Consider the following 72,089-nt stretch of genomic DNA (forward strand, 5'->3'; position numbering starts at 1 on the left):
TTCAAATAAATGATTTTTCTAAAGCGAATAAGAGTTCAAAGAGAAAACGAGAAAGAACAGCGTGTACAATCAGCCAGAGCCCGAACAGTGATTTCCCAGAATACCCTTACTTTTGTGTTATGAGATATTTATGATACATTTTATGAGATATTATGCATGCTAGAGACAGGCTAGGTATTTCATATCTTAGGACTAGAGTGGCCTGATTTGTGATGCCTTAGCCTAGGAGTTGCTGTTGTATGTGATGTGCTTTTGAGTATGAGATGAGTGAGAGTATTCAGCAGGAATCCTTTAGGGGATTCAAGTAGAGGAGTAATCTAAAAGAGGTATCTATATGAGCATATGAGGAGTCTGTCGAGAGGATAGCCAGAGGCCATGTGGGGCAAAGATGTTAGAGTTCGGTGATATCCTTCGAGTATGACGAAAGAGAGTGGATAATAACCTAAGGAGGTTTTACGTGCTGAAGGAGATGCTTCGATGCCCGAATGCTGCTTGCTTCATGATTTGTGGAGCTCTCGATGATGGGAGTCAACTACTAAGTGAATATGACGATATTCAGGAGGTAGATGGCTGGCATCATTAGGAGTTCTTCAGCAGCTGATGGCGGAGAAGTGGTAGAACCAAGGAAGAGCCTAGGTAGTAACCTTAGCCAGATGAGTGTGCTGGCAGAGTATAGCATTTCGCTGAGGAGCGAGCATGCATGACGAAATTGGTGAACGAGAAGGTTGAGCAGCTACTTAGGAGCTTTGGGATGGTCCATGTGGAAAGTATGGGTAGATGTGGCAGGTAGTATGGGCCCGTACTACCGAAACCAGAGGACCCATACTCGATACAGGGAGCATTCTGAAGGTTCTAAGTAGCAAATTGAGGAGTGATGTTATGGTTCGAGTACCATACATCTTAGCAGATTGAGGAGTGATGTTATGGTTCGAGTACCATACATCGTAGCAGATTGAGGAGTGATGTTATGGTTCGAGTACCATACATCGTAGCAGATTGAGGAGTGATGTTATGGTTCGAGTACCATACATCGTAGCAGATTGAGGAGTGATGTTATGGTTCGAGTACCATACATCGTAGCAAATTAATGAGTGATGTCATGGTTCGGGTACCATACATCGTAGCAGATTGAGGAGTGATGTTATGGTTCGAGTACCATACATCGTAGCAGATTGAGGAGTGATGTTATGGTTCGAGTACCATACATTGTAGAAGATTGAGGAGTGATGTCATGGTTTGGGTACCATACATCGTAGCAGATTGAGGAGTGATGTCATGGTTTGGGTACCATACATCGTAGCAGATTGAGGAGTGATGTCATGGTTCGGGTACAATACATCGTATCATGATTGATTAGGGGGAGATTGGACGCGATGGAGTTTTAGGCCTGAGGGCCATGATTGAGTCCGAAGAGGCATCCCTTGTGAGGGAGGTCGAGAGAATTTCAAAGTATTTTGGTGAAATGTCAGATATAGTCGCAAGACTCGAGGATAAGTAGAGATGGCTTATGGGGGGATTGTGGCCTAAGCTGAGCAATCTGCCGATCGAGGAGATGTCACCTTCTATGACCTAAGTGGTGCTATTTATGTTTCTTGTGGGAAACATGAGAGGTGTAAGGTTTCGGTTTTGGGTTTAGGAGTAAACCCTGCGGGTTGACATTGATGACGACCTTCCACCAGAGTATTTGGTAGCATGTCGGCCACGAGGTAAGGATATATCATGAGTATGTAGTCGGATGGGACAGAGATGGTCAATGACCATGTTGCACCCTAATTGAGTATAGTAGGGCGTATGGTATCGATATCAGCGGGTAATCTAGACGAGTATATCAGGCGGTGATTCTTCTGTCTAAGATAGGTATGGAGTATGGGAAGGGAGTCCATATTCTTGTGATGAACCATGTGTTGGAACGTTGGTTGGGAAGTAGAGGCCAAAGAGTATGATGATTTATTGATCCAGTCTAAGAGTCAGGGATATTACTGGACGGTTGAGATGTTCGATATTGGGATGGTCTGAGACTGGAACCACTAGAGACAGTCGTGATGGGAAGTTCCTGAGGAGCTCATCGGAGATTTAGAGTATTTGAGGTTGCTTGATCTCTTTAATAGAGGTCGTCGGGCGTTGCGTAGCACCTTCCAAGAGTAGGTGCAATGTCGATAGTGGAAACAGTCTGTGGGATGGATGGTTTGTGTGCCAATTGGTGATGGTTCAGATCCCAAGTGGGGAAGAACCGGGTATCTTATTGAAGGGAGCAGAGATTTGTTAAAAGAGTGGTTAGGAAGTGGGATTTAGAGACCTACAGTGTGGATTCATGAGACCAGGGTTATTGGTGATCGAGGAGAGGTGTGGAGCGAGATAATGCATGTGGTAAGTGTCTAAGAGAGAATGAGTGTCTCCACGGCAGGTGGCCAATGGTCAGGAACCTGGTAGTGGCCAGGGCCGTTCCAAGTGGAAGGCTCGTAAGGATGGTATGCGCAGTTGAGAACTTCTGAGTCAAAGTATGGATTGTGTATGCCTGTTGGGGTAGATAGAAGATGATCGAGCAGCCAACTTCCGGGCAGGTATGTGTTTTCTTGTAAGGGTTTGATCAGTAAAGGGAAGAATTTTGGAAGATCATCAGCGTGTTCTGAAGAGTTAGCAATTTCTCTGTGTTCTAATGGAGTGTTTGGATACACCGAAGTTGCATGTTGGGTAAAATGAAGAATTAATTATGAGGTTCAGAGGGAATGTATTGTTGTATCTGCATGATGCTGAGAGTAGGAGATTAGTGGTTGAGGCAGGACATTGTGATGTTCTGTAATAGTGTTATGAGGAATCCGAGTATAATGCCCTGACTGCCGAATTAATTTCTTGTGTTCATGTATGCAAGTAGTTCATAGAGTATATGTGTTTCCAGTGGGAGCCTTCGGGCATTGTCGTCAAGAGGGATCATTTAGGAATGAAGTTTACAGCGGGAAAAAGGTGTTTTGGTTATGTCGGTTGTTGTCAGATATGAGGATGCAGGATTTGAGTGAGTATGGGCATCTGTCTATGATTAGTCCATGGAGCATGAGTCAGTGGACATGGTGTGGTGATGCTATGGGGATCCGTAGTATTCACTAGTCCGAGGGAGGTTGTTGTGATGCTACGGGTAGTCATAGTACTCACTAGTCAGAGGGAGGTTGTTGTGATGCTATGGGGAGCAATAGTATTCACTAGTCAGAGGTAAGTTATTGTGATGCTATGGGGAGCCGTAGTACTCGCTAGTCAGAAGGAGGTTCTTGTGATGCTACGGGGAGCCGTAGTACTCACTAGTCAGAGGTAGGTTGTTGTGATGCTACGGGGAGTCGTAGTACTCACTAGTCAGAGGTAGGTTGTTGTGATGCCACGGGGAGCCGTAGTACTCACTAGTTAGAGGTAGGCTGTTGTGACGCTGCGGGGAGTCGTAGTACTCGCTAGCCAGAGGGAGGTGGTTGCAATGCTGCAGAGAGCCGTAGTATTCTTTAGTCAGCGAGAGGTAGTTATGAGGGAGTGCTCTTTGATCAGAGTGATGCAGAAAGGGTTTAGGCTTGGGTAGCCCTAATGGTTGAGTTTTAGGGGCATGGTGGTTGAACCAGGGGCGAGACTGGGGTCTCCATCTCTGTCGGGAATCATTATTTTTGATTGAGTTGTGTTTGTCGCAACATGAGGGAATTGGAAAGTGATATTCGCGCAGGGCGCATGATGAGCCATAAGATGAGTGTTTCTTTGGGTTGCGAGGTTCTGACTTTGGGACGGACCAAAGTCTCCAGTTGAGTTTGGCATTGATGGTATGTGGGTGAGCGAGATGAGATTCTGGAATTCTGAGATGAATTCTGGGATGAAGGGCATTGTTATCATTGGATGTCCTAAACCTTTATAGGTTAGCACTCGGGTGCGGGAGATACTGCGAGATGCGCGGAGCTATGTGCAGTAGATATCAGAAGTTGGGGTTGAGTCGATCCTCGGTTGGATTGTAGTGTTCATTTGAGGTAAAGAGGATTTCGTGACTTGAGTGTCACTAGGCCGAGATAGTCGAGACGAGAAGGAAGTTAGTGAGTCATGTTGGATCATGTTATGGTGATATCTGAGGACACTTCCAAGCAAGTGTGGTTATTTCTTTTGTGTCTGAGGGCGAAGTGGTGAGGATTCTTTGTTCGGATGGTTTCTGGTAGCAGTTTAGTAGATGTGCCCCAGTGGAGTGTTAACCCTTTTATCTCGTGGGGCATGATTCGGATGATTTAGAATGATCGGTTTGAGGGAGCGATAGCCGGTGGTTGGATGTGGTCCTACGAGAATCAGAGAGCCAGTGAGTAATTAGGGTTGATATTTGAGGAGCGAATATCATGGTGATCGCTCGAGTCGATAGTCTGGCGGGGGGGTCAGGCCACTAGAGTTCCGGGCATTGGGAAGAAGTATTTTAGCGGCGAAAGACTTGGTTTAAACTCTGGTTTTGGAAGTTCTACTTGGCTTCGTGTGTCCACAAAGAAAGATATCGTTGCAGTATGAAGATCATTTCGGTAGTGCCCTTCGGGTTGATAATTTCAATCTATAAGTGGCTAAGGAGTGATTTCGAGGGCGAAATCTAATTCAGGTGGGGGAGAATTGAAACATCCGGATATCCAGGCATGGAAATTTGAGTATTTTATTATGATATATGAAGAGACTCGGCGAGTTGATGCCTCAACTCGTCGAGTAGGATCGCGACTTGATGACCTGTTTAATGAAGGGACTCGACGAGTCGGGTATCTGGACTCGCCGAGTCAGTGTTGTTAAGGAAAACCCTAATTGTACGGGTTTGAGACCTATTTCAAGGACCTTATAGCCCTCTTGTGCGGCTACCAGTCCAGAGAGAGATACCCTAGAGAGCTGGAGCGAAGAGTGAGAGAGATAAAGCCATTTTAAGCATTCTTGGTGTGATTTTGCAAGGGAGAAGTCATTTCCAGCAAAGGGAGGTCAAGGGAGTTGTTGAATCAGAGTTCTTAAGCTCGTATCTTCATTGTAGAGGTATCAAATCGAATTCCCTTTTCCGTTTTGAGTGAGATTGGTGACTTTAGGGTTTTCTACACCTTCCTATGGCTTGTTGTGATGAGTATAGGGTCCCTTTGTGTGAGAGATCCCAGATCTGGACCCATAGAGGTCCATAGGGCCTTATTTTGTATGCTTTATGTTGGTTCATTAAGAGAATGAGACTTTGATGCCATTCTTGGAGCCATTTCTCCAAGGAAAGCCTTGTGAGCTTTGCAAGTATGTCAAGCCTCGACCTTTACATGGTTATTGGTCGTAGGGAAGCTAGATCTATGGATTAGAGGAACAGATCTGACCTCAGAAGGTCAAATGAGTGTTGACATGGGAGCAACTCGCCGAGTCCATGGGGAGACTCGATGAGTCGAGTCGGGTTGCCCCGCAATACGAATCCAGCGGAAACCCGTCGAGTGGAAGGTTCACTCGACGAGTCGAGTGAGGCCTTGGAAGAGTCAGAAGACACGCATGGACTCGCCGAGTCACCCTTGTGTACTCGACGAGTCTGGTTAGAGTTGACCGTTGACTTGAGTTGACTTTTGTTGACTTTTAGGGTTTGGTCAACAATTGATCATGTTGACCATTTGAAGGGTAAAATGGTCTTTTAGCCTTCTTAGAGGACATGGAAGGGATTAGTCTAGCCTGGAGAGTCGTTATTGATTGAGATAATTGTTTATGTGTTTAGGCAGAGGCTAGATCAGTGTATACGCATGCGAGATTACCAGAGACATCCGAGGTGAGTCTTCTCACTATACGTTACCTAGAGTGGTATTATGAGTTGACCGGAAGGTCTTATGTGCTATGTATGAGATTGTGTGCCATGTATGAGATTATGTGCTATGTGATGTATGTATGATATATAATTGTATAGACCGGACCGGAGGGTCCAACGAGACAGACCGAGCCGGAGGGCCAACGAGCTATGACCGGACCGGAGGGTCCAACGAGCTACGGGGCCGGAGGCTCCCGCTGAGACACATCGGCCGGAGGGTCGTACATTAGCCTCGAGTGGCGTATGTGTTGTATGTGGTATTTTGGGGAACTCACTAAGCTTCGTGCTTATAGTGTTTTGTGCTATGTGTTTCAGGTTTTCTCAGGATCACAGGACGGCACCGTCTCGATTGTACACACTAGAGGAAGAGTTATGTTTTTAAGGATCCTGGATTGTTGTTTGATTGAATATGGAATTCCGTTTTGTAATCTAACAAAAATGAGATTTTTACGAAAAGTGTTTTATGAATTTAGCGATTTAAATGAAATTTTAGTTTTGAAAAATTACGGTGTTACAGTTGGGCGATGCGTTTCTTTTTTATGTGCCTAAGATGACAATGCTATAAGCACGCCTTGTCTAAAGCATTAGACAAGTCAATATTAAATATATTATTATTCATATTATTCACAAACATACACCATTTCAAAGATAAGATTTGAATATAAAAGAATCATCTTTATAAACCAAAATATATCCATTAAGATTATCAAATTATCACGATCACCTTGTATAAACAATGTATGAAATGAAATTATGTTTCTTGTCATCTCATATGAATAGTAACAATTAATCAAATCTGTCTGTCACACCCCCAAACCGAAACGGCAGAAACGTTCGAGGGCGGAGGACGTCATGCTTAGTATCATATGACATGCATCATAGTAATCAAAGTAATAAACAACCATTTCATTAGAAAGAAAGTGTTTACAAAGTATGTGGTTCACAAAACATAGACTACATATGTAAATAACAAAACAAGACATGAAGATATTATACTCCATGTTCTGAATCCCAGTGCGCGTACCTGTCTACTAGTTTCCTGAGAATACAAGTTATTTTGAAAGAGTAGATCAGCATTTAAGCTGGTGAGTTTATAAGATTTTAGTGATGTAAAGTAAGTTGAAAGTTCTTTTAGAAAAGTTTGCCTGTTCCTCCATAAAATCCTATATTTTCTGCTTTGATGAAAGATAAGTAAAAGTGACTCTACAATCCTTTCTATGAGTACTAAATGGATACAAGTTATATAAAACCCAGAGTAAACAAACAATTTATTGTGTGTATCTGCCCTAAGCCCACAACCAAACAAGGAACAGGGAATGAGGCGGAAGGCACACCTCCCATTGTTTGTTAGATCATCGTTGTATATAACCTGGGCGTATTCACTTGGTACTCACAGAGTTAGCTGCAATAGTTCCTTTATATTTGATGAAAACATTCTTTAAGAAAACCCTTATTTCTTTTAGTAAAAATGGTAACCACAATGGTTCCTTCTATAATCACTTGGTTTATACTAGCTATATATAATCTAATATCGAATAGATAGTTGTGTAAATCTACCCTAAGCCCATAACCAAACAAGGAACGGAAAGTAAGGCGGAAAGCACACATCCAACTACCTATCGGGTATTAATTATATATGACCCTGATGTATAGACTAAGGTATTATAAAATTAACCACCTAAGGTCCTTTAAGTTATACTGGTTTAATAAAATGGATTAAACCCTTTACTGGTAAGTTTCTAGTTTTGTCTACCAAATGTTCTAATTAAAAAGTATGTTTTTGTAAAAGAAAACGATGTATTGACTGTGTATACTATGACTTGTCCCATACCTAGTACTCCTTATGATTACTTGGTGTATACGGGATATATATATTTATAACTGAGATCAGATAGATAATGGATTGGGTGCATCTGCTCTAAGCCCGCAACCAAACAAGGAACAGGAAATGAAATGGAAAGCACACATTCTACTATCTGTCGGATTCTGATTAATATATATTCCTGATGTATCTACTAAGGAATCATAAAGTTAGTATTATAGGCCCCTTTCTAAGTGAATGTAGTAAGACTCGATTGCACTGTTTGTCTTTTGTAATAATGAAAGTATATAGTAGTATTTTTAAGTGACTACTGAAGTACTGACTACCTTAAAACCAGATTGTTAATTAAGGTTAAGATGTGATGTGGTTGTAACCATACTGATACGACACGCGATGAACCTGACGACCTAAGTCGTCAACACGAAATGTGATATTTATCACACTTGGACGTGAAGTCCTACTTGAGCTAACAGCAAGGTGCGGGGTGTCAATCCCGTATAGATCTATACACAAACTCATGCTCTCCCTCCAGGAGACTCTGGTTACAAAACACAACCTAGCAATGTAATTTTCTAAGTCATGAAGTGGTCTCATATAAATGTTATCTTGTTCTTGTTTTAGTATGTTCCTTATGTTCTAGTACGTAGTATGTTCCTCCCTATTTCTCATTATTGTATATTTTAAACCCCTAAACTATACCTATTATAGTTTACTAGTATGTTTGTTTTGAACAGTTCCTGACTTGAATAAAAGACTCATTTATCTATTTAGTTATGATTGCACTTTGAAAACAGAGTTTTGCAAACTATAAAGTAACATAACTTTAAAAGAGTTTTTGAAATGTTTTGATCACTTATAAATACATAAGCAATCTTTTAAAAGATGTTTATAACAAAATATTTACACAATTAACATTGTGTCCAACTTGTATTCCCCCCCCCCCCCCCCTTTAAAAGCATTTAAAACAGTTTAAAAGATTGATTATAGAGGTATGAGCTCACCTTATGTTGGTGATCCAAATGATGATTCAAGTAAGGATGAGAAGTTCCACGCATGAAGTCCCTAGACACAAACGAGACAGATTTGGAAGCTAAAAGAGGTGAATATGGCCCAAAGAACTAGTGTGTGTTCTTGGTGTTCTTGGTGATATATTTGAAGATCAAAGTGAAAGGCCCGATGATACTTGAGAGAGAATGGAAGTTTCTTGAGTTGAAAGTGTAATAATGAAATAAAAGTGAAGGAAATGAGACTTAAGGGGGGAGTTTATGGCCAACCTTGAGTTTACGGCCATAAACTCAAGTGTTGTGGCCGTGAACTCCTTTTGGTGGTGATTAAGGCTTGAATGTTGTACAGTGACTCTAGTAGGTACTTCCTAACACTCATTCCTTGAATGTACTAGGCTTCAAACACTCAAACAAACTCTAAATAGTGCTAAAAGATAGCAGGAGCGAGTCTGACTTAAGGTTGATTGGCTTGACTTTTCAAGGTAAAAACTTTCAAGTTGTCACACTATCCTAACACCACTATCAAGTACAAGCTCATAAATCCCAATGCTTATGACAAGCACAGTGCGTCTATTCCCCATGATTAGATTCAACTCCTCATGATTGAGTTTCTTACTTTCCTTTAGCCCATTCATAACAGAATAAATGTGAAAACCGCATCTTGTACCAAGGAACCATGACTTTCAAGTTTTATTGCTATGAAGTTCGATCATGTACATACCAGAGGAGGAACCAAACACCTTAGCTTTTCCTTCATTATCTGTTACAGGTACTTTGGGAAACTTCTCTTCTAATGACCCTTTTGATTGATCTGAAAGCAAGTGGTCTCTTTCGGGTCATTGATAGGTGGAATATCCTAATTAGCCTTTCTCTTTGACCCATGACTAGACTCTCTAGTAGGGGCTCTCCCTTTTTTACTTGATTTAGGAAGAATCCTTTCTTTTCTTTCCTTTACCTTGATGAATGGCCAGGACAAGAGCAATCAAGGTATTTGAGCCATGAGACTTTCTCATCCCCTACTTGCAGTTTGTAACAAACCGTGGAGATACATCAATGTGGATTCTATGTTATTTAAATGATAAGTCAAAATGAATTGATCATGACAACTAGGCAATGAGTTAAGGACCATGTCAATAACCAGCTCCTTATCGAAGTTCACATTGATATTTTCAAGTCTTTCAACATGTCTCTGCATTTTTTGCATATAATCACACACATACTTTCATTCCTTTATCTTGCATTCCATTAGGGAGTTGAAAACTTCAAAATGTTCTTGCCTTGCCTTTTTGTGGAACATTTCTGCAAGTTGCATGTTCATCTCAAAAGGTCAATAGTCCTCAAAAGTCATTTGGAGTTTTGGGGACATAGTTGCTATCATGAAGCAAGAGACCATTGTGGTGTCATTAACATGTTTGTTGTTAGCAATAATTTCTTCAGGAGTGGCAGTTTCCATATCAATATTGGGAATAGAGTTATCGAGAGCTAACTCATTGTTCTCATAACGGCGCGTTATCTTTAGATTTCTTATCCAGTCCATGTAGTTAGGACCGGTAAACTTTTCCCTTGAAAGAATGGAGAGAAGGGTGAAGTTTGAACTTCGAATAGATGGAGGTGGAGGTCGAGAAGGGAGATCACCATTTCCATATTTCTATATATGAAAGAAATAGTTTTAGTTAGTTGACACATTTCCTTAATATAATTTTTAAATCCAATTTATATTTAAGGCTAGGATCCATATTATAGATTCGTTTTATGAAGAGGGATACCGTGATCATACCACAAATTTAGGTAGGTAACTCACTTTACCAAGTTCAATCACCATGGAATTCCTAGATCTTTTGAGATTCATTAATCTTAGCAATGGCATGTAAATCTTGGATTATGCTCTTACCACTACTACAAAAACACCCTTTTATGACACGCATTGTGTGTCATAAAACCCACAAATGACACGCAAAAGTGTGTCAAGGAAGGCCCTGTCATAAAGGAAGACGACACGCATTTGCATGTCATAACCTTACAATGTGCATTTACGACACGCTCTTACGACACACAATTCTGTCAAGGAAGGTCTTGTCATAAAGAAGACGACACACATTTTTGTGTGTCATAATTTTAAATGTTTTAAAAATATATATACTTTTGATAGGATTACTAATTTTCAAATTACATAACATATTGAAATTATCATAATACAAAATAAAATTTCATACACAAGAAAGATAATTCATTTCACAAAATATCATATGTCAAATACAAATAATCATTCTAATAGTAACTAAATGTAATAAATTGCTAATATTGAATACTATTTATTATATAAAAAACACAAAACATTAAAACCAACTCGTGAGTAAGTTCTCATTTGGTAGTCTTCATGGAAGTGTTATTCCATGAAACTTCACCACTTGAAGATGCATCAAATCATCTATTGTTGAATCTTTTTCTAAAAGTTTCCTGTACTTGAGACATAAAATGATTTATGTAGTAAAAAGAGTAAATTATGTATTTTTTTCAATTCAAATCAATTATGTATGATTCTATTTCTTGCATTTTAACCAAAAAGACCTAAATGCATGAAATATCACATACTTCAACTTATTTCTAAGTAAAAGAAGCACAAATGAAAGAAATAGCAAAGTACATTGCTATTTCCTGCACTTGAGGACATAAAATGACTTGTCTAGTAAAAAGAGTAAACTATGTTTTTTTCAAGTCAAATTAATTAAAGTATGCTACTATTTCTTGCATTCTAACCATAAAGGCCTAAATGCATGAAATATCAATTTACTTCAACTTATTTGTGGTTAAAGAAGCATAAATGCAAGAAATAGCAAAGTACATTGCTATTTCCTACATTTGGTCATGAAATCCATTAAGTGACAGGTGGCATGGTAAGAATAATTATAGAACTTACAAAGATGTGATGTTAGTTAACTGTATTGGGATTAGACCATTCAAACTATAATTGTTGTGCCTACTATCCTTAGACAAGCGTCACAAGAAACTTATTAAGTTTTTTTTGATCAAATGCAAGTTAAAAAGTCAAAGGATGATCTAACTAAACATATAGAAATCACAACTGCGAGAGTTCATACTAAACCTCTTCACTTTGAAAGTACATTGCTTAAGTTGTATGTTTAGAAATAGCAATGTAATTTTAAATACACAGATTCATTTAGTTTGAAACAGTTTCAGCCGAGACAAAAAATAATCAAAAAAACATACGGAAAATTACTTTCAATACTCACACACACATACGCCCACACATAAATAAAAGCGTAAAATGGTAAAAACCTTTTCCTTCAACAATTCAAAAGCATCCATATAGTAAGCTTTTATATTTCCACGTGTAGCTGAAATTGTTGCATGAATATGATAAGAAAATAATGAATCCAAATAACATAGAAAGGGATATAATGATCCAACCACTATACCCCATGACAGTTGTACCAAAACATAGAGGAGGATGAGGTACTTCCAATAATTTTATGTGTCAGAGATAACAAAAATATGATCATGCTAATTGGAATAAAATATAAATACAACTAAAAATGCAAATATATGTATGATAGCTAGAATAAAATCCATTTACCCATGATCATATTACCTTCATGTGTTGGGATGTTGTCACCTAAAAGTGTACCATCAGCTATGATTCCTCCACATCAAAATAAAAGAATTAACAAAAGTAACAAAGCAGCCCTTAATAACAAAAAATGGGAATTTTTTTCTAGGAATGCATACCACAACATGAAGATAAATTTATTTGCAATATATGCCACCATTTCCATGTAGTTCAACATTAGGAAGGCCTAAAAGGGTATACTTGCAATATATTTGCCACCATTTCCATGCAGTTCACCTTCTAGGCCACAATATAAGTTAGAGGCAGGCAATTTCCCATCTTCTAAATTAGATAAAAACAAGGACTTAAGATTGAACAAGAAACAAGATGCATTGATCACAAATCCGTTAAAAAACAACATGAAGAAAGAATGATGCAATTTATCAAGAAAATGGGAAGAATAAGGTAAGTAATAGGTAGGGCTACAAAAACGTTAATAAAAATAAAAGAAACGTCCATCCAATAATCACAATCACAATAGATATAAAGTTGCTTATGAAGATATAAATGAAATAATATATGAATTTATGTCATATTCTGAATATCACAGAAGATAGTAGTGTTTCCAAGTGGAATAACTGAAAAGCTAATAGGATGTTCATGAAAACTATAATGTAATTAGTGAAATCTAAACATAGGTCATATAAGAGCATATTGTGCAGTTCGTTGAAATAAGAGAAAATAAAGATACTTGAGAGAAAAAATGGAAGCCGTAATAATCAAAATTAACCAGACATCCAGACGAAACACCACACAATGATAAGGTAGAAGAAACGTTCTTGTTCGTTTATTGCTTCCAAATAGGATGGCGGCTTTATTTTTTAGGAGAATCGACGATAGAGGGGGCATAGGAGCCATTGCTACAACCAATCAATTTCATTCATGAAGTATTACGGGAATACTACAAGAAGCTAATGTTGATTGCAATTTCAAATGAAGTATTAAAAGATGCTAGACCAAAAACCTGATAGAAGTCGTCAGAGCCAAAACCAACAGAAATACTAAAGGTATTATTGACACGAAGAGGGGCGTGATATAATATGTGGCATAACTTTACCTCGAGGTCCTACTCTACCTGATTTGAATCAGGAGGCATGTATTCAACAAGGAGATGACGAAGAATTAGTGGGATGGCAAGGAGGAAGAGCGGATATCATAATTCTTGGGTGTGCACGTGTGAGGTCCAGAGCATAAAATCCCTAGTTCTTCCTTGATATCGGGGACAAAAAACCTTAAAATCACCGGTGTTGTGAGTGTGAGGAGTCATAGACCCCCAATCGTCGACTCTATGAAAGATATTGTGACTTCTGATTAATGGGGAAGGAGGGGTACTTGAATTTTTGGGGGATTTAGTCCCCTCCTAGTTGTATCAAAGAGGGGACAGACGTATTAAAATTTTATAAAACGACATCTCTACACAACACCCATTTAATTTAGGTGCCCTCTGTGTTTGTAATTTTTTTGTTGGACATTAATTTTAGGGCACGCATAAATGTGTGTCCTGTATCCTTCAAATTTTGGAGAACTAACATTGTTTTTAGGACATGCAAAAAATGTGTACCGTAAATCAGTGTGTGTCATTAAAGGGCTATTTTCTAGTAGTGTACCTTTGTGACTGGGATACCGAGGATCACAAATAAGATTGTAAAGAACCATGCAAACTCGCATGCCACACTCGCTCTATTTATAGTCCTTAATTAATATGCAGGTAAACCACATAGGCTCCAGCAACAAACTATAAACTCGAATTGCCCTCACAGCCTTACCCTTTTATAGTCTCAAATTAGTGTCTCGGGTAACCACACACGTTCCATTAATAAACTTATAAAGAAATAATGTGTGTTTTCATGGATTATCATATAATTCACATTTTGCTAATATCTAAATGAGATTTTTTTTATACTTTATATTAATACTTTTAACTTGACATCAACCTATCGAACCCCTTTAGCTAACTCCATTGGTCCACACAAATAGCGTTGGGTAAAAAATAAACTAATTCAACGGTTATTTTATAGGTTGTTTTCTTATACCATCTTAGGGTGTTTAATATAGATGGGGCCTACTCTTGATTCAACTATCGATATATTTAATTTTAGTTATACATACTACATAAACTTTTATAAAGTATAGGTTACATTTAAAATTTTTCAATTTGTTTAATCATATTAATTCTACTTAACCGTGTTTAAGTAATTAACCGTATAAATATTAAATCATGATAATGATCAACTTAATTCAAATAATTGTAAAATATCGATTATATATATATATATATATATATATATATATATATATATATATATATATATATATATATATATATATATATATATACCCACAAACAAATATAACCAGAACTAATTAAACTATTAAATTATAAAATACTCTTAAAAACCTTGATCATTTAAAATTTCAAATTTACCAATAAGTAAAGGATTTCAAATTAATTAACCAACATAATACAAGATACTAGTCCACATGGAATTTTTGAAAACTCCATGAGGATTACAAAAATCTCCATGCCGCATATTTATCTTGTATCTTTGTAATTAATAAATTCTAGATAATGCATTAGGATAATTAAAATATCTTGTAGATAATTACCATAAATTATTTTAAACAATTATAAAACCTAGAAAACTTCCAAAATTCGATTTATCACCTAATCATCATCATTATTTCGTTTTCTCCAAAAGAAATAGGCAAATAAAAATTAATTCAAGCTTTATGTAGTGCAAATATCATGTAAGCAAGGCTTTGATACCATTGATAGATTTTCTATATACTTCCTAGATTATCATATGGCAACGAAAAATGTACTTTTAATCTACAACAAGCAAACAACTAAAACATATAAGGATCTTAACTTAAATAATATAAACAACTACAGGAGAGATCAAGAATTACTAACCTAGAGCAAAACCAATTTGCTTAAAGACATTTAATGTAGATCGAATTCCAACAAGCCAAGGAAAATAGCATCCAAAGTAGATTGTCTCTAATTGTTCACACCTAACAATACCAAATTATTGATGTTAGAAGTTAACCCTTAGAACAATATAGATTGTCCAAGGAATTAATCAAGAGAGAAGAGAAAACTCCAAGTGTATAAGGAGTGGGATGATTTCTATAGGTGTATGGGAGGGGGTATTTATAGTTTATGGTTGCTTGGAAAGAAAGCATATTTGAATAATTAAATAATCCAATTTTATCCAGAATTCAAACTCTTTCGTTATTCATGCCTTGGAAGAAATTGACAAGGACTATCCTTGTAATTTTCATCCATGCCTTTCCAAAGGATCCAGAAGCTTCCAACTATCCAACTATTATATAATTAACATTCATTCATTGCACCTTTTAATTAGCACAAATTAACTCTAATTAATTACAATTAACTCCAAACTAGTTTTTAATTAATTTATCATCATATGATCAACTAATAAACTATTTGTATCTCTCTCATATACAGGAAGTGATTCACACACATCAATTTTTCTCCATACACAACAATTTATGATTTATAGAGTTGTATAGTACAATATTAATTTAAAGCATAAACTGTTGTGTATGGATAAACATTGTTTTGTACGATCAAATCCACTCTTATAACATCCTAATACTATTTGGATCATTGAGGGCAACCCAAAAAATACCAATGCTATTAATGGATAGTCTTATCAACTAGTTATGACATTTGCCATTATTCCAACAATAATTGCCAAAGCGTATGCTATAAGTTTGTTACGTGAAATATCTAAGTTTATGTGTCATGATTTTTTATGCAAAGTTTCATGGTTATTTGAAATGGCGAGGCTTATATTATGATACTTTTACACAAAGTTGTTAATGTTTCAAGTTTTTTAGAGTTTATGTGTTGGTATATGCATATAATGACACTTGTGTGTGATTGACTTGCATAAAACAAAATTTTCGATCATTCATATATTGAATACGATTGCATAAGATTCATGTAAGGTTCGGGAAATAAAAATATCCTTGTAATGGGACTAGGAAGATTCTATTAAGATGATACCTCGAGTCATGAAATAGATCTCCAACTTAAAGATACCTTAATAGGTTGGTTTTTTTGTTTATATTTTTAGAGGATTATAAAGATACCTTAATAGGATGGTTTACTCTTCATATATTGGGAAGAGACTCTACATCTTCGAGTACTTCGACCAACAAGAACAATCTAATCGATCTATTGCCTTTTTAATCCTGTATCTTCAAGGCCTTATTCATAGTTTCCATCATCTTTTTGAATAGATCATTGTTTAATTCCTAAAATTGCGCCCTAGTCAAGGTCTCAGAGAAATCTATACCATCATAGAGAGAATCAATCTCAACATGATCTCTTTGCGATGTTCCTGTTCTCATTTCCTACTTCAACGGAATAGGCAATTTATTCAAATCGTTTCTATGGTTTATACGTTTTTGTTCATCCAATCAACTTCAAGTTTATAATCTACAATTCTTGTTAGTCAATTTGATACATTGTCTCATCCCTCTAGCTAATTTGTGGTAGCTCCTCGACCCAACAACGATATAACCTTCAATTTCTCGAGGTCTAACAACAGGATTTGATCCTTGTCCATGATTGTTGCCAACGAAAAGTTTCTTCTCCTAAAAAGGGATGGGTTTACATGGAACCAATTTCAGGAGTCAGAAGATTAGTGGAAATTGGTCAACTTCCTCGTGGACATGATTTTGCTTCTTAAATTATATCTTTGAGTATACAAAAAAAAAATTAGAATTGTCTACTCATAAACTTGAAATTCCTGCCTTCTTAATCATCAAACTTGACGATTATAAATGGGTTAAATTCTCCAGCTTCATTGATGCAAATCAAACACTTATTTTTCTGTCCGCCAGGTGTTCGATAAAATTTCTAAAATGAGTGTTTCAAGTGTTGCAACCATTTTAGTACTCAAGAATATGTAGAGTCTCTACGTGGTATTGTGTTTCATCGTGCACTCCAAACTTTTGTTGGAGTGTCATATTTTACTTTAAATTTCTGTTTTTCATTTCTAGCCTCCCCTTGAGGCTTTCAAAAGATTTGTTTATGTGTTTATGGCGTCTTCTCATACATATGTGAGCGGAACTTGGCCGTGTCCTTTTCGAGGGTTTCATTGCTGCCTGAACGGTGAAGTAGGCGGTAAGGGGATTTCTCGTATGATTTCTCATATCAAGAGCTTGCACCTCCCTACAAATGAGCGCAGAGCTGTGACGTGATAGGCTATTTCTTTAGACTATGGATTGTTTATGTTAGTGACGGTAACATTAAAGGAGTTTGATCAATGGATATGTGGGGATTGTATGAGTCTACATGCTCTAAGCCACTCGTTTCACCACTCAGATGGTCTTGTTAAAGTTAATGGCAAGGTTGATGACATGAGCAGACATATTGTTGGTATTCAAAAGTCTCCACCTAATGAACCGGAGGTCGACCTCAACGAGGGGTTGGTGTTGGATGCTCAGCTCCTTAATCGTGTGTTTAAGCTACCTATCACCACAGTCAAAAGCATCCCTCATAACTGTCATATGGCTTTCACTCAGGCTTTGAAAGCATCCCTTTACAAGGTGGCTGCTCATCTCGGATCCTTTGAAGCATGGTTTTACAATGTTAATTCTTCCCAGGTGTACTCTTCAAGTGTTCAGGCCCAAGAATAGGCAAGAAAGTAGGTCTGGGAACAGGAAGACCTTACAGCATTGTAATATCCTAAGTGCATTAGCTACTTAGGGTACTGAAGATGGTATAGCCAAGCTTGTTAAAAACTTGGTCGACAATGCAAGGCTGGAGCAACAAGGTAAAAAAGAAGCGTACATTCAGGAGGAGAGAACACGGGGCGACACCAACATCATACAATGTCTCCGTAAGGTTGCAGATGAGCATTTCATAGCAGCAGTGAAAGTATTATGTTCCTCGGGGGTTGCTCTATATGGGGATCATTCCCTAAAGGAACCTCATGTGGGAGATATGGGTTGAGAGCTCAACACATTTTAGATGCTATTTATGGAGAAGGTTAAACTATATCCAAAGACCTCCTACATGATATTGTATGTGTGGTTAATTTATGGCTAGGAGGAAGATTCCCTTTGAGCTTGGCAGAATTTGTTGCCTCTACTCCTCTTACACCGCTCTTAAAACCTGACAAGGGAATCTGACATATTGCAGTAAGCACTATATGGAGACGTTTGGTTTCCAAGCTGACTATGAAAGGTGTTGGTAAGGAAATGGTTAAGTATCTTAATGATTTTCAATTTGGGGTTGGGGTGTTGGGTGGTTGTGAAACCGTATTACATAGCGTTAACAGGGTGTTGAATGAGCACCACAATGACGGGTCTCTTTCTATGCTTACCGTGGACTTCTCCAATGACTTTAACCTTGTTGACAGATATGCATTACATCATGATGTCATATTGAGGCTCCCTTCTATATCATTGTGGGTAGAATTCCTATATGGTCAATCAACATGGTTGTATCCAGGATACACGCATACTTAGTCTACTACTGGAGTTCAGCAAGGAGACCCCTCAAGACCACTTCTCTTTGCTCTTGTGTTGCACCCACTCTTGCATAATATTAGAGACAATTGCAAGCTTCTTTTACAAGCATGGTGCCTTGAAGATGACACACTTATTGGAGATTCGGAGGAGGTGGCCAAAGAGTTAGACATTATTAAGGTTATTGGCCCAAAATTGGGCCTTCAGTTGAATATCAAGAAAACCAAGCTCTTTTAACCCTCGCGTGATGTTAGGAAGTTGTGTGAGGGGCTATTCCCGGTTGGCATCAGGAGGTTGCCATTGGGGGTGAAACTTCTCGGGGGAGCTGTTAGTAGAGATGCTAGTTTCATTAGCATCTTAGACATAAAGAGAGCTAAAAACATTGCAAATTTGATGCACCTTCTACCATAATTGTATGACCCGTAGAGTGATATCCATCTACTTTGGTTTTTTATGGGTATTGCTAAACTTTTCTTTGGGATGAGGACGTTTCAACCCGTTCAAATGGAGTAGGAGGCGTTATTCTTTGACAATGGATTGTGCGGTGCGATTAAGAATATTGTGGTTTGTGGTGGTCCTTTATTTGGTGACATACAATGGAGAATTGCTTCCTTACCCATTAGGTTTGGTGGTTTGGGTTTATACTCAACAGTAGAGGCTACCTCATTTGCTTTTATTGCCTCAAGAGCCCAATCTTGGGCATTGCAAGACCACATCTTACACGATAACGACATATATGGTATGGATTCTGATTATGCTTGTGCCTTAGCTTTTCTTCGTAACAAGCTTTCAGACATTGACCTTAGCACTTTTACTACTAAGGACACCCCCCCCCCCTAAATCCCATAATACACTGGCGAGTCCCCTTTTTAGTATAATTGTACAAGATATGGAAGTGCATTTCAATATGACGTCTCGACAGAAAGCAGTTTTCCATTGTTTACGTGCACCACATGCTCAAGATTTTCTTCTAGCTATCCCTATAGATAGGCCAAGCCAGCATATGTCTCTGGTGGAGTATCGTACCATCCTCAAATATCGACTCATGATTCCAATATTCCCAGCTGACGAGATATGTCCGGTGTGCCACAAGGCATGTTTGGACTCTTTTGGAGAGCATGCATTTCATTGCAAATAACTCTCGGGTTTCAAATACATGCATAATATGGTTAGATATGTTTTGGTCGACATATTTAAGCATACCGAGGTTACTGCCAAGAAAGAGGCTCCTATGAATTTCTTGACTGACCCGACAGAAGGAAGGTCAACCCGTAGACCGACTTATGTTTTCATTTTTGTATGGGTTGGAGGGAAATACGCATATGTAGACCTTATAGGGGTATCCCCTCTCGTAGGCTTGAGGGTCGGGGATTTCACGGCGGGGCATGCTGCATTAAAAGCTGCTACATGCAAGGTCACCAAACATGAGAAATCTTGTGTGGAAAATCAACACGTGTTCATACAATTTGCATTTGATACGTTTGATTTCCTTGCGGTGGAGCTTCTTAATAAAGTATAATGGATCATACATAGCAATGTTATATCCCATTGATCTATAAATATAGTTTTCAAAAGAATTGACATTACTACAAAAAGGCTTAGCGACGCAACTTGTTGCCCATTTGTCTTCTCATTAATTGTTCGTTGATAACTAAGTTTTATTAATAAATACAATGAAAAAGAATATCTTTTTTTTAGATTGTGTTATTTCTTCTTGAAGTTGCATGTGATAGAGAACCAAATTAAAGTGAGGTGCCACGTTACATTGGTATTGGAAATGTTTCCGCACTCAAAACTTATACACACGTCATAATTGTATGTTAGTCTAAGTTATTCTTGAAAAACTTACTGACCTAGATGTAGATATCAAAGAATTATTTATGAAGTTGCTTTCTCATGCATTGACTATCATAGTACTTGTAACATACCAAAATTTAAGACCAAAAATTTCATTTTTAATTTAATAATTCATAAAACAGATTATTGAAAACATCATAAAGTTATCTCATAGCATAAAACTTGTCACACCCCCGGACCAGACGACGGAAACGTCCGGAGGCGGGTGACTTCATTGTGCAGTATCATAACAATTGAATATAAATGAAACAGAGCAATCCAAACATCATACATTGAGATAATAAACTTACATTGTTTACATATTGTATTTGTTCTTCGAATTACACAAAAGAGACATAAGCAGAAAAATTCCAAACTACAGCTAAATAGTCCAGCATCCGCGTCCGTTGTTACCTGCTTACTAGATCCACGAGAATACAAGTCGTTTTGAAACGCATCAACTAAAGAGTTGGTGAGTTCATAAGCATTTTTGTATAAAATCGTTTACACTTGTTTTGAATTGTTCTCGTTGTACTTTAAGAAAATCCAATATTTTCTATGAAATCATTTGAAGTCTTGTCTTGAAAATCATGGATATATGTGTGCATTTCATTACTTTTGTTCATCCTTATAAGGAGTGATTTTGAAAAGTAGTGTAATTTGTAAAAGCGAGTTGTGTCTGAGAATAGTTCTTTTGAATAGTAATAGTCAACCGTTTCCAGAAAAATCCCTTATTTTCAAAAAGAGAATATGGTTGAAGGTCTTGTTTTTCTTATCGGGTATAAGTGACTTATCGGGTATAAGTGAGTGTGCATTCTATTTTATCATTATCGAAATCGTATAAAATCGTTTTCCTCCAGAAAATCCTATATTTTCTGCTATAAAAATGTTCATAAGTTCTGTTTCCAAATGTGTATACTTGCATGTGTGTGTACTAGTTCATCGTTTTCAAAATTGTAATACAAACGTTCTCCATAAAGTCCTACGTTTTCTGATTTGTAAAATAGCAGTAATAAGACTCTAATACTTGTTAGGTGAAAAAAATCGATCGTGGCGATTGTGGACATTCTACCCAATGAACAAGGACAGTCAACACAACAAATGCGGACCATCAACTACCATGCGTAGGACAGTCAACACAATGTGCCAAAATTTATTTATGAGGTTTTCCTCGCATAAATTTCTAGTTAATAACATATTCTAGTGAGTCATTATAACCATACTAATCATGATGGAGGCCTGTTTTGGCGTTTCTCAGGCGCCCTCGGTTTGATAAAGACATTTGTCACCCTAGACTGGCCGGTCTATCTGTAGCGAACAACGAAGGTGCGGGGTGTCAACCCCGTATAGATCTATACACAAATTCCCGCTCTCCCTCCAGGAGACTCTAGCTATAACTCCTTACAGGACTTTAGACGTACACTAATATTTTCATATTTAGGTACCTTTGAGATTTGTCTGACTAGAATATTGACAACCTTTCGAGCAATCATTCGGGATTCATTATTTGTTAGATAAATAATGAATTTCGTACTTACTGAATAGAAATATCGTTCTCGTTCCATATTGTTGATTGTGCTCGTTAACTGGGTGCTCGTGTTCGTTCCTTTTCGTTTATTGAAAAATAAGTCATTTTAGTCAAGAGAAAAAGTGTCAAGTTATAATTTGTATAAATTTATAAATGCCGGTTATGACATGCATTTTCTGTTTTATTACATATAGAACATTACTTATGTTCCTAAAGGTTTTACGACAGCAGTTTATGACATGCAAATATTTTTTTAATGAAAAACTCTATTTTTGTATATTGTTCTTGATAAAGCTATTTATATTAAATTATTTATAAATAAACCCAACTAATCAGTTGATCTGGTAAACGTCATGAGCATGAATTAATACTCCAAGATAACCTTTATATATATGTTTGACCAACAGTGATTTCAAAATATTATTAATTTCATATTTTTAATCACTTCCCAAAATATTTTATCTAACAACTTGTTTGAGTGAAGCTTGAAGCAATTGCTCATAGTTGTTGTAAAAATTCATGACTTATACTTGGTATATACTAGTTCTTGTTTCTAAACATGTTTGGTGAAAAATAATCCAAACTCTTGAGACTTAACCAAAAATCTCTGAGTTTTTGGACTAAGAGTAAGGAATTTCATACTTAAGCACATGTAAGATGGCATGCATACACAATAAGCAATTAGATCATGGTTTACACAAGACTTTGACTTGTACTCTCCCCCAAAACAATAAAAACTTGGAAAAAGTGGGGTATGAAGCTCACCTTGAGTTGGTTGAGGAGTTGTATGGAGTTATGGAGTGAAGATCTCAAGCTTAAACTTTTGGCTGAGATGAGGAACTCCTCTGGGAAGAATGTTGTCCTAAGGTTGATTATCACATATTATTATGAGTAAAATAATATGGATTCATCTTGAAGATTATATAAAATCTTAGATGAGTGGAGAACTTACTTTAGAAAACTCCAGGGAAGATTTGAGAATTTTGCTTCCACCAATCCTTAACTTTGCTCTTGGGAGGAGTATTTGAGAGAAAATGAGAGTGTTCTTAGGAGTTTACTGAATATAGATATGAGAAGTGAGAGAGTAGTTCACGTTTTCAATAAGGGAAGATAAGGAGTGATTTGACATTTACTTGGAGTACTGGTGGGTAATGTCTATCACTAAGGGTTAATGCATAGATTACTGGGATTTGCATGGGAAATGAAGAATTTACATCAAATCAAACCTTTATCCTCTTAGAATCCCTTCATAAAAATCTTGGGTATTATTTTATATAAATATGTTTAAAATAATTAACTTTGGCATAAAATGGTGGTTTAAGGGGTCTAAGATATGAAAAATATGAGTTTGGTGCGATTTCCGACGTCAAAATGCCTTAAAATGATGATAACGTCCGAAAATGACAAAAATCCGGAGTGGAGGGGTGAAATCCGGAGCCACAACATGAATTCCGAAGCTCCTCTTAGCATTCTGGAGCTATATTCCAAATTCTGGAGGGGGGGATTAGAGCTGCGAGGGTCCGAAGTGGGTAGGCAAGGAGTTCCGGAGGCGCTTCAATTTTCCAGAGTGTATTCTCGGATTCCGAAATTAATAGGCGAGGTCCGGAGGTTCTGCGAGTTCCGAAGCCGAATACTGACGTCTGGAGTCAGGTGCGAAGTTAGTAGTCTGGACCGAGGTGCGAGGCAGGCCAAGAATTCTGAGCCAACTGATATGTCCGGATGAAAGGCTTATTCCGGAGCGAAGGAGGCTCTGAAGCAAATGAGGTTCCAAAGTGAGAAGCTTCTTGGTTTCTTAGAAGGTATCCGAACTAAGAGGGTTCCGGACCAAGAGGGTCTTGTTGGGGTTTCCTCTTCTGGTTTTGAGATGTTTTCGACTGAGGAAGGTACTTAGAGAGATTTGGGAGAGATTTCACATACTTGGAGAGATTTGGGAGAGATTTAATATACTTGGAGAGATTTCACATACTTGGAGAGATTTCGGAGAGATTTCACATACTTTGAGAGATTTGGGAGAGATTCAATATACTTGGAGAGATTTGGGAGATATTTCACATACTTGGAGAGATTTAGGAGAGATTTCACATACTTGGAGAGATTTGGGAAAGATTTCACATACTTGGAGAGATTTGGGAGAGATTTCACATATTTGGAGAGATTTCACATACTTGGAGAGATTTGGGTTCTAACACTACATGGCTCATTAGGAACTCATGTTTTACACTTAGATTTGTTAGCACAAGTCTCACAATAGTCCTTGCTTACTTGAGGATGGAATTTCCTAGCCAAAAAGGCTAGTTGTGACAAAACTCATATGTCATATGTCTCAAAACATGTTATGATATAATAATGTCATAGTACAAAATCCCAAGAACATCATAGTGTGGAAAATCTTGGTGTGATGCATTGCTATCATGTCGGGTCCTTTCCCTTCGAAAAAGAATGACCTAAAACAAAAGTTGAAAACTGTAAGCACAAAGCTTAGTGAGTTCCCCCATCACACCACATACCATACAATAATCATATTGTCTAGCATATCCGGGTACTGGACTACCCCTTCGGCCTCTTTCAATCGGTAGCTGCCTAGCATATCAGGGTGTTGGCCTACCCCTTCGGTCTCTTTCAACCGGTAACATGCCTAACATATCCGGGTGTTGACCTACCCCTTTGGTCCTTTCGACCAGTACCTCGCCTAGCATATCAGGTTGCTGGCCTACCCCTTCGGTACTTTCGACCGGTACCAGGGACTATGTCACCCCAACTTCTACCATATAACATCCTATTACATAAACACATAAGTCATATACTGCCTAGTTTATCAAGGTGCTGACCTACCCCTTCTGTCCTTTTGATCGGTACTGGGGCCTATCCTACCCCTCCTACCACCATCATATAATATCATAGTATACTAGCACATACACCATAATAGATAGTGGCATACCAGATAATTATCACAAAGACAATCATCCTACTATAACACTTACTAGTGGGTCGGCATTGGTGCCTTCGACCCACTTCTACTAGAAGGTAACTCACCTTGATAACTGGGATATAGTTGCAAAGGCTCCTGCTCTGAAATCAACCCCTCTATGTCTCCTACACATAAGCATTTCTTTAATTACCCTTTTCATACTCATCACCCTTCTAAGGGTCAACTTTGGTCAATGGTCAAAGTCAAAGTCAACATCCTGGTCAAAGTCAATATCCTGGTCAAATCAACATCTTGGTTGACTCAACTCGCCGAGTTGGTCCATCAACTCGTTGAGTTCCATGATCCATAAAACCCTGGAAATCTCGATCCAACTCGTCGAGTTCTTTCAGGAACTCGTCGAGTTCCTCCTCATAATAGAGTCAAGGCATTTCGCTCACAACTCGTTGAGTTCCTCCTTGAACTCGTCGAGTTCTTCAATCTTCAAAACCTAAAAACCATGTCCAACTCGTTGAGTCATCTCCTAGACTCGACGAGTTTGCCCAGTAGTAAAAAAGGTTAGGAACCACGACCCAACTCACCGAGTTGAATGAACAACTCGTCGAGTCCCCCTTTAGTCTAAATCCATTCAGTCACTTCCAGAGGAGTTTAATGCTTCCAAACCATAGATCTGGTCCCCTAGGATTAAGTTACCATGTAAAGTTGCTAACTTTATGTTCATGCATGGGGTCATGAAGCTAAAAACACCAAAACTAAGCTATATACGAGATCTAGGGCATGGGGAAGGGCCAAGGCTGGATAAATCTGGAAACTTTAAGCCTTATAAGCTCATAAGTGCCTAGATCTGAAGTCACAACTTCATGATACACTCAAATCCTGCAAATGACTTCAAAATGACCCAAAAGTGACAATATACAACCCTAAATGAAGATCTAAGCAATAGAAAGCCAAGGTATAAACTTTATACCTCCAATGAGTCAGAAATGCAACTCAGCCTCCGGATCTATTGGCTCCTCTTGAATCCTCAAGCTTCTCCTTCCTTCTCAAGCTTCACAATCACAAAGAACACACAACAATGGCTCAAAAACACTCAAAGGTGGATTAGGGTTTCGTGGCTAGGGTTTGGGGTGATGGAGACTGCAAATGAGGTCAACCTTTGGAGGTTAAGGTGTTTAAATAGGGTGCAAAACCCTAAAATTAGGGTTTCACTCTGACAACCTTACTCGTCGAGTTGAGACTCTCAACTTGTCGAGTAGGCTTCAAGTCCCGTGTCCAAATTTCATTCCCACTCGACGAGTTTGGGGCCTCCAACTCGCTGAGTCTCTTTGCAAAAATGAATAATTTAGTGTAAAATATATACCAGGATTCGGGCGTTACAGTACTTATATGTGGCATACATGATGACGTGACGATTACAAAATACATACAACGAATCATGTACTGGAAACAAATTTTTGCATTGAAGAAACCGCATCATCAACTTTACTTAAAGCAGTTTGTTTCCAATATAAGTTACATTTCAAATTACAATAGCTCAAATCCAAACACTAATAAATAATGATCGTAACCCTTAAACGTGTAATAATGAATCAAAAAAATATAGTTGATTTGATAAGGACAAAATGTAAAAACAAATAAAGAGGACGATCGAGCTAAACGAGGAAGAAATCATATAAGATGAATTTCTTGCTAGGACCATACTTAGAAATGATGATTGATCTCAATTATAACGATAGAGTAAGAACCAAAATGACGAAAATGTCCTCACGGGAGGAGCACAACTCACTCGTCAATAAGACTGATCTAATGTCATATGGACCATGATTGCAAGGGTTTTCATACATTGGGAATCTATACAACAAAATCTTCATAAGGACAAAACTATCACTTTTTCTAAACATATGGACCATTTATATAATTTTGTCTAATTAATTAATATCCGTTTAAACCTTTAAAAAGTGATCTATTTTTTCAATAATAAATCAAAGGTTTAGCCCACATGGTCACATATTGCGAAAATTATTCAAACCACTCCCAGATTCACTTTGCATTCTACCTTCCATGTAAATCAACCTCACAAAAATATGGGTTGCTGTTTAACCACCACTGCCGCCACCGCCGCCGCCGCTGCCGCACACGACTCCAAAACCAGCTCAAAACGCCGTGATGCTCCTCCATCGTTGCCATTTGAAGAAGAAACAGTGAAAGAAGTCCTCTCAGAAATTCCAGTCGCCTCCAAAAAACCATCGCCGTTGATCAGTTCCTCCCCAACAAAAATCACCGCCGACTACCAACAGATTCCTCATCCCGAACACGATTTTAAGTCTAAAAACGCTGTCGTTCAGTTGACCAAGAACCCAATTGAAGAAAATGCTTCTGAGATCTCGTCGGAGATGTATACTTACAGTGCGAGCTTTTCCGCTGCAACGACGACGACGACGATCGGAACCGGAACAATCGATGAAGATGGAGAAGTTACCCAGAAAGTAAAAAAGCTTCCACCTGCCAAGATGGTGTCGAGAAGACAGCCGACGAACTATTCCGGCGAACGCGCCACTAGGAAAGAAAGAGCCATTAGGCCTCCGGCTAGAAGATCAGCCGTTCCATCCACGGATAAAAAACCCCACTTTCCGTCCAGAAATGTAACCACTGCACAACGCCACGGAAACGTGGTACCATCCAGTGTCATCCGACGTGAACCTCCAGCTCGGAGATCGAGATCGCCGGCGTTGCGGGGGGAAGCAGGAAAACTTACGAAAGTTAGGGAGAGAAGTCCTGTTCAGAAGTCCGGCAACCGGGTACCGGTGACCATGACTGAGAATAATGGAAATGTTAAGTTAAAGAAGATTAAAGGCGGTGGCGATGGCGGTGGCGTGCCGGAGCCGGAGGAGCCGGGGACATGTGAATCGCTGGAGAATCCCCGTGTTTCGTTGGAGTGCTTCATATTCCTGTAGCACGGGATGAAATATCTCCCTGAAACGACACCGTTTCATATGATGATGACGTCGTTTTCGTTCCGTTTGACTTGGAGAATTTTTTGTAGAGAAAAAAAATGATGTGACGTGAAAATGTATTTATTTTTAGGAATTTAGTTTTTTATTTTCTAAATTCTGTAATGTGTAAGTAGCAATGTTAAAATTCTGATCTTATTTATTGAAATATTCTGTCAAAACCGACTCTTAATTACAAACATTCGTGTTTAGTCTTGGTTAGGATTCTAAATTGCTAATTATTTAATTATGATTGATTAAAATCAATAATATTTTTTAATAAATATCTATACACTACATTCTAACAATATTAACAAGTAGCTCATTTGTCTGAAAAGAAATTACAATACTTTTCTATTTACTTGAAAAAAGATAAATACAATCTTCATCTTTCGTAAAATTAATTAGCCCTAATTTCTATATATTTACAAAACGCAAGCTTTACAAGATACCTATACAACACGCGTATCTAACATAAAATCACTTTTAGCTGATACGTATCTCTCCAGTCTGTGCATCTTTAATCCGCATGACACTAGGGATACATAAGTCATTTCACAAAGGTTGTCCTGAGCAAAACAAATAGAAAAAGACTAGACATGTCAGGAGAAAAAGGAGAGTGCAACAACCAAATTTTGACATGATAGAAAAAAGAAGGGTAAGCTAATCTGATCAGATAATGTCTTTGACTGTAAAGTTTGGAACAATGTCAGGGGTAAATTAGTCATTTTGCATGAAAAACTTGAAAACCATAAAGCCCCATTTGTTACATAAGACAAACGGTAAAACAAGTTATCTTGTGTTTGGTCTGTGGTAGATAGGGACCATGACTGTGAAACTGATGTAAATAAAACAAAAATAACAATTTTTTCAAATGTGCAAAAGACATATATGCCCTCCTCACACTCATCATTCAGAATAGCATAAAAGACTTCCCTACTATAGCATTGTAGTTTAAATTTTCTTTTTTTTTTCTTATTAGGATATTGTACTTTGAAAAATGTACTCCATTAAAGCAATGAAATTGTTTTGTATTTTAATTAAATTGCTATACTTGGGTAGAATTTTCAAAGTACAATATTGTAATAAAATGACACGGAAGTAGGATGCTATAATAAACAAATATATGAAAGTAAATTGCTATTTTTGCATTTATCCCTAAAGCCTATTTGAAAAACTTTCGGGCCCACTTAAAGAAATGAAAGAAAAAAAAATGTATGCAAAATTTGCGACTTAATGGAAAACCCCATTCCCTTGACTTTCTCGCTTAAGTCGTTATTTCTGTGTTAAGTAAAAAGAAACACTCAAATACAACTTAGTAGATTTCTTTTTTCCCATGTATGGATAAAGTACTCGATGGATAAATGATATTTGTCAAATGCAAGTGTTTACATAAACAAAGACTATTTCCTTTTTTTTCGTTTGAATGAGTAAAAATAAATGACCGTTTTACCCTTTTTTGAGTAAAAAATAAACAACACCTCACTTGTCAACAAGCATCTTAAACTTCACACGCCTCTTAATCGTACCCATCCTCTCATACCCAATCCCAATCTTACTACGCATCAACTTCATCGCCATGTCAGCATTCCCAACTTTTCTCAACGCATTAATCAAAACCGTACGAACCCTCCCGGGTATCTCTCTCCCTCTATCCACAATCCCATCCGCTAATTTACACGCTTGGTCAACTCTACCCGCTTTGACCAAAACATTAATCATATCTTCACAACTCGTTTCCACAACCACCCCCATCGGTGCCAACTCATCCAAAATCCTACACGCCCGGCCCACTTTACCCGATAAACAAAGCCCGGTCAAAAGAACCCGAACCGAACCCGAACTCGGTGTTATTCCATTATCAATCATCAAATCCCAAATCTTCAAAGCTTCCTCATTTCTATGTTTTTTAAATAATCCATCCATTACAATTGTGTACGTGTACACCGTTCGATCACAACCGTCGATTTCCATCTTTTCAAAAACCGACAATCCCTCATCGATCTTCCCGTTCTTCATATACGCATCAAGAATCGCATTATAGCAATACGAATCGCAAGTAATTTTATTGGCAACCATTTCTTCGAATAACTTTTCGGCTTCTAATAATCTCCCAGATTTTCCAAATCCGTCGATTAAACTCGAATAAAACATCGAATTAATCGCGATTTTATTCTCGCGACATAAATTAAAATATTGTAACGCCTCGGATAATCGTCCGGTTTTACATAAAACGTTCACGATTACACCGTAAGTGACCTCGTCGGGGGTAAAACCGTCATTATTTAGCCTCTCGAAAATTCTTATCACCTCGTTTACGTGCCCGGCTTTTGCATATCCGTCCATTAAAGCGGTGTAAATTGCAAGATTACCTTTACGCCCTTTTTGGATCATGTTTTCAAAAACCATATACCCTTCCATTGGTTTCCCGGCTTTACAAAGACCTCCAATTACTAAACTATAAGCGTGTGGTGGGATTTCTAGTTCTTTTTCTTCCATTTCGTTGTAAAGTTTCAAACAAGAATCATAATCGTTGTCTGAATAATAAGCTTGGATTAAAGTTAAATAAGTGATCTTATCGTGTTCTATGTTCTTTTCCTCCATTTTCATAAATTTCTCCATGGCTTTCTTTGTGTTTCCGGATTTACAATACCCTTTGATCATTGTGTTATATGTTACAGTATCGGGTTTAATGGCCCCGGTTTCCATAACTTCAAAAACTTGTTCGGCTGATTCGATGAACATTGAATTAACCAAACCGTTTATCAAGAAATTGAAAGTAAACAAACTGGGTTCGATGCCGTTTTCTTTCATTTGTTTCCATACCCATAATAATTCTTCAACCATTCCGAGATTCCCAAATGATTTGATCAATAAATTTGCAGACTTTATGTTCATCAAGAAACCCTTTTGTTTAAGCTCAATGAACACAGATTTAACCCTATGTAAATCTTTAGAAACAGATAGAACATCAATCAAGAAAGCATAAGATTCAAGATTATGAGAGTAAGTGTATCCACCACCCTTTTGCTTACCTGCCCATTTGAAGAACCGATGGCACAATTCGGGCTGGTTTTTGACCCGACTAGAACTAAGAATGTAGGAAACGAAATTGGGTGATAATCTGATGAGCCATTTGCGACAAAAATCATCCAATTTGGGTTCCATTTGGGATGAATCGTCGTTTAAAAGATTGAGGATCTGGTCAACCCATGGTGAAGGTTTGGGGTGTGATGTGATGAGATCGGAGGTGTCGTTGATGGGTTGAACCCATTCCGGTGGTGGGGGTGCGGTTGTGGTGAAAACCCATCTGGAGTTTGAGATGGGAGGTGGATTCGGGTCGGGTTTTGATGAATTGTGAAGTGGGTGATTAATCTTTCTTCCGCCATTGATGGACGAAGAGTGATGTCTGTTGGTTGCGATGGGGTAGAGGGATTTCAGTAGGGTTTTTCTCATTGCGTTAGAATTGAATTTGTAGTTTGAAATTGCATCGATATTGCTCTGAATTGAAGTTTCGAAACCTGTAATCAGGGTTTTATGAGGGTTTCGAAATATACTTTTCAAATTAAATATGTATTGTGGATCTTTGAAGTCATCAATTGGTCCTATGGTCTAGTGGTTAGGACATTGGACTCTGAATCCAGTAACCCGAGTTCAAATCTCGGTAGGACCTTATTTTTGAACCACGTAAAATTCTTTCTTGATTAACCACCTATTTTTCTACATGTTAACCTCTTTATGAATCCTCATATACCATCGTATCTAACTACTATATAAACATACTCAAATCATAACATTATTTTACACCAAAGCTCACACTAATTCATTCATCTGCCTATCTTTTTGTTATAAAAAATATCTATGAAGAAAATAAAGAAATAAAATTAGTTGCAACATCATTGGATAACAATAAAGTTGGTTATAGAAAGGCAATGTTTCATTCTTAACATATCTACTATGTTGTCCCAATCCACCATCTTAACCAAACTTCTATCATGATGGACCATTTTCATATAAGACGTCTAATTATATTTTTGAAGCTATGAAGGGCGTTAAAGATGACCAAAAGATGGACTCGGTAATGTGTCTGATAATTATTGCACGTAGCGCTCTCATAGCAGAAATCCAAAAAAATGAATAAAAGAGTTGCCGATATTAAGAAAGAAATAAAAGTTGAAGAAAAAATAGATTTATAATGGGGATTACGACCCAAATAGACATATTTTGGGGGTGCTTTCCAAAATATAGACATAAAAAAGGTTGTTTCCACATACAAACATGAATTCCGCTGAGTTACCTCTGAGGGCTCTGTGGAATGAACCTATTCTTCGATTATATTTTTGAAGCTATAAAGGGCGTTAAAGATGACCAAAAGATGGACTCGGTAATATGTCTGATAATTATTGCACGTAGAGCTCTCATAGTAGAAATCCAAAAAAATGAATAAAAGAATTGGCGATATTAAGAAAGAAATAAAAGTTGTAGAAAAAATGGATTTATAATGTGGATTACAACTCAGATAGACATATTTTGGGGGTGCTTTCCAAAATATAGACATAAAAAAAAGTTGTTTCCACATACAAACATGAATTCCGCTGAGTTACCTCTAAGGGCTCCGTGGAATGAACCTATTCTCCGAGAAATCAATGTGGCAAAAAAAACACACACAAAAAAATTGAAGAACAAATCCATTGAACTAAATGAGCAATCCACGGAGGGTGCTTCGAGGATTTGTTCTTCAACAGAGGGTGCTCCGAGAAACTGTTCTTCAGCTCTTTTTTTTTTTTTTTTTGCCACATCAATTTCTCGGAGCATAAATTCATTCCACAAGCCCTCGAAGGTAGGTGCTACAAATCCATGTCTATAGGTGGAAACAACCTTTTTTATTTCTTATATTTTAAAAAACACCCCTATAATACGTCTATTATGGCAACATGGACAATTCTAGACTTATACAAGAGTTAAACCATCTTGAAGAGCTAATTAGAAATCTAATGAGAGTACATTGTTATTAAAAGTAAAATTTTAAATACCTTGCTATTAACGGAAAGAAAATGTAAATAGTTTGTTATAATTTTAAACTACATTACTGATATAGAGAATTTTGACATAATTTGTTATTATTTTTTTTAAATAATTATCTGTATTAAAACATGAGCAATTATCAAAAGCACGAATTTGAAAACTCTTTTATATGATAAAATAATCCACATCCCACGCAATGCCAACAACCCTAGAGAAAATATTATACATTTTCCAACTTCCCAAAAAACACAAAATCAAATTATAACTAACATTAAGAAAGAAATATTTTTTTAAGTCCTTGATTGCTCCTCTGAAAATCTCGGAAGTTGAACAAGCGAGTTGACTCGCGTGACCCCTTCCAAACCCGACCAGTTCTGATCTTCAGCCACACCCGTTTCAGTTTCCCCATTCCCTTCCAAAACTACGTCGTTTTGATCTTTTCTACTCTCTTCCGCTGATCTCACTGTGAAATTTCTTTGCAAAACGGGTTCAGGATTCTGACCATCGTCTGATTCACCAGCAATACTTTGGAGGGTAGCGGAAGAGAAACCGTGTTCTTCATTATCGGATTCTGAATCCATTTTTCCATCTAAGAACAAACATACAACCGCACAATCGTCCATTTTGGATGTCGGGTATTTGGATTTCCATTCACGGGCAGCTGAGTCAACCAGCATCCGGGCAGCTGTTGACCGAGTTGGAGATGTGGATACGATTTCAATCACTTGTTCGTTGCTCAAAACATCCCAAATCTACAATAGACGTAACGTCAGCAACGTGGCACAAGTTCAATCATCAAAAGGGTAGAACAAAACAAAAACAAATTGTACTGCATTTGGCATGCATTTAACTGAGATTGTGACTCATGTCAACAGAATAAATATCATATTTTTTGTCCTACACAAAAAGGTGAACCAATGCCGGATAAAGACTCCATCTTGATATCTTGTCTGTGTAAAAAGACGTGAATGCCCTCGGCATTCGCCTCATCGAAAATAGCCTTAGAAAGTTTGTCCAATCCATCCTGTATAATGTAACAAACGCAGCCTTGCTGCGTTTGTCACATGGTACAAGACTTACCTGACAAACTTTCTAGGGCTATTTTTAATGATGCGAATGAGGAGGACATTCACGTCTTTTTTACACACACAAGATATCAAGATTTGAGTCTTTGTCCCGCACTGTTTCACCTTTTTGTGTAGGACAAAAAATGTGATATTTATTATATTGACATGAGTCAGAGTCTCAGTTCAATGCACGCCAAATGCAGTACAAGACAAAAGTTGTTTATGTTTAAGAGAAAAAAAGGAAGCAATCAATTCGATTAAAAAAAATGTTTATGTACCCCATCGGAGGCAAGAACAATGAACTTATCACTTTCTGTAAGAATCCTATGAGAGACTTCAGGAATTGATATGACTCCATATTCCTTCAAACAAAAATCTCCAAAAGCTCGTGCCATTGCTAGCCCCGGTGCATCATCAAATGGTAACCAAACTCTCGGGACCTCCGGTTCATCTTGTAATGCAAAAACTCTCCCTTTACATTTTTTAATCCTTTCGGCCTCTCCTATAACATGAAAATCAAGTTAGTATAGTAAAAAATTTGACTAAATAAAGATTTAAAAAGATTTGTTTTGTTTTTTTTGTCATACTTGGAAGATCGGGCTTTAGGTCAATGGTCAACTGAATTGCTACGAGTGAATCGTTGGTATCTTTAGATGCCATGATGGCACGTGAATCTCCGATGCTTCCCATAAAAAGATTCGATCCCTTAAATTCAAAATGTTCAAAAAACTCTATTAAGACCTATCCAATAAATAAATAAATAAACATTAATTTTGTAGAAAAAAAACGATACCTGTTTAACGATTGTCACGGCGGTGCTTCCACTACAAAAACAATCCAAATTGGGATGAGACTTTAACTCTTTATCCATTGCTTTATAAGATTTTAAAAAAGCTTCTCTCCATAATAACTCCGGTTTTTCCTCCTCACAATCATCCCCCTCTAATCCATGATTTTCCCCATTGCAACAAATAGAAGTAGTAGACCCTTTTTTCTTTGATTCATATGAATCAAGAAATGAAAACAACTTCACGGGTAACGTATCACGAACTTTACGCGCAACAAGATGTCCATGGGGCCCATGCCCATCAAATACCCCACAAAATGTCACATCCTCCGCCATAAAATCCTACAAAAAGATTCCAAACCATAAAATATAAACAATATGCCTTACAGGGTTCGAGTCTCGGCAGCTATAAACACAGTCTGGGAGTTTCAATTCCAATATGGATTGAGCTATCTGACATATTTATGTCAGTCATCTAGTGGGCCACAATGTACCTTATTGATTTATATCTGACATGATGTTTTGGACAGAGTATGTTAGCTTAAGGGTTACTAGTCATCTAGTGGGCCACAGTGTACCTTATTGATTTATATCTGACATGATGTTTTGGACAGAGTATGTTAGCTTAAGGGTTACTAGTCATCTAGTGGGCCACAGTGTACCTTATTGATTTATATCTAACATGATGTTTTCGACAGAGTATGTCAGCTCAAGGGTTACTAGAAGAATACCAGAACAACCAAAAAAGATAAATTTACCTCCCACACGATCATTGCATCTTGGTTTATTCCCTTACGACCTTGTTGAGTAAAAATACAAGAACTTCGGCTCTTCCCATTTGCAAAAATCCTATTGGGTACAGAAGAAGTGTGGTGAAAGGCACTCACATGATCGGAAAATGTTCTTCTTGTTCTCTTTTTTCCACCACTACCCCTACTACCCGTTGAGGCACAACACCCCATTTTCAATCTCTCAAAATCCAGTCAACAAAAGAAGGAAAAACTTGTTGTGAATTTAGATAAAGATTCGGAAAACTTGGTCAAAAGTCAGAAACTTCTGAAAAGACAATCAAGAAAATGGTGTGGGAATCAGTTTGAACTCCAAGTCAAAGATACAAATGACTACTTTATAACAAAATACACATATATATAATGAATAATTGCATGTGAACAAGATTTAGATAATGCATAGATCATGTGACGATTGAAAAGAATCTTATTATAATATAACAACTGGGAAAATTTTATGGGTATAAATGTTGTCATGTGAAGACGACAAGAAAAGCAAGGAAATAAAGGGAATATGATCAAGAATCATGGAAAATAGTCAATTGACCAACGCATAGGTAAGCAAAGTTGTATTCTTGGTATCTTATTTAATATAAAAAAGAAAAGAACAAAACTTATCCAATAACTGTGTTTAGTTCAAACATATTATGACAAGTGAAAGAATTACTATATAATTGTAATGCAAATAGAAAGAGATAACCAAAACCAAGATTCTTTCTGTTGATTATAGCACATTTTATTTTTATATCCCCTCTAGAATAATCTTGAAAAAGCACAAATAAAAAAGGGTATCAGCAACAATGCTCAATTTTTGGAGCCGAAAAGTTTCAAGATGATATAAAATCCAAGAAGAATATCAAAATTCAATCTTTTCACGTTTCTCCCCTCTTTCAAATGTATTTCCACCATACAAAATCAAGTTTTTTGAGTGCAACGCTTTTGAAAAAAAAAAAAAGTGAGAGAGAGAGAGAATAAACTCAAACAATCGACAGATCTTTCCATTGAACATACAAAAGTTAGCACCAAATCGGGCATAAATTAAAGCATGAATCACTTCATGTAAAAGAAGCTATCGACTTTCCCATTTCTGTACACCTAACACACAGAAAGAAGCTCAAATTCATATTTGATCGAAAACCCACTACAATTAAAGCGTAAATTAAGAAACCCAGATCATATACACCGATTAAACTAAAGAAATGGTACAAATTCAGCGAAATAAGAAGACGCTTTTCGCAAAAAGGAAAAGGGGATTTCAAATCAACTTAAACTACGAAAAACAGGTAAGAAAAAGATGAAATTTAGGGAGGAAAGAGGTACCTTTGTGAACGATTACGATCTGGGTGTTGAAAATTGAAGTAGAAGAGGGGAAAGCATTGCTGGTTGATGGACAGTTGCATTAATTGTAAAAGCGAGAGAGAGAGAGAGAGAGAGAGAGAGAGAGGCTAAGCTTTGTTTACAGTTACTAAAGGCTATGGCGATGAATGGATGGATGGGATGGGATATAAATGTCAAGTCCAAGTCTACGTTTAAAGTTTAAAACCAGGCTCATGGTGTTTGATTTGCAGCGTGATTCTTGTTGATTTCGAGGCCACCATGTTCTTTATAATTGTTTAATGGAATGTTTTAAATTATGTTAATGATTTAGAGCATCTAACGATACAGGGGAGCTTTTTCAATATCTTTTATGAAAAAAAAAATCATTCTTTATTTTATAAAATAAAAAGAAAGTTGTTTCAAATAAGAAAATAATCATAATAATTATTTTTAATTTTTTTTACTGTAAAATAGCCAAAAATAGAAAATAATCTAAATAGCTATTATTTTTGCAGATAACTATTTGCAAAAATGTGTGTTACTAAGATTGTTTTTAGCAAAGGGATGTAATTTTGCTCAGTTTGTTAGGAAATTTATATAGATTTTCGTAGTTTTTGGTTTATGAAAATATAGTTTTTTTATTAATTTTAAACCTTTCATACAAATTTCGTATGGGAATAATACTTTTTTTTTATAGTGTTCTATGTAAAAAAGGTTGTCCATAGAGATATCACACTCCAATCTTGGACTTCGGGATAGCATAATTTTTAGTTTCAAAATAGGAATAATGATTTAAAAACTAATATATTTTTTTATTTGTACACATTTGGTCATTGAGTTTTTTTGCGTCTACATTTGAGCATTCAACTTGTTTAACTATACACATTTAGTCCTTATGACTAATTGGTTCAGGTAAGTCGGAAAAATAACTTAATATAGTAATATATTTTTTATTTTGTACACATTTAGTCCCTAATATATATATATATATATATATATATATATATATATATATATATATATATAGAGAGAGAGAGAGAGAGAGAGAGAGAGAAAGGTAGGTTCCGTTGAGATTAAAAATAAAACAGAGATCTCGAGATTCAACCTCAGTCACGTATTTCATATCTGCCGCAATAACCTACTGGCGTACCGGCGCGGCAGGTCTTGTATAATCATAAATGATTACACAGCGCCACCTATTCCTTTATCCTCCGCCACCAGCCCTACCACCATAACCACCACCGCCACCAACCCTACCATCAGCTCTGACACCAGCAGACCCCACCACCGTCACATACGTTACTTATACCACCGCTATCTCTGTCACCACAACCTTTTCTGCCACCAACTGTCATAATCATATATGATTACTCAGTTTGTGAACAGACATATATGTATAATCATTTATGATTAGGCATATATGTATAAACATGCATAGTCATATATGATTATACCTCTCTCTGTCATATAATCATTTATGATTAGGCATAGTCCGCTGCTGCTGGTACGCTGGAGCGTTAGAGCGGTAAGTAAGAAATACATAGCTGAGGTTGAATCTCAAAATCTCTAATTTTTTTTAATCTCAAGGGAACCATTCCATATATATATATATATATATATATATATATATATATATATATATATATATATATATATATATATATATATATATATATATATATATATATATATAGCAAAATAAGTCGTTTTTGTACACATTCACTACTTATGAACGACTTTTTAAGGTTTCTTACGATATCCTACATGGGACACTCGTTAATGAGGAGTTCGAGGTTATTCAAGTTTATGGCCACCTCGACATCAATTGCTTGGTGTTTAGGTATTGTCTTCTAAACGTTGTAGTTTCTTCATATGTTCTCGGACTTTAACGATCTGTATATCCACGCGTTCATATTTCAATCTACTATAATTTGTTTAGATGACTCCCGTTAAAAAATAATATATTTTTACTTACGTTCTTTATATACATGTGTTCTTTATGAATATATACATGAACGTTTTGTTTTTTAAATCGTAAGTAAAAATATATATTTTTTAAAGGGAATAATCTAAGTTGTTTGGTTGGTTAAGTCTTGTGTTCTAAACATCGTAATTCTTCATACGATCTTAGATTTTAATGATATTTATATCCACATGTTCGTATTTGAGTTTACTACAATTTTTGTTTAGATTACTCACGTTAAAAAGTAATATATTTTTACTTATGATCTTTATCTACATGCATTCTTTATGAATGAATGTATGAACATTTTTTTTTTCTAAAATCGCAAATAAAAATATATTATTTTTTTAACGGGAGTAATCCAAACGAAAATTTTAGTAGACTCAAATACGAAGGCGTGAATATATCGTTAAGATCCAAAATTGTATGAAGAAGTTACAACGTTTGGAAGACAAGACCGAATCACCAAACAATCGAGGCCATAAGCATAAACAACCCTAAACATGTTATTAATGATTGTCATAAGTAAGATGTCGTGATAAAAACCTAAAGAAACCGTTCATAAGTACTGAATGTGTACAAAAACAACAATAACTTATTTTGCAATAAAAAATATTAATGATTAAATATGTACAAAAATATTAAGGACTAAATGTGTACAAAGTGACAAATATATTACCCTATCAAGTCATTTTTTCCAGATTACCTAGAGTAGTTGGTCGTAAGGACATAATATGTACATTTAAACAAGTTGAAGGGGCAAATATGGACGAAAAAACTCAGTGACCAAATAGGTACAAATCGAAAAGTATATTACCCTTTTAAGTCATTATCCATTTCAAAGTAGGCTCAGTGAAAAATATGAAATAATACCAACTTTAAACCTTTATAACTCTTTCATATAAAGTCCATTTGAGGTGATTTTTTTATTGTGTTCTATGTAACAAATGTTATCTATGCATATATCACATTTTACATGTGGATGTCGGGAATATATACTTTTTATGTCCAAAGTAGTCAAATTAACATGACAACTCCGTGTTGAAAGTCAGGTCACTGGTGAAATGACGATTTTTATTAAATATCTAAATTTCATAATCAAAGTGTATTTTGTAGTCAAACTGATACTAATTGTTTTTATCGCTTGTAAATAAGACTTAAGAGTTATTCAATTATACAACTCGAAATGACAGCAAATAAACCCTTTCTATGGACTTTAGAAGAGGAGATCGCACCCGTTCGGACTTCAATTATCATTAAGGATGATATTATTGTTACCAATCTCCTACATTTGATGTGTGAATCACTTTGGGTCCGTTTGACAAATATATTTCGCTACGAATTAAGTCTAGAGCATATCAAACAAAATAAGAAGTGAAGACTAGCTTTAAGGATTTAACAAGGAAGGTAAATATCTTCAACAAAAATTATCACAATATCAACAATGAATTGTCGAATGAAGATGAATATTTAATTTTGGAGGCGTCTATGGAGTAAGGCCCCGTTTGATAGACAGGTCCAAACAGATATTTTTGGCTGAATGGATCGAAAAGACTGTTTGATATACATAGAAAAATGGATCTTTCCCGATAAGTTATATCTTTTCCAAAAAACTCCAAAATCATATCTTTTTGGTTGAATAGGCTGGAAAGACAATTGTGTCCCAAACTCTGTCTCTTTCTTTCTTGAATTATTAATTTCTTTTAAATAATTTTTTAATTTCTTTTTTATTGAATTATTATATATTAATAAATATTATTTTTAGTATATAATATTTATGTATTAATTAATATTATTTTATTGGATTATTAACTTCTTTTAAATAATTCTTTTTTATTATTTCTTTTTAATGGATTAATAATTTTTATTAGATTATTAAATATTAAAAATATTATTTATAAATATATAATATTTATATATTAATAAATATTACTTTATTGGATTATTAATTTCTTTTAGTTAATTTTTTTAGTTCATTTTTATTGGATTAGTTCTTTTTTTTTGGACATCATTACCATCATCCTAATGAATCTTGAAAAAATTCATCCATCTTACCACTATTAGACATAAGCTTGGTCAAAAATCACATGTTGAGTTATAAAAAAATTTACAATTGCTAGAAAGAATAACGACGTAACATTAACTTGAAAAAAAAAATTAAAAACAACTTAATCGACATTCTATTTGGATTTTTAAATGATTATTGTGTAATTTTTATTTTGTATGACAATTTGTATGTTTTTATAATTATTCAGCAACTTCATCTATCACAATATAGAACAACATGGTAATATTGTCATTTTTCATCATTCAGAACAGTCAATCAGATGTACAATTAAACAACATGATGTCTTTCCCAGTCAGAAAACTTTCTCATACAGTACTTTCCCGGTCATAAACTATCAAACGGGGCGTAATACATAATCCGAAGTTTCAGGGCTGACTTTGCACACAGACACAAGGAATATTTTAAAAGATGTTTCGTATTTCTAATTTATGTTTTTTTTGTTATTTGTGGTATGTAATAAGAAGTAACGATAATAATTGTCTTTCATAATTCTAAGTCCAAACATAATTGATTTCGATCAAACATAAAATATTCGATTACCTAGGGGTTAGAACGATCATCATTGGGTCTGGTATTTCACATTCAAAAGGAAGCGACAGAGGATGCATTATTGTTATGTGGTATGCAACTTGATATACATTAGACCTCTAATCCAGTTGAACCCTATGGTAAAAGTTTGTGTTGGTTAAAAAAGTGTTGCCGCCAGAGCATGACCGTACACTATACCATTACTGTGTTACTTCCCACATGTACACATTCAAAGTTGAAGATCTACAACAGAAGTGTTCCTAAAAATTGTTACTTGAAACATGTTGGAAGGCATCTCGGATGACATCTTTCTTATATGCCACTAGACAGACTTGTACATCTTACTTTGAAACACCATCTCTATATACAAGGTGAGTACACCAGTAAACACCCTGAAAAAGAAACATTTTGATTTGTCATTTTTGAAAATACACAATATTTTGCTATTTACATTGTAATTTACCTCCCAAGTCATTATGTTAAATAAACATCCATTGAGTATACTTACGGACAATCTCAATTAGCATTGTTATTGGTAAATTGTGTTCATTCATTGATAATATGTGGATGGATTATGGCCTCTAAAGAGTTGTTCTACCATATTAAAAGAACTTTCAAGATGTGTTTAAAGTGTTTTTCGAGCTTGAATGACCGACATACCCTATAATCAAGATTTATATGATTCAGTAGCATTACATGTGTCGTGTTTTCCAAAGCATGGTCGTATTTTTTGGTAAAGCATACCTTAAAATAGCATTGTACTTGATTTATTCATGATTTGAACACTTAGACACCAAAACAAGGTTGCATTTTGCATTACATAGTTGTGTTTTGCCTCAAGATGCACATTTAGGTAATGTACTCTCATTAACATAATCCTACTATCCACCTCCAATTCCAAATGTGCATACCTTTCTCATACGGACTACGCTTTAGCAAATTATTTAGATCACATATTATATGTTGTCGTGGATTCATTTATATATTAAAATTTAATAATTTTGATTATATTAAATCGTGCTTTCATATCTCCAAACATAGGCTATCAGACAACAAGATTACCAACACTATCATTGTTTTAGTAAAAAATTAATCAATTATAAATCAAGCAAATTGTATGAAAGGTTGTGATGTGGTAATCGAAACAAGTGAGCAAATCAATAGTAGTTGATACAGGTGGTTTACAAGGAAAACCCTTGATCATTGCTAGGATATTCGGTACAAAACCTTGGGAGGTGATAATGATCACCTGCCTTGTTAATCTGTATTAATTGAAAGATGCGTTACATATGAAATGATGAATATAAAAGTACAAGTATGGCAGTAAGTTTAGGTGTCTAAGGTGTCAGCTAATTGTGTCTGTTGTGTGAGTTTTACAAGTGTATTTATAGTCTAGGTTATGTAACTAAAAGTATGATATTCTTGGGATCCTCTCGAATAAAAATGAACATGTTGGTTTGACTTGGTATTCCCAAGTCTTTTTCCTGATTTAAGTGATTCTTTGTTGAGAATGAGTCTTATGTTGACTAATTTTATACATATGAGAAAAAGACCAGAAATATACTTGTTAAAAATGTTAGGAAATAATAATAATAATAATAATAATAATAATAATAATAATAGTAATAATAATAATAGTAATAATAATAATAATAATAATAATAATAATAATAATAATAATAATAATAATAATAATAATGGTCAGGATCCTGAGATATGTTCGGGATCCTAAAAGTCCTTGAAGATCCTTGATCCTTAATAGGGTTGAGGATCTTGGTCCTAACATTTCTCCCCAAATTATACCTGTGAATATCTAAGTTAATTTCAAATATTTAAAGGTAAAATTTTAAAATAAAATCAAAAAGTAAAGTAAAGATTTTGAAGTTTTAACAAATAGGGTAATTTGAATGCTAATAGATAGATTTATTGTAGCACCTGGTTCCTGGTATGTAAGATTTATCTGAGTATTTTGTATTTTGGCCTTGGACTCGGCGAGTTGGAGGCCCGACTCGCCAAGTAGAGACGAGACTTGGGACGCGGTTAAGTTGGCGACTCGGCGAGTCCGCGCTGTCTGATGAAACCCTAATTTCCAAGGGTTTGCACTGTAACACCCAAGATTTTGAAAGCCAAGAAAGTAAAGGAAACCCTAAATTTAGGAGGGACTCGGCGAGTCCAAGGAGGAACTCGACGAGTCCGAGCGGGATCCGAGTCGAGGAATAAGTGACCAACTCGGCGAGTCGGCCAAGGCGACTCGGCGAGTAGGGTCTGTGCGAGGAAAACCCTAAATCCGGGGCTTGGAGCCTATATAATCACCTCATTCTTCTTCCTAGTGCTCCTTTACTGTCTCTCACACCCAGAACACCGCACCCTAAGCCCCCATTGTGATCATTCATGCTTTTGGCCATTTTTGAGTGATTTAGAGGAAGAAGAAGAAGTGGGAATCTTTGAAGCATCAAGGAGTGGCTTTGGATCCGAAGTTTGGGGATCACTTCAGAGCATTTAAAGGTATTAAGTTGTTTCTCTCCTCCAGATTTTCCTTGGTTATGAGTTTTGGGGCTTTTAAGCCATGTTTAAGATCAATCTTGAGCTTGAGGTCCAGATCTGAGGTTGCTACCTCAAATCCATGCTTGTGTTGGTTTAGAATCCCGTAAAGTATCAGTCATTGAGTGGATTATGGAGCCTCTTGGTCTTAAACCTTAGTTTATGGTGCATTTTGCCTAGATCTCCTTCTCTACACGTAAAGTTTGCAACTTTACATGAGGAGTAGGCTTGGGAAGAGTAGATCTACGGTTTGGAGTCCCTGCATGACTCGAAAGTCCTATGCATGTTGTGGAACCGAATGGACTCGGCGAGTCCTTCGAGTGGACTCGGCGAGTAGCTTGAAGATGAGGAGGAACTCGACGAGTGGGATGAACAGCTCGTCGAGTCGGATGAAGATGGGCATGAACTCAGCGAGTTGGATGAACAACTCGGCGATTTGGTTGGAGATTGCCTTGTGCTCGGCGAGTCTGTTGTTGGACTCGACGAGTCAGGTCGCATGGTCCCAAACCCTTCGAGTTAAGACTCGAGTCAGCGAGTCGAGCCAGGACTCAGTGAGTTGATCAGGTCAGGACTCGGGAATTAGTAGACTCGGCGAGTCAGGGGCTGACTCGGCGAGTCAAGTCGCGATTAGAAGGACTTTGAGCATAAGAACTTGGTGAGTTAGTAGCTGGACTCGGCGAGTAGCGTTGACCTGGAAGGTTGACTTTGACCAGGACTTTGACTTGGAATAGAGTTGACTTGGTTGACTGCCGGGGGTCGGTTAGACTAAGTGTTGCGTTGATATTGATAGCTTGGGAAGCTAGTAGAGCCGGAGTTCAGTGAGTGGTCGGGCAGCAGCTAGTGGGATCATCAGCAAGTTCAGCCAGTGCAGGTGAGTTTCCCTTTGTATGAATGGGTCTACGGCCACAATGCCGGCCCATGTAGTTATGAGTAGAAGACCTGGGGGTTAGCCCTAGGCACAGTATGCTAGTATGATATTCGGACGAGGTCCAATGATAGAGGGCGGGTGCCCAAGAGATAGTTTATGTGATAGTTTATACTTGTTGTCTGTGTGATACTTGTATGTGCCTGGTAGGGAGGTGAGTGTGGGCGAGGTCCCATATCTCACCAATAGCAGAGTGTGGATGGTGTTCCACATCTCAGTAGCAGCAGCCCAGGGGCGAGGCCCAAGTTAGGAAAGGAGTGAAAGTGGGCTGGGCCCGTATCTCACTATCAGCAGGAGTATGGACGAGGTTCCATGACTCATCAGTAGCAGGACACGGGCGGGGCTCAGAGATAGGCGAGGCCTTAGAGCAAGAGTTGTTAGCTTACATTTAGCCTATGTGATGTATGTGATATGTGTATGTGCTATTATGTTAGTGGGCGGGGCCCTGAGACAGGCGAGGCCTAAGTGAAACAGATCTGTATCTGAGCGGGGCTCGAAGCCAGGTGGGGCCTGGAACGGCGGGGCCGTTGTAGCGGGCGAGGCCCGAAGAAGGGGGCGAGGCCCCGGATAGCGGGCGTGGCCTAGTATGTGCTGTATGTGGTTATGGATGGTATGTGGTAATGTGGGGAACTCACTAAGCTTCGTGCTTACGGTTTTCAGGTACTTCCGGTAGCGGAGGGAGGATCTCGGGGTGATCGCATGGCACACACCATAGATTAGTCAGCCTGGGAATGTTTACTCTGATAATGAACATGTGTTTTGAAAACTTATACTCAGATTATGTTTTGGAATGATGTCTTTGCTTAAAGTAATGTTTTATTAAAAGAAATTTTTGGTCTTGATTTTTGGGACGTTACAAGTTGGTATCAGAGCCTTGGTTTGAGGGATTCGGGCATACTCTCGGGTGTGCCTGAACTCAAACCGAGGGGTCGGATAAAAGTTTTCAAAAACGAAAAGACAGTTTTGTAAAAAGGAATTTTGAGAACGAAACACAATTTTATAAAAGCAAAAATGATTCAGAAAGAAAAGAACTTTGAAAAGAGAAATAGGGGTGTGGTGCATGCAATCAGCCGAGCTCAAGTAAGTACCCCAAACTACCCATACGAGTCTTTGTTATGATTATCAGTTAGTAGAACAGTATGCTAGTATAAGACTAAGGATCTAGGAATGATGCCTTATGTGCCTGTTATTTGTGCTTTTGAGTTGCATGATAGTGCTGATTAGTCAGTAGTAGGATAGCCTGTTAGGGTTATGCCTGAGTTTATGAGTTTGTGTTACATGCTAGTTCAGATTCTTGCTATGCGGATACAATTGCTTGAGTATGTTATGGTTAGATTTTCCCTTGTCCAAATGCTGCTTGCTTTGTGCATTGTGGGATTCTGAGTGATGGGAGTTAGCCATTAGGTGGATACGACACGCCACATGGGATCAGGGTTGAATAATCTCAGAGTGTTGGACTTGGTCCTATTGCGCAACTCTTGTTTGAGTCCAACCGTTGTAGGAACGAGTCTTGTACTTGAAGGATTATCTGAGCCTCGTCGCATGTCATGGTATCCAGGTGATGGCTAATTGGCATCACAAGGGGACCTTCAGCAGCTGAGGACTGGTTTGAGTTGAGTCAAAGGTTTCCCTAGGGTAAGCCTAGGATGAGATAGTGCTGGGAGCAGTAGTAGTGGATAAGGGATCTGGTGGAGTCAAAGCAATTCCTGAGGAAAGTACGGATAGATGTGGAAGGTAGTATGGGCCCGTACTACTGAAAGCAGAGGATCCGTACTCGATTCAGGAAAGGCCGAGACAAGACCGGGAACCTGGTAGGGTGTGTTTGGTCTCGCATCAGTGATGAGTATTATGATAGTGGTTGTATTATATGTTTCAACATGGTGACATTGCGAGAGAGACCAGCGGGCGGATCAAGCGCCAGAGAGGGATCGGGCTCGGGTTCAGGGGCCGAGCAGCTCGAGGAGCGGATGAGAGAGTTGATATCAGCTAAGGTTACGCGCAATATTCTAGCTAAGACTCCTGTGATATTTGGCACGGTCAAGGAGGGTATACTGGAGATCTTGGATGAGAGGTTGGGAGCCTTCCGTACCAAGATGATGGCCTTGTTGGGGGCACGTACCTTGACATTTCGAGAGTTCAGGGCCTACGGGGCACCAAATTATCATGGGGCTAGGGACCCCATTGCTAGCAGCAGATGGTTGGCGGATGTTGCCAACGCTTTTCGTACAAGCAAGTGTCCCGAGGGGGACAAGGTTAGACTCGCCTCCTGTCTTCTGAAGGACAGAGGGAGGGATTGGTGGGAAGAGATTGGTCATGCCCTGGGAGATGATGCCGCGTTGGACGCGATGACTTGGAGTGATTTCTCGGCCAGGTTTAGAGCGGAGTTCTCACCGACTATTGAGGTGCAGCAGCTGGCACGAGAGTTTTAGGATTTGACGCAGACTACTAAGACTGTGGCGGAGATTACCGCCAAGTTCAGGGAGAGGGCTCTTCTTGTACCGTAGTATGTCACGGATGAGGAGATGAAGAAGGCCCGATACCATGTGATGTTGAGAGCCAACATCAGGGAGTTCGTGAGCAGGTCCGGCTGTAAGACGCTGGAAGATATGATTTCTCGGGCTAGAGAGAGGGAAATTGATTTGGAACAGATCCGGAAGAGGAAGCTGGACGAGGTTCAGATAGCTACAGGTTCGGGAAAAAGGCCCAAGGGATCGGATTCGAGATCGAGGGACTATCAGGACCGCAGTCGATGCGGGAAGTATGGCAGGACGCACGGGGGCGCGTGCAGGAGTGGTAGTGGTGGTGAGTCTGGCAGTTTCAAGTGCGGTCGGACTAGTCATTTCAGTAGGGATTGTACTGTTACCACCGCACAGGAATCCGATTTGTTATGTTTTCATTGCCATCAGCGGGGCCACAAGAAGGCCCAGTGTCCCAGTTTGTTTTCGGCAGGACAAGTGATGCCACCCGCCCCTGCAACCTTGAGGATCACGGATGGCCGTCAGGGCCGGGTGGAGGTACCGGTAGTAGGGAGCAGCGCTTTTCAGATGACGACCTTGGAGACACAAGCGATGTCGGACGTTGCAGGTATGCAATTTCCATTTTCAGTTCTTTTATTTTGTGCATGATTATGTTGTTATGGTCCTACATCATTATTGGTATGAGTATTTTTTTTTGAGTGGTTGATTGTGATCGAGTTATATGCCATTTGCATACCTTGGATATTTGTATGGTAGTAGGGGATGTGCTCTATTGAAGAAGGTTTCAAAGGAAGCAGTAGCTGTAGCATGCGTGGAAGGGATTGGGTGCGTCTTGTTAGTTCGGAGTGGTTCAGTGATAGAGATGGATTGGTGAAATCCCTAGCTATGGCTGGCTTCGGTTCCCCAGTAGATGGATTATGGAATGGTAGCGATGATCAGGATCTCTTTTGAGTATTGAGCAGCAAGGAGTAAGCAGGATCGAAGTGGGGGAGAATCCTCCAAGTGTGCCCAGGGAGGAGCACGCAGACCCAAATTGAGTACATGACCTCCGAGGAGGAAAAGAAGTAGTTCAGCGTTTGATGGATTGAGGATTGAGGATTGGGAGTTTGGGAAACTCTACGGCAGCTAGCGCGTGCGATGGTGATGGTTAGTGCGTGGATGGGAATTCAGGTCGAGGATCGCCCGAAGGACTCGCGGGAGTCGGAATAAGGATCTTGAGAAGCTAGTGGCACATGGGTGCCTTCGTATTAGTAGTCAGTAGTGGAAGTGTTGTAAGACTACGGGGCAGTCGTAGCATTCACTAGCAGTCAACAATGGATGGTGATGTAAGACTATGGGTAAGCCATAGCATTCCTTAGTAGTTTCGTTAGCAGAGTTGGGGCGAGGCCCTTATCTCCTAGTGATCAGGTAGGGATCAAGATTGGGTAGTGGATGAGAATGATAGGGAGTTGCCTGTATAGCCCTAGAGAGGTGAGACCTTGGGAGAGGCCGCTCCAGGATATAGTTGGGTGAGACCCGTGGGCGAGGCCCGTATGAGATTAGCAGTGTAGGTGAGACCTGAGGGCAAGGTTGCTCAGTAGTATGGTTGGGTGAGACCCGAGCGGGAGAGTGGTTAGACTAGTGGGAGTGGGAAGTTAGAGGCGGGTGGGACCCGTGGGCGAGGCCCAAGAGTTATGGCAGCACAGGTGGGACCTGGTAGGACCTTAGTGTCGAGGTAGGGGATCGAGGATCCCGGGATTGTGGCGCCGGAATGGCGCGATAGATTGAGCAGTGCTAGGTGGTTGAAGTTCTTTCAGGAGTCGCTGATAGCGACTAAGGGTTGTGTTGGGTCAGCAATCGGTGGGAGCTGGTAAACCAGATATTGATAGGCTTGGTAAGGACCAGGGTGGTCTCAGTACATCCGGGAGTCAGATGAGGAACAGCAGAATTGCCAGTCAGTGTCAGTGCGAGTATGCAGCGTATGGTGGGAATTCAGCTGGTTGATCGCGAGGTGCTCGACACCAAGTTGTGGCAGAGAGGAGTGTCAGTGGTTACTGACAGTGATGAACCGTGCTGGTAGTAGCAGAAGTGATGGAGTTGGTGAAGGATAGGACTTTCTCTGCGGCAGAGGAAATAGTTAGTTTGGAGCGTTGCCTTGGGAAGGCAAGGAGCCGCGCAAGGAAAGAGGGGGTGAATCTCTTTGGGTTCAGTGTAGTATTCATAGAGTGCTAGAAGGATTGTCGTTGAGTAAACAGTGCTTCCAGGATGTTCAGGGTCGGGGTTGACCCAGGATTATTATCCGTAGGGGGCGGTGTTAGTCGGAATGACCAAGTTGATGGCCAGCGAAAGTAGGCAACGGGTGTTGGATTAATTGGTGGGATATTGGAGGCAGATCGCAGGCGGTAGGCCATGGTAAACTTCGAGGACGAAGTTTAGTTTAAGTGGGGGAGAGTTGTAACACCCAAGATATTGAAAGCCAAGAAAGTAAAGGAAACCCTAAATTTAGGAGGGACTCGGCGAGTCTAAGGAGGAACTCGACGAGTCCGAGCGGGATCCGAGTCGAGGAATAAGTGACCAACTCGGCGAGTCGGCCAAGGCGACTCGGCGAGTAGGGTCTGTGCGAGGAAAACCCTAAATCTGGGGCTTAGAGCCTATATAATCGCCTCATTCTTCTTCATAGTGCTCCTTTACTGTCTCTCACACCCAGAACGCCGCACCCTAAGCCCCCATTGTGATCATTCATGCTTTTGGCCATTTTTGAGTGATTTAGAGGAAGAAGAAGTGGGAATCTTTGAAGCATCAAGGAGTGGCTTTGGATCCGAAGTTCGGGGATCACTTTAAAGCATTTAAAGGTATTAAGTCGTTTCTCTCCTCCAGATTTTCCTTGGTTATGAGTTTTGGGGCTTTTAAGCCATGTTTAAGATCAATCTCGAGCTTGAGGTCCAGATCTGAGGTTGCTACCTCAGATCCATGCTTGTGTTGGTTTAGAATCCCGTAAAGTATCAGTCATTGAGTGGATTATGGAGCCTCTTGGTCTTAAACCTTAGTTTATGGTGCATTTTGCCTAGATCTCCTTCTCTACACGTAAAGTTTGCAACTTTACGTGAAGAGTAGGCTTGGGAAGAGTAGATCTACGGTTTAGAGTCCCTGCATGACTCGAAAGTCCTATGCATGTTGTGGAACCGAATGGACTCGGCGAGTAGCTTGAAGATGAGGAGGAACTCGACGAGTGGGATGAACAGCTCGTCGAGTCGGATGAAGATGGGCATGAACTCGGCAAGTTGGATGAACAACTCGGCGAGGTGGTTAGAGATTGCCTTATGCTCGGCGAGTCTATTGTTGGACTCGACGAGTCAGGTCACATGGTCCCAAACCCTTCGAGTTAAGACTCGAGTTAGCGAGTCGAGCCAGGACTCAGTGAGTTGATCAAGTCAGGACTCGGGAATCAGTAGACTCGGCGAGTCAAGTCGCGATTAGAAGGACTTTGAGCATAAGAACTCGGCGAGTCAGTAGGTGGACTCGGCGAGTAAGGTTGACCTGGAAGGTTGACTTTGACCAGGACTTTGACTTGGACTAAAGTTGACTTGGTTGACTGATGGGGGTCAGTTAGACTAAGTGTTGCGTTGATATTGATAGCTCGGGAAGCTAGTAGAGCCGGAGTTCAGTGAGTGGTCGGGCAACAGCTAGTGGGATCATCAGCAAGTTCAGCCAGTGTAGGTGAGTTTCCCTTTGTATGAATGGGTCTACGGCCACAATGCCGGCCCATGTAGTTATGAGTAGAAGACCTGGGGGTTAGCCCTAGGCACAGTATGCTAGTATGATATTCGGACGAAGTCCAATGATAGAGGGAGGGTGCCCAAGAGATAGTTTATGTGATAGTTTATACTTGTTGTCTGTGTGATACTTGTATGTGCCTGGTAGGGAGGTGAGTGTGGGCGAGGTCCCGTATCTCACCAATAGCAGAGTGTGGATGGTGTTCCACATCTCAGTAGCAGCAGCCCAGGGGCGAGGCACAAGTTAGGAAAGGAGTGAGAGTGGGCTGGGCCTGTATCTCACTATCAGCAGGAGTATGGACGAGGTTCCATGACTCATCAGTAGCAGGACACGGGCGGGGCTCAGAGATAGGCGATGCCTTAGAGCAAGAGTTGTTAGCTTACGTTTAGCTTATGTGATATATGTGATATGTGTATGTGGTATTATGTTAGTGGGCGGGGCCCTGTGACAGGCGAGGCCTAAGTGAAACAGATCTGTATCCGAGCGGGGCTCGAAGCCAGGCGGGGCCTGGAACGGCGGGGCCGTTGTAGCGGGCGAGGCCCGAAGAAGGGGGCGAGGCCCCGGATAGCGGGTGTGGCCCAGTATGTGCAGTATGTGGTTATGGATGGTATGTGGTAATGTGGGGAACTCACTAAGCTTCGTGTTTACGGTTTTCAGTTTTGTTTTCAGGTACTTCTGGTAGCGGAGGGAGGAGCTCGGGGTGATCGCATGGCACACACCATAGATTAGTCAGCCTGGGAATGTTTACTCTGATAATGAACATGTGTTTTGAAAACTTATACTCAGATTATGTTTTGGAATGATGTCTTTGCTTAAAGTAATGTTTTATTAAAAGAAATTTTTGGTCTTGATTTTTGGGACGTTACATGCACCCTATTTAAACGACCATTTGCGCCTTAACTCCGCCCCCTTCACCCTCAGAAGCTCTCCATACATTCTAGCCCTTGTTCTTGTGAGTTTGAAGCCTTTGGTGCGTTCTTTTGAAGCTTTGGAGTGAGAAGGAGAGGAGATCAAGAAGAAGAAGAGGAGGTCAAGCACCTTTGAGCAATCTCAGAGTGTTCACTAAGGTATGGCTCGTTTCCCCCATGTTTTCATACTTATGGCTCCATTAAAGCCCTTTTTGATCCGTTTCCAAGCCTATGTATGCTTGTGGACTCGTAATAAGCTGGGTAACTTCTAGATCTAGGTGAGATCGAGCTCCAAGAGCTTGGATCTACTGCCTTTATGGACCCATGTTGCATGTACACCCTAGATCTACTCTTTTGGTGCATTTTGAGCCGTAAAACCCTCATTGGTGAATATCTACACGTAAAGTTGGAAACTTTACGTGTTATTCATGCTCTAGGAACTCAGATCTGTGGATAGCATAAGCTGGATTCAAGCAAAATCGACCATTTAGAGACTGCATGGTAGCGACTCGGCAAGTCGTTCATCTGACTCGGTGAGTCTGCTCATGAGTCTCCGAGTTTGTCCCCTTTTCGTTGTGTCGAGTAGAGTAGCGAGTCACGGGGTGTGACTCAGTGAGTTGGAAGCCGAACTCATCCATGAAGGAACTCGGCGAGTCAATGCCCTGACTCGGCGAGTTCAAGGCAATCTCCTTAGATCAAGATCAGACTCGGCGAGTTGTTCATATAACTCGGTGAGTCGCAGCATAAGTGTTCATCGAATGAAGATGAACTCGGCGAGTTGTTCATCCAAATCGGCGAGTAGGAAACTCGTGTGATCCGTGTAGATAGTACAACGGACCCCATAAAGATAATGTCTCCAAATCTTGAGGGCAAACACAACCGCCCCCAGCTCTAAATCATGGGTAGGATAGTTAGTCTCGTGAGGCTTCAACTGCCTCGAGGCGTAAGCTATCACATGGCCTCGCTGCATCAACACTGCTCCCATACCTGTGATTAAGGCATCACAGTAGACTACAAATTCCTCTACTCCCTTTATCAAGGTAAGGATCGGAGCCTCGCACAATCTCCATCTGAGGGTCTCGAACGCTGCCTGCTGCTCAGGCCCCCAACGAAATACCACCGACTTCTTGGTCAGTCGGGTGAGCGGCACTGCTATCTTGGAGAAATCCTGAATGAACCTCCGGTAATACCCTGCCAACCCTAGGAAGCTCCGAATCTCGGATGGAGACTTCTGGACCTCCCACTGCATCACGACCTCTATCTTGGCCGGATCTACCAAAATACCCTTCTGGTTGACGAGATGACCAAGGAACTGCACCTCGCGCAACTAGAACTCGCACTTGGAGAACTTTGCGAAAAGTCTCTCCCTCCTCAAAACTTCTAGCGCCTCCCTCAGGTGCTCCTCGTGCTGCTCCTGCGTCTTGGAATACACCAAGATATCATCTATGAATACTATCACTGACCGATCCAGCATCGGCCTGCACACGCGATTCATGAGATCCATGAACGCGGCTGGAGCATTGGTGAGCCCAAACCACAAACTCATAATGACCATACCTGGTCCTGAAAGCAGTCTTCTACACATCCTCATCCCTAACCCGCATTTGATGATACCCGAAGCGTAGATCGATCTTGGAGAACCAAGACGCTCCCTGAAGCTGGTCAAACAAATCATCTATCCTCGGAAGTGGGTAACGGTTCTTCACCGTTACCTTATTCAACTCCCGGTAATCTATACACATACGGTGCGACCCATCCTTCTTCCTCACAAACAGGATCGGCGCTCCCCAAGGCGAACTGCTCGGCCGAATGAAACCCTTGTCTAGCAGCTCCTGCAGCTGCGTAGACAACTCCTGCATCTCAGGGGGAGCTAGATGGTACGGTGCCTTGGCTATCGGAGCTGCACCAGGAATCAGGTCGATCCTAAACTCAACCTGCCTCTCAGGAGGTATTCCCGGTAAATCCTCGGGAAATACATCCGGGAACTCTCGCACTACCGGAACATCATCAACTGTCGTCTTGCCCTTCTCCCGGGCATCCAAGACATAGCTACATAACCAGCGCAACCCTGCTGAAAATAGCGTCTTGCTCTCGCGGCGGAACAAAAGGTTGGTCCGCGTTGTGGCCTCTCGCCCTGAATCACTAACTCTCCCCCACTGGGAGTGCGAACCCTCACTAGCTGCAACTCACAATCAATCACCGCCCCATTGGGACTCAGCCAATCCATGCCTACTATAACCTTATTCCCTCGTAGGGGAATAGGAACCAGGTCCACCGAAAACTGCTCGTCGAACAACTGAAGAGAACACCCTCTATGCACTCTGGCGACCCTCACGGTCCTGTCATCTGCTATCTCAACCTCTAGTGGACAATCCAGCTCCCTTGGAACTCTACTAAATCTCTTGCTAAGCGCTAGCGATACAAATGATCAGGTAGCCCCCGAATCAAATAATACCGTAGCAGAAATGTTGTTCACAGAGAACGACCCTATATAAAACATATAATCATAAGCAATAATCAATCAATAATAATATAGAGATGAAGGGAAGATACATACCCGTCACCACATCAGGAGTCGCTCGCGCCTCCTTTGCTGTCATCTGAAAAGCTCTACTCTTCGCCACTGGTGCCTCGGCTCGGCCCTGCCGGCCATCTGTAATCCTCAAAGTAGCAGGGGCAGGTGCAGCCACCTTCCCTACTGCAGCTAAACTCGGACACTGGGACTTTTTATGTCCCCTCTGATTGCATGGAAAGCAAATAAGATCTGATGCTGCTATGGCAGTAGCAGGGGCCGTACAATCCCTGCTCAAATGCCCAGTCCGACCGCACTTATAGCAGCCGAAACTCCCTACCTTGCACACCCCATCGTGCAATCTCCCACACTTGCCGCATCGACCGTGGCTCTGCTGACTCCTAGATCTGTGATCTGAAACCTTGGGCTTTTTGCCCGAACTACCTGCACCCGAAACCGCCTCCGGTTTCCTCTTCTTCTCCATCTCAAGGTCAATCTCCCTCTCCCGAGCACTAGCAATCATGTCATCCAGCGTTTTACAGCTGGACCGGCTCACAAACTGGCGGTTATCGCTCCGCAACATCTCATGATAACGGGCCTTCTTCATCTCCTCGTCGGCTGCATACTGAGGAACAATAAGAGCCCTCTCCCTGAACTTGGCGGTGATCTCCGCCACGGTCTCTGTAGTCTGAGTGAGATCCTGAAATTCTCTGGCTAACTGTTGCACCTCAATAACTGGTGCAAACTCCGCCCTGAACCTGGTAGAGAAATCAGCCCAGGTCATGGCATCTAATGCTGCATCATCTCCAATGGTATGTCCGACCTCTTCCCACCAATCCCGTGCCCTGTCCTTCAGAAGACAGGACGCCAATCTAACCTTGTCCCCCTCAGGACACCTGCTCGTGCGGAAAGCGTTGGCCACATCCGCCAACCATCTAGTACTCGCTATGGGGTCCCGCACCCCGTGGTAATCTGGAGCTCCACATGCCCTGAACTCCCTGAACGTAAGTGTGTGCGACCCCATCATGGCCGCCACCTCGGCACGGAAGGTGCCCAACCTCTCATCCATCAGCTCTAGGATACCCTCCTTGATCGAACCGAAGATCACAGGAGTTTGCTCCAAAATGATACGAGTAATCTCTGAAGAAAGAAACTCTCTGGTCTGCTCATCCATGCGCTCATCCCCCGAGCCTGATCCTGATCCCTCCCCGGCACTTCCACTGCCGGCTGCTGGCCTCGAACGCAAAACCACCATTCTGAAACACATCATAGCAACATCAGAAAACTGAAATATCTCAAGGGATCATTGATACTACTACTAGCTTCCTGGTCTTGTCTCGGCCTTCCTTGATTCGAGTACGGATCCTCTGCTTTCAGTAGTACGGGCCCATACTACCTTCCACATCTATCCGTACTTTCCTCAAGAACTGCCTTGACTCCACCAAGTCACTTCTACTACTACTGATCTCTGCTACTCTCATCCTAGGCTTGCCCTAGGGAAATCTCTGACTCCACTCAAACCAATCCTCAGCTGCTGAAGGCCTCCTTGCAATGCTAATTAGCCATCACCTAAATACCATCACATGTGATGAGGCTCGGATAATCCTTCAAGTAAAAGGCTCGTCCCTACAACGGATAGACTCAAACAAGAGCTGCGCAATAGGGCCAAATCCAACACTCTGAGATTATTCAACCCTGATCACATGTGACGTGACGTATTCACCTAACGGCTAACTCTCATCACCAAGAGTTCTACAAAGCACGAAGCAAGCAGCATTCGGACACCGGAAACAACTCAAGAAAATCTACTCTCATAACGAGAAACTGTACTAGCATACAATGCTAAGCTCGCGCTACCAAGCATAACCTAAACAGGCTATCCTACTGCTGTCTACTCAATATTAGCATGCAATTCTTATAAAGCTGAAACACATATAATAGGCACATAAGGCATCCTCCTAGATCCTTAGTCCTATACTAGCATGCTGTTCTACTGAAACTGGAACAATTAATCATAATAATAAAACTTGTATGGGTAGCTTGGGAGTACTTACTTGAGCTCGGCTGATCGCATGCACCACACCCTTATCTTGTTTAAAAATTCTTTTCTTTCTAAGTGCTTTTCAAGATTTCATTCGAAAACATTTTTCCTTTTTGAAAATCTTTTTATCTTTCCCTTAGTTTGAGTTCAGATACACCCGAAGGTGTATCCGAATCTCTCAAACCAAGGCTCTGATACCAACTTGAAACGACCCAAAAATACGACCCAAAAATTTCGTTTTTATTATAACAAAAAACCATGGAACTGAGTATCACATAAATAAACCATACGTTGCGTGTTTCAAAAGCATAATAAAATACTGTGAGAAAAACTATATCACAACTGTATCAAAACATATCAAGAAACTGGATCAACTCCCAGGACAAAAACTGAAGCTGTGGTGTGTGCGATGCCATCATCCCGAGCTCTTCCCTTTTCTTGCGGATGTACCTGAAACCAAAACTGAAACTGTAAGCACAAAGCTTAGTGAGCTCCCCAAAACTACCACATACCACACAATAACAAATAAAGCACATACTGGGCCTTGCCCACTGCATCGGACCGAAGTCCAGAACTAGCTGCATCGGACCGAAGTCCGGAACTGACTGCATCGGACCGAAGTCCGGAACTAACTGTATCGGACCGAAGTCCGGAACTGACTGCATCGGACCGAAGTCCAGAACTCACTGCATCGGACCGAAGTCCGGAACTGATTGATCATAACATAGCATAACACATATCAACTAATATAGACACATATACTACATACTGCATCGGACTGAAGTCCGGAACATATAACACATAAACATGCTTGAATCACATAGACATCAAGCATACTGAACTGCTGCATCGGACTGAAGTCCGGAACTGCTGCTAACTAAACGGGCTGGCATTGTAGCCGTAGACCTGTTCCTACTAGAAGGAAACTCACCTCGTGAACTGGCTTATGTGTGTATGGCTCTGGAAGCTAACTGCTGCTGCTCCGGTATCTCCCCGGCTACAAATCCATAAACACACTCAATTAGATGCTAATCATTGCATTGGGTAAAATGACTCTTTTACCCCTGGTCAAAGTCAACTCTCCCGGTCAAAGTCAACCTACAGTTGACCTGACTCACCGAGTTGGGCCGCCAACTCGCCGAGTCTCTAGTCTCACTTCTCAACCCTACTCGTGGCTACTCGTTGAGTATGGCATCGACTCGACGAGTCCCCTCTTCGATTCAAAAACTCAGGCAAACTGCATCCGACTCGCCGAGTTGTATGAACAACTCGACAAGTTGTTCTTGAGCTAAGAAGATTGCCTTGGACTCGCTGAGTTGTATGAACAACTCGTCGAGTCCCTCCATTACTGAGTCTAACCTCCAACTCACTGAGTCCATCCTACTGCTCACTGGTCCCCACTCGGAATCACTCAAAGGGGAAAGATCGGGGACCCGCGATGAGGGTCAGAGAGGAGGATGCGCAGAAGACCGATTTACGTTTGGGTTATCACCAGATGAGGGTCAGAGAGGAGGATGCGCAGAAGACCGCGTTTCGGACGCGCTATGGCCATTATGAGTTCGTGGTGATGCCGTTTGGGCTTACCAATGCTCCTATCGCGTTTATGGACCTCATGAACCGCGTGTGCAGACCGATGCTGGATCGGTCTGTGATAGTTTTCATTGACGATATCTTGGTTTATTCCAAGACACAAGAGGAGCATGAGGAGCATCTAAGAGAGGTATTGGAGACCCTGAGGAGGGAGAGCTTGTATGCCAAGTTCTCCATGTGTGAGTTTTGGTTGCGCGAGGTGCAATTTCTCGGACACCTTGTCAACCAGAACGGGATTCTGGTCGATCCGGCCAAGGTCGAGGCCGTGATGAGGTGGGAGGTTCCGAAGTCTCCATCTGAGATTCGGAGTTTCCTAGGATTGGCAGGCTACTATCGGAGATTCATTCAGGATTTCTCCAAGATAGCCGTACCCCTGACGCGGCTGACGAAGAAAGCCATGGTCTTTCGGTGGGGACCCGAGCAGCAGGCTGCGTTTGAGACACTGAGACAGAGAGTGTGCGAGGCGCCAATCTTAGCCCTGCCAGAGGGCATAGAGGATTTTGTGGTTTACTGTGACGCGTCCATTTCAGGGTTGGGCACGGTACTGATGAAGAGGGGGCATGTCATTGCCTACGCTTCGAGGCAGCTCAAGCCTCACGAGGCGAACTACCCGACGCATGATTTGGAGTTGGGGGCGGTGGTTTTTGCCCTCAAGATTTGGCAGCATTACCTCTATGGGGTTCGATGTACCATCTACACGGACCACAAGAGTTTGAGGTACCTCATGGATCAGCCGAATCTGAACATGAGGCAGCGTCGGTGGTTGGACGTGGTGAAGGATTATGATTGTGAGATCCTTTACCACCCAGGGAAGGCCAATGTGGTGGCCGATGCGCTTAGCCGCAAGGCAGCGCCGATTAGGGATATTTTCAATAGGATGACTGTGGTGACTCCCCTGTTGGAGCATATCCGGGAGGCTCAACGTGAAATGACCCAAAAATACGACCAAAAAATTTCGTTTTTATTATAACAAAAACCATGGAACTGAGTATCACATAAATAAACCATACGTTGCGTGTTTCAAAACCATAATAAAATACTGTGAGAAAAACTGTATCACAACTGTATCAAAACATATCAAGAAACTTGATCAACTCCCAGGACAATAACTGAAGCTGTGGTGTGTGCGATGCCATCATCCCGAGCTCTTCCCTTTGCTTGCGGAAGTACCTGAAACCAAAACTGAAACTGTAAGCATGAAACTTAGTGAGCTCCCCTGAACTACCACATACCACACAATAACAAATAAAACACATACTGGGCCTTGCCCACTGCATCAGACCGAAGTCCGAAACTAGCTGTATCAGACCGAAGTCCGGAACTGACTGCATTGGACCGAAGTCCGGAACTGACTGCATCGGACCGAAGTCCGGAACTGACTGCATCGGACCGAAGTCCGGAACTGACTGGGACCTTGTCCCCTGCATCGGACCGAAGTCCGGAACTGACTGATCATAACATAGCATAACACATATCAACTAATATAGACACATATACTGCATACTGCATCGGACTGAAGTCCGAAACATATAACACATAAACATGCTTGAATCACATAGACATCAAGCATACTGAACTGCTGCATCAGACTGAAGTCCGGAACTGCTGCTAACTAAGCGGGCCGGCATTATGGCCGTAGACCCGTTCCTACTGGAAGGAAACTCACCTCGTGAACTGGCTGCTGTGTGTATGGCTCTGGAAGCTAACTGCTGCTGCTCCGGTATCTCCCCGGCTACAAATCCATAAACACACTCAATTAGATGCTAATCACTGCATTGGGTAAAATGACTCTTTTACCTTTGGTCAAAGTCAACTCTCCCGGTCAAAGTCAACCTACAGTTGACCTGACTCGCCGAGTTGGGCCGCCAACTCGCCGAGTCTCTAGTCTCACTTCTCAACCCTACTCGTGGCTACTCGTCGAGTATGGCATCGACTCGACGAGCCCCCTCTTCGATTCAAAAACTCAGGCAAACTGCATCCGACTCGCCGAGTCGTATGAACAACTTGACGAGTTGTTCTTGAGCTAAGAAGATTGCCTTGGACTCGCCGAGTTGTATGAACAACTCATCGAGTCCCTCCATTACCGAGTCTAACCTCCGACTCACTGAGTCCATCCTACTGCTCACTGGTCCCCACTCGGAATCACTCAAAGGGGAAAGATTGGGGACCCGCGACCTGACTCGCCGAGTCCGAAGAACGACTCACCGAGTCACATGCATGCAGATTCTAAAAACTCGATTCTGCTCAAAACCACCGCATACAATTTATAGATCTGAGTTTCTAAGGCTGATTTACCACGTAAAGTTTCCAACTTTATGTGTACATACGCATGAAAAGGGATATAAAGGCTAAAAAGGCACTTAGAAGAGTAGATCTAGGGCTATCATGCAAAATGGCTCTATAAAGGTTATAGATCTACGATTTTGGAACTGAAACATGGCTAGATCCGAAGGCTAATCAATCTAATGTGATCTCTCTACTAAGAACAAGCTAAGAAATGGCTAAAAGAGGCTAAATATGCTTGTTAAAGAGAAATCAATCATAGAAACAGAAGGAATTCGGTTAATACCTCAATAAACTCTGAAATGGGTGCAAGACCTTGGATCTTCTTCTTCTCCTTTGGATCTAGCCTCCTTCTTCTCTTCAAAACTTCAAGATTCACACAAGAAATGCTCAATTACTCAAGGAAATGATTAGGGTTTGCTAAATGATGCTCTGAGGGTGAAGGGGACGAGTTTGGGGATCATAAGGTGGTTTAAATAGGGTGCAAACCTAGGGATTTAGGGTTTCTACCTGGCAGGCAGACTCGCCGAGTCCCGAATATGGACTCGCCGAGTCACCGACTAACACATGCTCGAAATCTCGTCCCTACTAGACGAGTCGGGCCATAGACTCGCCGAGTCCCTCTCGAAAACTTCTAAATAAATGCCACGGAAGCAACATACCAGAAATGGGGCATAGGAGGCTATAAAGGAGGAGCATCGGAAGAGTGAGCGAATAGTGGGTCAAGTCACCTCTTTCGATTATGATAGCCGAGGACTATTGACACTACACCGTAGGGTGTGGGTGCCATATCACGGAGGCGTGCGCCAGATCTATATGGAGGAGGCGCATAAATCCCGATTCTCTATTCATCCAGGGGCGACGAAGATGTATAGGGATCTTCGTCTAGATTATTGGTGGCCCTGCATGAAGCGGGATGTGGCTTGGTACGTCGAGCGGTGCTTGACCTGCACGAAGGTCAAGGCCGAACATCAGAAACCGCATGGCAAGATGCAGCCGTTGGACATCCCGTTGTGGAAATGGGAAGATATCACGATGGATTTTATCATGAAGCTTCCCAGGACCGCGCGTGTAGTAGATTCGATTTGGGTCATTGTGGATCGATTGACCAAGAGTGCTCATTTTATTCCGATTCAGGAGAGCATATCGGCCGAGAAATTAGCCGACATCTATATTAGGGAGATTGTGGCGCGGCACGGGTTGCCAGTATCGGTCATCTTGGACAGGGATGTGCGTTTTACTTCCAGGTTTTGGGAGAGGTTTCATGACGAGTTAGGCACTCGTTTGTATTTTAGCACCACCTTCCACCAGCAGACAGATGGTCAGAGCGAGCGGACCATCCAGACTCTGGAGGATATGTTGCGGGCGTGCGTGCTAGACTTCGGTGGTAGCTGGGATACTTATCTTCCCTTGGCTGAGTTCTCGTACAACAACTACTATCACGCGAGTATCGAATGCCCTCCATTCGAGATGTTGTACGGACGGAGGTGCAGGACCCCGATATGCTGGGGAGAGGTTGGTCAGAGGGTCATGGGGAGCACCGAAGTGGTGCTCGACGACCGAGAGGATCCAGCAGGTTCGGAGCAGACTTCAGACTGCTCAGAGTCGACAGAAAAGTTATGCCGACAAGCGTCGATCCGACTTGGAGTTCCAAGTCGGGGATATGGTTCTCCTGAAGGTGTCTCCTTGGAAAGGCGTCATTCGATTCAGGAAGCGGGGCAAGTTGGGCCCGAGATTCATCGGACCGTTCAGGGTTGTAGCTCGGGTGGGCAAGGTGGCGTATAGGCTGGATCTGCTAGTCAAGCTCAGCCAGATCCACATCACTTTCCATGTTTCTCAGCTGCGGAAGTGCCTAGTGGACGATTCAGCAGTAGTGCCGATAGAGGATATACAGATTGATGACAACCTGAATTACATTGAGCGCCCAGTCGCAATCCTCGACAGGAAGTCAAAGGATTTGAGGAACAAGCGAGTGGAACTCGTGAAGGTGCAATGGCAGCACCGGAAGGGATCAGAGTGGACTTAGGAGCCGGTGGAAGAGATGATGGAGCATTACCCCGAGATGTTTCAGGATCGAGCAGCAAACTTCGAGGACAAAGTCTAAAATAAGTGGGGGAGATTTGTAGCACTTGGTTCCTGGTATGTAAGATTTATCTGAGTATTTTGTATTTTGGCCTTGGACTCGGCGAGTTGGAGGCCCAAATCGCCGAGTAGAGACGAGACTTGGGACGCGGTTAAGTTGGCGACTCGGCGAGTCCATATTATGGACTCGGCGAGTCCGCGCTGTCTGATGAAACCCTAATTTCCAAGGGTTTGCACCCTATTTAAACGACCATTTGCGCCCCAACTCCGCCCCCTTCACCCTCAGAAGCTCTCCATACATTCTAGCCCTTGTTCTTGTGAGTTTGAAGCCTTTGGTGTGTTCTTTTGAAGCTTTGGAGTGAGAAGGAGAGGAGATCAAGAAGAAGAAGAGGAGGTCAAGCACCTTTGAGCAATCTCAAAGTGTTCACTAAGGTATGGCTCGTTTCCCCCATGTTTTCATACTTATGGCTCCATTAAAGCCCTTTTTGATCCGTTTCCAAGCTTATGTATGCTTGTGGACTCGTAATAAGCTGGGTAACTTCTAGATCTAGGTGAGATCGAGCTCCAGGAGCTTGGATCTACTGCCTTTATGGACCCATGTTGCATGTACACCATAGATCTACTCTTTTGGTGCATTTTGAGCCGTAAAACCCTCATTGGTGAATATCTACACGTAAAGTTGGAAACTTTACGTGTTATTCATGCTCTAGGAACCTAGATTTGTGGATAGCATAAGCTGGATTCAAGCAAAATCGACCATTTAGAGACTGCATGGTAGCGACTCGGCGAGTCTGCTCGCGAGTCTCCGAGTTTGTCCCCTTTTCGTTGTGTCGAGTAGAGTAGTGAGTCACGGGGTGTGACTCAATGAGTTGGAAGATGAACTCATCCATGAAGAAACTCGGCGAGTCAATGCCCTGACTCGGCGAGTTCAAGGCAATCTCCTTAGATCAAGATCAGACTCGGTGAGTTGTTCATACAACTCAGCGAGTCGCAGCATAAGTGTTCATCGGATGAAGATGAACTCGGCGAGTTGTTCATACAACTCGGCGAGTAGGATGAAGGACTTGAACATCAGTTTGGATGGAGAACTCGTCGAGTCAACGCCTAACTTGACGAGTAGAGACGGGATCCAGGTCAGTCGATTGGACAGGGACTCGGCGAGTTGGCGAGCCAACTCGGTGAGTCGGGTCAACTGAAAGTTGACTCTGACTTTGACTTAGGGCATGATCAGGGGTAAAATGGTCATTTTACCCAAAGGACAGTTAGCAGTGTTTGATTGAGTATGTTGTGGGAATTACAGCCGGAGGATTTCCGGAGCAGCAACGGCAGCAGTAGATAGTCAGTTCCCGATCAGATCAACAGCTACTTCGAGGTGAGTTACCTTCCAGTAGTGGTGGGTCTACGGCCACAATGTCGGCCCACCAGTAGGAGTTGTATGTAGATGATTGTCTCTGTGATATTCATCTAGGGATTACTACTACCTATGTTATGTTTATGTGCTAGTATGATATGATACTATGTACTAGTGATAGTAGTGGGAGATAGTCCCCGAGATATCCGGTCGATAGGGCCGAAGGGGTAGTCATACTCAACCATGTTAGATAGATTATGATATTGTGATACATGTTATGTGGTAGTAGTAGAGGGGAGAAATAGTTCCCCAGTATCCGGTCGAGAGGACCGAAGGGGAGGCCAGCACCCAGATATGCTAGGCAGTATCCGGTCGAGAGGACCGAAGGGGAGGCCAGCACCCAGATATGCTAGGCAGTATCCGGTCGAGAGGACCGAAGGGGAGGCCAGCACCCAGATATGCTAGGCAGTATCCGGTCGAGAGGACCGAAGGGGAGGCCAGCACCCAGGTATGCTAGGAAACGTCCGGTCGAGAGGACCGAAGGGGTAGGTCGGGCACCCAGATATGCCTGACAATATATGTATGTTATGTGATTATATGGTATGTGGTACAGTGGGGGAACTCACTAAGCTTTGTGCTTACAGTTTACAGTTTTGGTTTTAGGTACCTCTTCATCAAAGGGGAAGGAGCTGGCGCGGTAGCGGCACATCATGCACACACACTGGTTTCCGCATTTACGAGATTTCTCTGGGATTTATACTCTGATATTTCGATTGGTTGTATGATTTGGCTTTTAGACATGGTTTACGTTGTGATGTGGTTTGATCAAACAATGTTTTTAATTATTAATGTTTTCTAAAGTAATGTTTTAAAAACGAAATTTTTGGACGTGAAAATTTGGTCGTTACATTTATAGCCATTGAAATAGGCATAGTAATATGCCAAATCACCCTTCTACCTTCCCACGATTCTCACATAAATAGGGTGTTCAGTCTCTTGGTTTTGCCTTACTCTTTAGCCCCCTTCCAGACATTTATTAAATATCTTTGAAGGTACTTTCCTTGTTTCTTTTCTCCTTAACTTTCTTCATATTTAATCATGGGCAAAAAGCAACTCGCTCTTGCACAAGCGTCGTCGTTGTTCTTGATGATGATTTATTGGATCAAAAGGCCTTGTCTTACAAGAAAACTTGCTCTTTTGATTACAACGACATTAAAGCTCTGAAATCGGTTGGGACTTTTCTTGCTAACACCATATTTAGACTTTTCGATGTTAAGATCTAGCCAGACTTTGTTTCTTCCTCTTGGGTCTGTTTTACCGAATATCCTTTCACCCTAGGTCTTTCTTATCCTTTTCTCGGGATCATTTTTTTAGTTCTTTAAGATTACCAAAATTTTGTATATTCAAGCCATGCCAGTGGTTTGGAGGATCCTTTAATGGACCGATCGACTGGACCGCTCCATTGGTCTTAATATTGTTTTGAACGAGTTAGCTTATGTCTATGATCTTTCGACCTTTAGGAACTCTTGTTTCTTACCAAAGGTCAAAACTAATAAATCACCCCTCATTCTGAAATCCAAGCATAATGATGGTGCTTGGAAATGACATTACTTCTTCAGGAACTCTCACTCCTGATAGAGATCTCTTATCACAGTCTTGGGTTAAAAAGGTTAGGGTTTCATATTATTATACTAAGGATCCTGGAATTCAGACCCATTTTTTTTGATTTTGTGCAACTTTCAAGTTTGAAGAGCCCGTTCCTCCTACTGAAGAAAGGATTGAGAATTTCCTTACCCCACCCGAGATTGAGAGATCATTCAAGCTCGATCATCCTAGCCATCAAGAAAGTCCAACTGACATTATCCCTATGTCTGCTGGTAAGGATCGTCAATTTTATTTCATTTAAATGAAAGGTCCTGAACTGATAAAACTTTTTTTTGCCATGTTTTGGATTCAAGTGTACACGTTCTGGTGCTCGATTTACCTCCCCGATATTGACTCTACCATGTCCAGTGGCTAGTTGGTGATTAAGAAAGAAAAGTCCTCGTCCTCTCTCCTTCCTAAGAAAGCTCCCATAGACCTGATTGTCAAAACTCCAGGATCCCATAAGAGGAAATCAACTGAGGTTTTTAACCTGGAGAATCTCGAGGTGGACAAGGAGTTGAAGAATTGATCTCTTTTTCGCAATTTGTAAGTACTTCAGTTTTCTCACCATTGTCTCTTACAGGTGGCTGACCATATTTCTCATTCCTCCGAGGATCTAAAGGCTAAACTTAGCTAAACGGAACAAGCTTTAAAGGTACAAGATGTAGCCAAAAAGGAGATTTACAGAGGGTGGATAAATTAGTCGAGGAGAAAGTAGAAAAAAAGAGGAGCATATGTCGGAGATCAAAGAGGTGATAGTTGAGGCCATGAGTAGTGTTGCCAAGGTGGTTTGGGAAGCAAAAATCAAGTTCATAAAGGATATTAAGAACACAAAGTCCTGGGGTGTAGTTGGGTGGCGTGAGGCCCCAGACAAGTTGGCCGGTAGGCCTATCGATGTTTGTCAGGATCCTACAAGGGACAGGAGAGAATCAGAAGAGAAGAAGGAAGAGGAAGAGAAGATAAAGACAAAGAATGTTAGTATGATCCCAATGCTGATTCCTCTTTGGTTGGATGCTCCGTCCATGACGAGCGTCCATCTTCCCATGTTTTCTTCGTCTAGGAGTTTTCATGTTTCTATCTCCACTTCGACTTGTAGATCATCACTAAAGTCAACCATAAAATGTACTAATGCTTGTGTAACACCCCAAAAATCAAGACAAAATATTTATTTTTTAATTAACTTATAAAGCAGTTTACTGAACAACATCATCGATATCATAACAAACCATAATCCCAAAAGTCAAGTATCATAAAGCATGTTGAGGAATAATAATAATGTCAGAGTACAATCACAAGAACATCATAGTGCGGAAATCATGTGTGTACGACGTGTTGCTACCGTGTCGGCTCCTTTCCCTTCGCAGTAGAGGTACCTGAAACAAAACTGAAAACTGTAAGCACAAAGCTTAGTGAGTTTCCCCATCATACCACATACCACATAAGGTGTGTCCCTCGGTATCTTTCAACCGGTATCTAACTGGCATGACTGGGAGTTGGGATCCCCTTCCGTATCTTACAAACAGTATCCGGGAGCTAACCTCCCCTTCGGTATCTTATAACCGATAACCAGAAGCTAACCTCCCCTTCGGTATCTTTCAATCGGTAGTCGGGAGCTAACCTCTCCTTCGGTATCTTTCAACCGGTAACTGGGGACTATTTCACTCCTACCACTACCACATAATAACATATCATGAACATATACTAGGCATGCATGGGTGTTGTCTACCCCTTAGGTATCTTTCAACTGGTAACCGGGGACTGTCTGCCCCTACTACTACTAACACATTTAACATCCTAGAAGATAATCATAACAGATAACAACATACCAGATAATTACCACAAAGATAATCATCTATACTATAATCTCTTACTAGTGGGCTGGCCTTGGTGCCTTAGACCTACTTCTACTGGAAGGTAACTCACCTCAGTGTCGTGAAGTGTCCGAATTGTCCTCGCTGCCGAGATCAACTCCTCCCGATTCCTACACACAACGATCTTCCTAAATTACCATTTCATGGTCAACTCATGTCAAAGTCAACGTCAAGGTTAACATCTTGGTCAAAGTCAACTCTGGGTTAAAGTCAACATCTGACTGACTCAACTCGCCGAATTGACCCACCAACTCGCCGAGTTCCATATTCCTCATAACACTAAAGCTTCGATCCAAGTCACCGAGTCTTTTAAGAACTCGCCGAGTTCTCCTTCATACGAGGTCGGGACATTCTACCACTGACTCGAAGAGTTCATCCTTGAACTCATTGAGTCCTTCTTCATGCAAGAAGGCACATCTAGTCCCAGACTCGTCGAGTTCGTCTTCATGCAGTTAGGACTTAGTCTTGAACTCATCGAGTTCCATGATCTTCAAGTCCATATGCACATCCATTTTGTTGAGTCCTCTTCTAGACTCAGCCAGTTCGATCAGAAACATAAAAGGTTGGGGAACCATAGCCCAACTCGCCGAGTCCTATGAGCGACTCGCCGAGTCCCCCAAAGTCCAAGTCTACCAAGTTGATTTTAGTCGGGCTCAATGCATCCAGATTATAAATCTGACCTCCTAGGATCGATATAGCATGTAAAGTTACAAACTTTATGTGCATGCATGGGTTAACTACCTCATAAGGACCCAAAATGAAGTCTACAAGGTGCATGGGATTCCCATGGCCATAACCTTTAGGCCATGGGAACCCTCAATGGTTCAAGATCTGGAGTTATACCACCATAGAACCACAAAATACCAAAAATGGATCTACTAAAGTTTAGAAAAGGTAGAAATGAACCCTAACTAGAGATCTAAGAGATAGATGGCCAAGGTTGAAGCTTTTTACCTTGAATAGGTTGGAAATGAAGCAACAAATCTGAATCTACTTGCTTCTTCTGGAACCCCCAAGCTTCCACTTCTTTCTTCAAGCTTTAAACCACCAAAAACACACAAAAATGGCTCAAGAACACTCCAAATGCTTTAGGGAGTTAGGGCTTTTCTGGACTGTGAGAGACGATGGAGGCTGGATTGGGACAAGATAAGGCATTTAAATATGATGATAACCCTAAATATTAGGGTTTCATCCAGGCAGACCTACTCGCTGAGTCAGGCTCCCGACTCGTCGAGTAAGTTACTTAAAACCTGTGTCCAAAGTCTAGTCTACTCGACGAGTTGGGCCTCTAACTCGTCGAGTCCTAGTGTAAAACATGAAATTATTTAAAGTTAAAATACATACCTGGAACCGGGTGTTACAACTCCCCCCAACTTATTTCAGACATCATCCTCGAAGTCTGCTGCTGCATCCGAAAAAAGCTCGAGGTAGTGCTCTCTCATCTCGTCCTCCGGCTCCCAAGTCCATTCCGAGCCCTTGCGGTGCTGCCCTTGCACCTTCACCAGCTAGACCCTCTTGTTCCTCAGATCCTTCGACTTCTTGTCGAGGATAGCTACTGGTCGCTTAATGTAGTTCATACTGTCATCCACCTGAATATCCTCTAGGGGCACCACGAAAGAATCCTCTACCAGACACTTTTGCAGCTGGGAGACGTGAAAGGTACTGTGAATCTGGCTAAGCTCGGCTGGCAGATCCAGCCTATACACCACCTTGCTTACCCGTGCTACAAACCTTAAATGTCCAATGTACCCAGAGCCTAGCTTGCCCAACTTCCTGAATCGGATGACACCTTTCCAAGGTGACACCTTCAGGAGGACCATATCCCCGACCTGAAACTCCAAGTCTGAACGGCGCTTGTCGGCATAACTTTTCTGCCGACTCCGAGAAGTCTAAAGCCTGCTCCAAACCCAGTGGATGCTCTTTGTCGTCTTGAGTACCCCCTCTTTACTCCCCATGACCCTCTATCCAAACTCTATCCAACATATCGGGGTCCTGCACTTCCTCCTGTATAACATCTCGAAGGGAGGACAGTCAATACTAGTGTGGTAGTTATTGTTGTAGGAAAACTCTGCCAAGGGAAGGTAGGTGTCCCAGCTACCACCGAAGTCTAAGACACATGCCCGCAACATATCCTCCAAGGTCTGTATGGTCCGCTCGCTCTAACCTTCCGTCTGTGGGTGAAAAGCAGTACTGAAATGCAGACGGTACCCAACTCGTCGTGAAACATCTTCCAAAACCTGGAAGTGAGCTGCACGTTTCTGTTAGAAATCATGGAGACTGACACTCTGTGACGAGCTACTATCTCTCGGATGTAGATATCGGCTAGCTTCTCAGCCGAGATGCTCTCTTGGATCTATATGAAATGGGCACTCTTGGTCAATTGATCCACGATGACCCAAATCGAATCTACTCCTCGCGTGGTCCTATGAAGCTTGGTGATGAAATCCATAGTAATATCTTCCCATATCCACATGGGGATGTCCAACGGTCGCACCTTCCTGCAGGTCAGGCACCTCTCAACGTACCAGGCTACATTCTGCTTCATGGGGCCACCAGTAATCAGGACAAAGATCTCTATACATCTTTGTCCCCCCGGGATGAATAGAAAACCTGGATTTGTGCGCCTTCTCCATCAGCACCTGGCACACACCTCCATGATATGGAACCCACACCTTACAGTGTAGTGTCAACAACCCACGACTATCATAGTCGAAGGAGGAAACGACCCCCACAATACGCTCGCTCTTCCGATGTTCCTCCTTCATAGCCTCCTGTTGGGCCTCTCGGTTCTGCTCCAATAGTGGAGTCACTAATGTTATCCGTAATCAAATGTCTCTGATCGGGGCAGCCATGCAGCTAAGAGCATCGGCCACCACATTGGCCTTCCCCGGGTGGTAGAGGATCTCACAATCGTAATCCTTCACCACATCTAGCCACCGACGCTGCCTCATGTTCAGATTCGGTTGATCCATGAGGTACCTCAAACTTTTGTGGTCTGTGTAAATGGTACATCGGACCCCATAGAGGTAGTGTCGCCAAATCTTGAGGGCGAAGACAACCCTCCCCAACTCCAAATCGTGTATCGGGTAGCTTGCCTCGTGAGGCTTCAGCTGCCTCGAAACATAGGTGATAACATGCCCTCTCTGCATCCATATCGTGCCCAACCCTGAGATGGACGCATCACAGTATACCACAAAATCCTACATGCCCTCTGGCAGGGCGAGGATCGGTGCCTCACATAACCTTTACCTCAATATCTCGAACGCTGCCTGCTGCTCAGGCCCCCATCAAAAGACCACAACTTTCTTCATCAACCGATTCAAGGGTACAACTATCTTGGAGAAGTCCTGAATGAATCTCTGGTAATAGCCTGCCAATCCTAGAAAACTTTGAATTTCGGATGGAGATTTCGGAACCTCCCATCTCATTACGACCTCTACTTTGGTCAGGTTGACCAGAATACCGTTTTGGTTGACAAGGTTCCCAAGAAACTACACCTCGCGCAACCAGAACTCACACTTGGAGAACTTGGCGTACAAGCTCTCCCTCCTCAAGGTATCCAAAACCCCTTGCAAGTGCTTCTCATGCTGCTCCTACGTCTTGGGGTAAACCAAGATATCATCAATAAAAACTATGACAAACCGATCCAACATCAGTCTGCATACGTGGTTCATGAGGACCATTAACGTGGCAGGAGCATTGGTGAGCCCGAAGGGCATCACCACGAACTCGTAGTGGCCATAGCGAGTTCGGAAAGCAGTCTTTTGTACGTCCTCATCTCTGACCCTCATCTGATGGTAGCCTGACAGCAAATCAATCTTTGAAAACCAAGATGCCCTCATGAAGCTGGTCGAAAAGATCATCAATCCTCGGGAGTGGGTAATAGTTCATCACCGTTACCTTGTTCAGCTCCCGATAGTCTATACACATCTGATGCGACCTGTCCTTCTTCTTCACAAATAGGATCGGGGATCCTCAAGATAAACTGTTCGGTCTAATGAATCCCTTATCTAACAGCTCCTGCAGCTGTGTAGACAACTCCTATGTCTTGGGAGGAGCCAACCGATACAGTGCCTTGGTTATCGGAGCCGCACTAGGGACCAGGTCGATCCTGAACTCTACCTGTCTCTCAAGAGGTATCCCAGGCAGCTCCTCCGGGAATACATCCACATACTCTCGCACCACTGGTATATCACTCACTGTCGCCCTACCCCTTTTCCGGGTATCCATAACATAGGCGACATACCATGCGCAACCCTGCTGAAGGTAGCGCCTAGACCTCGTTGCTGAGCATAAAGCTGGTCCACGCCGTGGCCTCTCGCCCTAAATCACCAGCTCTCCCCCTCTTGGGGTCCTGACCCGTACCAACTGTCGCACGCATTTTATCACAGCCCCATTAGGGCTCAACCAGTCCATACTGATGATGACCTTGTTCCCACGCAATGGTATGGGAACCAAGTCTACCAGGTAGCACTCCTCGAACAGCCTCAAAACACAATCTCTGAAAACCTCTGATGCTCGAACTGATCGGTC

At 40.9% G+C, this 72,089-nt stretch overlaps 3 protein-coding genes and 1 non-coding gene across 5 annotated transcripts; 2 read left to right on the forward strand and 2 right to left on the reverse strand.

Moving 5' to 3' along the window:
* Window positions 1–27,129: 27,129 nt before the first annotated feature.
* LOC111883203 (uncharacterized) lies at window positions 27,130–27,999 on the forward strand. The gene has a single exon (XM_023879547.1). It carries the CDS (start codon window positions 27,130–27,132, stop codon window positions 27,997–27,999), a length of 870 nt encoding a protein of 289 aa, XP_023735315.1.
* A 28-nt stretch (window positions 28,000–28,027) lies between these two features.
* LOC111883210 (pentatricopeptide repeat-containing protein At1g03560, mitochondrial) lies at window positions 28,028–31,553 on the reverse strand. Of its 2 annotated transcripts, none has more exons than XM_023879554.3 (2): window positions 29,517–31,553; window positions 28,028–28,604 (listed from the first exon to the last, which is right to left on the reverse strand). In XM_023879554.3, exon 1 carries the CDS (start codon window positions 31,489–31,491, stop codon window positions 29,518–29,520), a length of 1,974 nt encoding a protein of 657 aa, XP_023735322.1. In that variant the 5' UTR covers window positions 31,492–31,553; the 3' UTR covers window positions 28,028–28,604; window position 29,517. The 2 variants fall into 2 exon arrangements, with proteins under 2 accessions (XP_023735322.1, XP_023735321.1); XM_023879553.3 differs by having other exon boundaries at window positions 29,489–31,553.
* An 83-nt stretch (window positions 31,554–31,636) lies between these two features.
* Window positions 31,637–31,708, forward strand: TRNAQ-CUG (transfer RNA glutamine (anticodon CUG)). The gene has a single exon. It is a non-coding gene; the product is annotated as a tRNA-Gln (tRNA).
* A 1,488-nt stretch (window positions 31,709–33,196) lies between these two features.
* On the reverse strand, window positions 33,197–37,230 carry LOC111883201 (probable protein phosphatase 2C 52). Its single transcript, XM_023879546.3, has 6 exons — window positions 37,023–37,230; window positions 35,673–35,970; window positions 34,921–35,256; window positions 34,715–34,832; window positions 34,406–34,629; window positions 33,197–33,812 (listed from the first exon to the last, which is right to left on the reverse strand). The coding sequence occupies exons 2-6, from the start codon at window positions 35,874–35,876 to the stop codon at window positions 33,351–33,353; spliced, it is 1,344 nt and encodes a 447-aa protein (XP_023735314.1). The 5' UTR covers window positions 35,877–35,970; window positions 37,023–37,230; the 3' UTR covers window positions 33,197–33,350.
* Between the last annotated feature and the right edge of the window lie 34,859 nt (window positions 37,231–72,089).

This window comes from Lactuca sativa, chromosome 8, assembly GCF_002870075.4.
Source record: "Lactuca sativa cultivar Salinas chromosome 8, Lsat_Salinas_v11, whole genome shotgun sequence".
Lineage (NCBI taxonomy): Eukaryota > Viridiplantae > Streptophyta > Magnoliopsida > Asterales > Asteraceae > Lactuca > Lactuca sativa.

What these genes read in the sequence shown, in the direction of transcription:
- LOC111883201 (XM_023879546.3), bottom strand. Translation starts at nt 35,876, where the DNA reads ATGGGGTGTTGTGCCTCAACGGGTAGTAGGGGTAGTGGTGGAAAAAAG. An exon ending in ATGCAATGATCGTGTGGGAG is followed by an intron (nt 35,257 to 35,672) that starts GTAAATTTATCT and finishes ATCTTTTTGTAG; the next exon opens with GATTTTATGGCGGAGGATGT. An exon ending in CCGTGACAATCGTTAAACAG is followed by an intron (nt 34,833 to 34,920) that starts GTATCGTTTTTT and finishes TTTGAATTTAAG; the next exon opens with GGATCGAATCTTTTTATGGG.
- LOC111883210 (XM_023879554.3), bottom strand. Translation starts at nt 31,491, where the DNA reads ATGAGAAAAACCCTACTGAAATCCCTCTACCCCATCGCAACCAACAGA.
- LOC111883203 (XM_023879547.1), top strand. Translation starts at nt 27,130, where the DNA reads ATGGGTTGCTGTTTAACCACCACTGCCGCCACCGCCGCCGCCGCTGCC.